The sequence below is a fragment of the Oncorhynchus tshawytscha genome, linkage group LG08 (genome assembly GCF_018296145.1).
Source record: "Oncorhynchus tshawytscha isolate Ot180627B linkage group LG08, Otsh_v2.0, whole genome shotgun sequence".
Classification (NCBI taxonomy): domain Eukaryota; kingdom Metazoa; phylum Chordata; class Actinopteri; order Salmoniformes; family Salmonidae; genus Oncorhynchus; species Oncorhynchus tshawytscha.
The window spans coordinates 138,144-192,042 of NC_056436.1; the positions used below are offsets into that span (position 1 = coordinate 138,144).

At 44.8% G+C, this 53,899-nt stretch overlaps 1 protein-coding gene across 1 annotated transcript; it reads right to left on the reverse strand.

Annotated features, from left to right (window-relative positions):
- Positions 1-836: 836 nt before the first annotated feature.
- LOC112224524 (histone-lysine N-methyltransferase NSD2-like) lies at positions 837-44,708 on the reverse strand. The gene is given in 21 exon segments (XM_042325039.1): positions 837-1,444; positions 4,296-4,497; positions 5,638-5,744; positions 6,022-6,163; positions 7,120-7,236; positions 9,089-9,358; positions 11,831-11,934; positions 13,488-13,690; positions 14,986-15,142; positions 15,257-15,436; positions 21,005-21,193; positions 21,499-21,625; positions 22,598-22,900; positions 23,000-23,433; positions 33,985-34,132; positions 34,289-34,669; positions 39,566-39,735; positions 39,830-40,046; positions 40,292-40,573; positions 40,575-40,953; positions 44,656-44,708. Coding segments are annotated over 20 exon segments (4,257 nt in total). The 5' UTR covers positions 40,935-40,953; positions 44,656-44,708; the 3' UTR covers positions 837-1,280.
- Positions 44,709-53,899: the final 9,191 nt, after the last annotated feature.

Consider the following 53,899-nt stretch of genomic DNA (forward strand, 5'->3'; position numbering starts at 1 on the left):
CTGTACTCTGCTGACTGTAGCTGGGACGTGTACTGTACTCTGCTGACTGTAGCTGGGACGTGTACTGTACTCTGCTGACTGTAGCTGGGACGTGTACTGTACTCTGCTGACTGTAGCTGGGACGTGTACTGTACTCTGCTGACTAACTGGGACGTGTACTGTACTCTGCTGACTAACTGGGACGTGTACTGTACTCTGCTGACTAACTGGGACGTGTACTGTACTCTGCTGACTAACTGGGACGTGTACTGTACTCTGCTGACTAACTGGGACGTGTACTGTACTCTGCTGACTGTAGCTGGGACGTGTACTGTACTCTGCTGACTGTAGCTGGGACGTGTACTGTACTCTGCTGACTGTAGCTGGGACGTGTACTGTACTCTGCTGACTGTAGCTGGGACGTGTACTGTACTCTGCTGACTGTAGCTGGGACGTGTACTGTACTCTGCTGACTGTAGCTGGGACGTGTACTGTAGTCTGCTGACTGTAGCTGGGACGTGTACTGTACTCTGCTGACTGTAGCTGGGACGTGTACTGTACTCTGCTGACTGTAGCTGGGACGTGTACTGTACTCTGCTGACTGTAGCTGGGACGTGTACTGTACTCTGCTGACTAACTGGGACGTGTACTGTACTCTGCTGACTGACTGGGACGTGTACTGTACTCTGCTGACTGACTGGGACGTGTACTGTACTCTGCTGACTAACTGGGACGTGTACTGTACTCTGCTGACTAACTGGGACGTGTACTGTACTCTGCTGACTAACTGGGACGTGTACTGTACTCTGCTGACTAACTGGGACGTGTACTGTACTCTGCTGACTAACTGGGACGTGTACTGTACTCTGCTGACTAACTGGGACGTGTACTGTACTCTGCTGACTAACTGGGACGTGTACTGTACTCTGCTGACTAACTGGGACGTGTACTGTACTCTGACTGTCTTGTGTGTTTAGTTCTCTCAGTGCAGATGAGTTACAGACAAACAACTAACAGGTGGAAGGACCTGATTAGCTGGCTATCTGAGTGTAAAAGGACCTGGTTGGTTCGAGTTGTAGATTAGTACAGCAGATCCCTGATGAGGAGAGAGACAACATACATTGATAAAGGGATTTCTGTCCGTCTGTCATCTTGAAGACATTATGGAGTTGGGCCCAGTTCTGCTGCAGGTCAGCGTCTCCCAGACTGTGGTCATGGCCTCTCCTGAAGACTTTAGGGGGTCCGAGGGGGTGTGTCGGGGTCCGGGTCAGCCTAGGCCTCAGTCCACTCTGGGTGTTGTGTTAGAGGTGGTCGTGCTCTTGGCAGCAGAGCTGTCCCTTGGGGGGCAAGAGCCGTAGTGCCCCCTCCTGGTGGTTCTTGCAGAATGAGTTGGGGCACAGCTGGCAGAAGGCCTCAGATGGCTTCCCACACACGTCACAGTGGTGCCACGGGCAGTCCCAGCGCCCTGAAACATAACATAGTTATATAATAGATATTATATTGGTTAACACATTATGTTATATACAGTGGGGCAAAAAAGTATTTAGTCAGCCACCAATTGTGCAAGTACTTCCACTTAAAAAGACGAGGCCTGTAATTGTCATCATAGGTACACTTCAACTATGACAGACAAAATGAAAATCACATTGTAGGATTTTTTATGAATTTATTTGCAAATTATGGTGGAAAATAAGTATTTGGTCACCTACAAACAAGCAAGATTTCTGGCTCTCATAGACCTGTAACTTCTTTAAGAGGCTCCTCTGTCCTCCACTCGTTACCTGTATTAATGGCACCTGTTTGAACTTGTTATCAGTATAAAAGACACCTGTCCACAACCTCAAACAGTCACACTCCAAACTCCACTATAGCCAAGACCAAAGAGCTGTCAAAGGACACCAGAAACAAAATTGTAGACCTGCACCAGGCTGGGAAGACTGAATCTGCAATAGGTAAACAGCTTGGTTTGAAGAAATCAACTGTGGGAGCAATTATTAGGAAATGGAAGACATACAAGACCACTGATAATCTCCCTCGATCTGGGGCTCCACGCAAGAACTCACCCCGGTGAGCAAAAATCCCAGAACCACACAGGGGGACCTAGTGAATGACCTGCAGAGAGCTGGGACCAAAGTAACAAAGCCTACCATCAGTAACACACTACGCCGCCAGGGACTCAAATCCTGCAGTGCCAGACGTGCCCCCCTGCTTAAGCCAGTACATGTCCAGGCCCATCTGAAGTTTGCTAGAGAGCATTTGGATGATCCAGAAGAAGATTGGGAGAATGGCATATGGTCAGATGAAACCAAAATATAACTTTTTGGTAAAAACTCAACTCATCATGTTTGGAGAACAAAGAATGCTGAGTTGCATCCAAAGAACACCATACCTACTGTGAAGCATGGGGGTGGAAACATCATGCTTTGGGGCGGTTTTTCTGCAAAGGGACCAGGACGACTGATCCGTGTAAAGGAAAGAATGAATGGAGCCATGTATCGTGAGATTTTGAGTGAAAACCTCCTTCCATCAGCAAGGGCATTGAAGATTAAACGTGGCTGGGTCTTTCAGCATGACAATGATACCAAAACACACCACCCGGGCAACGAAGGAGTGGCTTCGTAAGAAGCATTTCAAGGTCCTGGAGTGGCCTAGCCAGTCTCCAGATCTCAACCCCATAGAAAATCTTTGGAGGGAGTTGAAAGTCCGTGTTGCCCAGCAACAGCCCCAAAACAACACTGCTCTATAGGAGATCTGCATGGAGGAATGGGCCAAAATACCAGCAACAGTGTGTGAAAACCTTGTGAAGACTTACAGAAAACGTTTGACCTCTGTCATAGGCCAACAAAGGGTATATAACAAAGTATTGAGATAAACTTTTGTTATTGACCAAATACTTGTTTTCCACCATCATTTGCAAATAAATTCATTAAAAATCCTACAATGTTATTTCCTGGATTTTTTTCCTTCTCAATTTGTCTGTCGTAGTTGGAATGTACCTATGATTAAAATTACAGGCCTCTCTCATCTTTTTAAGTGGGAGAACTTGCACAATTGGTTGCTGGCTAAATACTTTTTTGCCCCACTGTATCTAATATCATCATGTCTTGAGGTCAGATATATAATATCATCATGTGTTGGGGTCAGATATGGAATATCATAATGTGTTGGGGTCAGATATATAATATATTTTTGAATATTTGTATTCGGTACAGGTTTCCATATTTTCACTGTCATTTAGGTTAGTATTATGGAGTAACTACAATGTTGTTGCTCCATCTTCAGTTGTCTCCTTTCATAGCCATTAAAACTCTGCTTTAAAGTCCCTATTGGCTCATGGTGAAATCCCTGTGCAGTTTCCCTCTCCGGAAACTGAGTTAGGAAGGATGCCTGTACCCGTGTAGTGACTGGGTGTATAGAGTACCACGGTATGAGTCATAATACCCATAAAACCTAGCAGTCAAACAGGGCAATAGTTCCAATTGTTTTTCAACCATTAACTGGTCCCATAGCCCTTATTTTAAGTGTTTCTAAAAATCCCCTTTGTTTCGTGTAGGCTTACCCTGGCGTGACGTTTTAATCTCTCTACGACAAGCGGACTTTATCGGTACATTCACCTTTATTCACCCCCCCAAAATGAAACACTAATTAGCTGCTAATGTGGCTATCATAAAGAACTACAAATGCCATGATGAGAGACTGACGAATCGAGGCAAAGAATCTCTGGATTAACGATCTAATGTTAGCTAAATGTAGCAATGAATAATTGGCTACATTTCTTTCAATGGACAATTCTGTGAACTGTGCAAGTTTTAAATAATACCTGTTAGCAAAGGTGTCAGAGATGACGTGCAGGTGCTAGCAGGGATTTATAGTCTTGCATGATGTCTACTTTCATTCTAATTAGCATTTTAGAATCTGAGAATAGAGCTGAATATATTGATAAAAGTCACCTTGCCCTAGAGAGATTTACATGGCTATCAAAACATGGCTATCAAAACTGTTTGAAATTCCCTGTTGGACTGAGGGACCTTACAGATAATTGTACGTGTGTGATACAGAGATGAGGTAGCCATTCAAAAATAATGTTAAACACTATTATTGCACACAGAGTGAGTCCATGCAACTTATTATGAGACTTGTTATGTACATTTTTACTCCTGAACTTATTTAGGCTCCATGCCATAAACAAAGGAGTTGAATATTATTGATGAGATATTTCAGCTTTTTATTCTTAATTAGGGTTAGGGTCTTACCGAAGGGTCTCTTGGTGTGGTCCAGGCAGTAGAGGTGGAAGGGTTAGGGGGTTAGGGTCTTACCGAAGGGTCTCTTGGTGCGGTCCAGGCAGGAGAGGTGGAAGGCCTTGGTGCAGCTCTTCCTGTCACACAGAACCAGCTGACCTCCGTCTCCACAGCGGAAACACTCGTCCTCAGACTCCTTCCCCTCGTTACGCGCCCGACGCTTCTTCACTTTCTTCTTGGCTTTCTTCCCCTTGGGCTCCGCGGCCTGGAAACCAGACGTCTGACAGGAAACAACAGTCAGATAGGAGCCTTGCCACCAGAGGTCTGACAGGAAACAGTCAACCCCATCATCCCAGAAACCCTAGACCAACTCCAATTTGCATAAGCCCAACAGATCCACAGATGACGCAATCTCAATCGTACTCCATACTTTCCCACCTGGACAAAAGGAACACTTATGTGAGAATGCTGTTCATTGACTACAGCACAGCGTTCAACACCATAGTTCCCTCAAAGATCATCACTAAGCTAAGGACCCTGGGACTGAACAGCTCTCTCTGCAACTGGATCCTGGACTTCCTGACAGGCCACCCCTAGGTGGTGAGGGTAGGCAACATTACCTCCACAACGCTGACCCTTAACACAGGGGCCCCACAGGGGTGTGTACTTAGACCCCTCCTTTACTCCCTGTTCACCCACGACTGCGTGGCCAAGCACGACTCCAACACCATCATTAAGTTTGCAGACGACACAACAGTGGTAGGCCTGATCACCGACAACGATGAGACAGCCTATTATGGAGGAGGTCAGATTCCTGGCTGTGTGGTGCCAGGATAACAACCTCTCCCTCAATGTGATCAAGACAAAGGAGCTGATCGTGAACTACTGGAAAAGGAGGGCCAAACAGTGGAGCGGGTCAAGAGTTTCAAGTTCCTTGGTGTCCACATCACCAACAAACCATCATGGTCCAAACACACCAAGACCGTCGTGAAGATATTTTCTTAACTCTATTTCTTGAACTGCACTGTTGTTAAGTACTTGTAAGTATGCATTTCAGTCTACACCTGTTGTATTTTCCAAATGTAACAAATAAAATTGGATTTGAGATAGGGACCTGGCCACCAGAGGTCTGACAGGAAACAGCACTAATGTAAGGGCCTGGCCACCAGTGGTCTGACAGGAAACAGTCAGATAGGGGCCTGGCCACCAGAGGTCTGACAGGAAACAGTCAGATAGGGGCCTGGCCACCAGAGGTCTGACAGGAAACAGCACTAATGTAGGGGCTTGGCCACCAGAGGTCTGGAACAGGAGACAATAGTCAGGTGGACCTCAAGACTGTCATGTGTTTGAGTTTTTTATAAAGTGTCCCCATTCTAAATCTTTCGATCATTTCTGATTGTTCCGAGAGGAGCAAACTCACCTTGGGCCGATCTCCAAGGAAACCGCTACAGTTGGAAGCTCCACAGCGACACGCCGTCTTTTCATTACCAAGGCAATCCAGGTTGTAGTTGAAGGTGAGCTCTGTCCCTGGAAACCACAAAACACCATGTTAATGTCATGGTTGGGATCTGAACCCATGTCTCCCACGGGAGAAACCAACGTCAGACCGAGAGGAAATTCCCTTTTGAGCCGAGGGTGACACTGATTTTGAAGTCGCAGGTAGGGCTACCTCCTCACGAGACCATGAGCCTGACTCATGTTTGGTACATTAACACACTGTCCCTTTATTAAACCACAAAACTCCAAATAACTAAGTCAAGACAACCATAAAACAAGAGAACAGTGGACATGTCTGGGTTCTCACCAGCAGGGATGTCACAGACAGCGAACAGCCCGACTCTCGTGTCTCCGTTCACCGTCCACTTCTGCGTGTCACAGTTGGGCTGGCAGCTGTGGTTCATGAAGCGGGAGTAGTTTCCTTTGGGGCCAGCGTCTATAATCCGGTCCTGGAAACCCAACAGGTCAGTGTCCAGGCCAGCAGTAACATTATAGCAGGTCAGTCCAGTGTCCAGGCCAGCAGTAACATTATAACAGGTCAGCGTCCAGGCCAGCAGTAACATTATAACAGGTCAGTCCAGTGTCCAGGCCAGCAGTAACATTATAACAGGTCAGTCCAGTGTCCAGGCCAGCAGTAACATTATAACAGGTCAGTGTCCAGGCCAGCAGTAACATTATAACAGTCCAGTCCAGTGTCCAGGCCAGCAGTAACATTATAACAGGTCAGTCCAGTGTCCAGGCCAGCAGTAACATTATAACAGGTCAGTCCAGTGTCCAGGCCAGCAGTAACATTATAACAGGTCAGTCCAGTGTCCAGGCCAGCAGTAACATTATAACAGGTCAGTCCAGTGTCCAGGCCAGCAGTAACATTATAGCAGGTCAGTCCAGTGTCCAGGCCAGCAGTAACATTTTAACAGGTCAGTGTCCAGGCCAGCAGTAACATTATAACAGGTCAGTGTCCAGGCCAGCAGTAACATTATAACAGGTCAGTGTCCAGGCCAGCAGTAACATTATAACAGGTCAGTGTCCAGGCCAGCAGTAACATTATAACAGGTCAGTCCAGTGTCCAGGCCAGCAGTAACATTATAACAGGTCAGTGTCCAGGCCAGCAGTAACATTATAACAGGTCAGTCCAGTGTCCAGGCCAGCAGTAACATTATAACAGGTCAGTCCAGTGTCCAGGCCAGCAGTAACATTATAACAGGTCAGTCCAGTGTCCAGGCCAGCAGTAACATTATAACAGGTCAGTCCAGTGTCCAGGCCAGCAGAAACATTTTAACAGGTCAGTGTCCAGGCCAGCAGTAACATTATAACAGGTCAGTGTCCAGAGCATGTAGAAGTGAGTGATGTCATAGTTTACTTCGTCGATGGCGAGCATGTAGAAGTGAGTGATGTCATAGTTTACCTTGTCGATGGTGAGCATGTAGAAGTGAGTGATGTCATTCTCCTGGTAGTACTTGATCCTGGAGCGACATTCCTCTTCATCGATCAGCTCTCCGATGTACTCATTCACAAACTCACCCTGCAGGAGAGGCAACCAATCAAATCAGGGATACAGCATCACCCAGTCAGACTACTGATAGACCCTCATCACATCACTGAAACACCATCAACCAATCAGATCACAGATAAAACATTTCCTTTTTCTTATGTGAAGGGTTCAAATCAGACAGACAATTCACCATCCTGACCCTCCAGGCACCCCCAAAAAAAACTCCCTAAACCACCCCTGGGTGGACCATTCTTGATACTCACAGGAAACTGTTGAGTGTGAAAAACCCAGCAAATTTGCAGTTCTTGACACAAACCGCTGCATCTGGCACTTACTACCGTACCCTGTTCAAAGGCACTTGAATCGTTCGTCTTGCCCATTAACCCTCTGAATGGCACAAATACACAATCCATGTCTCAATTTTCTCAATAATTAAAAATCAAGTTTTATACAATCAGTGTATTTATTGTTTATATGTGTTGGGCTTTAACTGAACTATGTCAAGTATGGGTATGAAATTAGTCAACCTTTTCGGAGCCCAGATTTCTAAATCCCATCATTGGATGGTTTGGTAGTTGGGTTTCCCAAGGGACTCCAGAGGACAGCATAGCTGACCTAAGTTGTAAATATAGAGAAAAGGAGTAGTCTGGTAATGTGTATCTTTCTAATCTCAAAACCATTACTGTCCATGATAAATCGGAAACGGTACAGATTCCACATTCAGATCATTGGGGGGGTGCAAAAGGCAAGTCATAATTGTCAAATATTGGAGTACGGTCAGGCCATTTCGATTGCCAGTACGGGCAGGCCATTTCGATTCCCAGTACGGGCAGGCCATTTCGATTCCCAGTTACATTGTTTAATGTTGAAAAGACATTAAAATGGGTGCTTCCTGATTCTTCCTATAGGAAGGGAGTAGTAAAATGGAGTCGTGTTCTGATTTGCCGAAGGTAGGGCGGGGGAGGGCCTTGTCGGCATTTCGAAAGGGGTAGTAGCAGTGGTCCAGTGTTTTACCCGAGCAGTCAGTGTTGATAGAACTTCGGTAGCGTTTTCCTCAAATTTGCTTTGTTAAAATCCCCAGCTACAATAAATGCGGCCTCAGTATGTGTGGTTTCCAGTTTGCATAAAGACACGAGATGTACAGTTGAAGTCGGAAGTTTACATACACTTAGGTTGGAGTCATTAAAACTAGTTTTTCAACCACTCCACAAATGTCTTGTTAACAAACTATAGTTTTGGCAAGTCGGTTAGGACATCTACTTTGTGCATGACACAAGTAATTTTTCCAACAATTGTTTACAGACATATTATTTCACTTATAATTCACTGTATCACAATTCCAGTGGGTCAGAAATTGACATACACTAAGTTGACTGTGCCTTTAAACAGCTTGGAAAATTCCAGAAAATGTCATGGACAACAAAGTCAAGGTATTGGAGTGGCCATCACAAAGCCCTGACCTCAAAATTTGTGGGCAGATCTGAAAAAGCTTGTGCGAGCAAGGAGGCCTACAAACCTGACTCAGTTACACCAGCTCTGTCAGGAGGAATGGGCCACAATTCACCCAACTTATTGTGGGAAGTTTGTGGAAGGATATCCGAAACATTTGACCCAAGTTAAACAATTTAAAGGCAATGCTACCAGATACTAAATGAGTGTATGTAAACTTCTGACCCACTGGGAATGTGATGAAAGAAATAAAAGCTGAAATAAATCACTCTCTCAACTATTATTCTGACATTTCACATTCTTAAAATAAAGTGGTGATCCTAATTGACCTAAGACAGGGAATTTTTACTAGGATTAGATGTCAGGAATTGTGAAAAACTGAGTTTAAATGTATTTGCTAAGGTGTATGTAAACTGTATATACACACACACACCTTCTTAATATCCCGTAGTGCCACCAGACCCCAGCCCTTGCCAGCAGTCTTGATGATCTTAGTCTCTGGGTAGTGTCTCTTGGTGAAGTCCTGGTTGCAGCATCGCTCTGCATTGGGACAGACCTGAGGGTGGCACTCGTACATCAACATCCTGTTCAGGCATTCTGACTCAAACCCACACGGCTTCTCATCCGTGGGCTTACAGTTACACTTGGGGATCTCTGATACGTCGGCTGTGTAGACTTGCACCCGGCCACAGGGCTTGTTGATCTGCCGAACATACAGGGGAGAACATACATTACAAATATCCAACTGGACAAAGGGCTGAGTTTGAAAGAATAAGTTGAAACGCATTTGAAGGACTACTCTCAGTTTGCTGCACGCACAAAACAAATATTAGACAGCACTTGATCCAGGGGATTCTCTGTTACGAAGTGCAGCTTGATTTGGAAGAAGCTACCCATTTAGCTACTAATTAGCAAACCAAATGCACAATTGCAGAGCATTTAGCACATTTTAGACAGTTGACTTAATAGTTATCAGATATCTAGCTGGCAAACATCTAGTTGTGAATTCCATAATGTAACTAGATCACCTGGCGTGTGCTGCACAACCCTGAGTGATTCACAAGTCTCCAGTGTCATCGTTGTGTGCTTGTAAACAAACACTTTGTGACTGAGTAATACAGGTAAGCTTCATAACAAACATTGTGACAGGTGAAATGAAGAACGCCATCTCCTAATAGGCTGACTAAGGTGGACCGCGTTTAATTAAAGGACTACGGTGGACCGAGTTTAAAGGACTACGGTGGACCGAGTTTTAAGGACTACGGTGGACCGAGTTTAAAGGACTAAGGTGGACCGAGTTTTAAGGACTAAGGTGGACCGAGTTTTAAGGACTAAGGTGGACCGCGTTTAAAGGACTAAGGTGGACCGAGTTTAAAAGGACTACGGTGGACCGAGTTTAAAGGACTACGGTGGACCGAGTTTAAAGGACTAAGGTGGACCGAGTTTAAAGGACTAAGGTGGACCGAGTTTAAAAGGACTAAGGTGGACCGCGTTTAAAGGACTACGGTGGACCGCGTTTAAAGGACTACGGTGGACCGCGTTTAAAGGACTACGGTGGACCGCGTTTAAAGGACTAAGGTGGACCGCGTTTAAAGGACTAAGGTGGACCGCGTTTAAAGGACTAAGGTGGACCGCGTTTAAAGGACTAAGGTGGACCGCGTTTAATTAAAGGACTACGGTGGACCGAGTTTAAAGGACTACGGTGGACCGAGTTTAAAGGACTACGGTGGACCGAGTTTAAAGGATTACGGTGGACCGAGTTTAAAGGACTAAGATCAAATGAAATCTAATTTTATTGGTCACATGGTTAGCAGATGTTAATGCGAGTGTACTGAAATGCTTGTGCTTCTAGTTCCGACCGTGCAGTAATATCTATCAAGTAATCTAACAATTCCTCAACAACTATCTTATACACACAAGTGTAAAGGAATGAATAAGAATATGTACATATAAATATATGAATGAGCGATGGCCGTGTGGCATAGGCAAGATGCAGATGGTATAGAGTACAGTGTATACATATGAGATGAGTAATGTACAGTATGTAAACATTATATAAAGTGGCATTGTTTAAAGTGACTAGTGATACATTTATTACATCCAATTATTACTTTATTAAAGTGGCTGGAGTTGAGTCAGTATGTTGGCAGCAGCCACTCACTGTTAGTGATGGCTGTTTAACAGTCTGATGGCCTTGAGATAGAGACTGAAAAACAGGTTCTCGGTTCCTTTGATGTACTGACCTCGCCTTCTGTATGGTAACGGTGTGAACAGGCAGTGGCTCAGGTGGTTGATGTCCTTGATGATCTTTATGACCTTCCTGTGACATCGGGTGCTGTAGGTGTCCTGGAGGGCAGGTAGTTTGCCCCTGGTGATGCGTTGCGCAGACCTCACTACCCTCTGGAGAGCCTTACGGTTGTGGGCAGAGCAGTTGCCGTACCAGGCAGTGATACAGCCCGACAGGATGCTCTCAATTTTGCATCTGTAGAAGGTTGTGAGTGCTTTTGGTGACAAGCCAAATTTCTTCAGCCTCCTGAGGTTGAAGAGGCGCTGATGCACCTTCTTCACGATGCTGTCTGTGTTGGTGGACCATTTCAGCTTGTCAGTGATGTGTATGCCGAGGAACTTAAAACATTCCACCTTCTCCACTACTGTCCTGTTTTTTTGTGGATGGGGGGGTGCTCCCTCTGCTGTTTCCTGAAGTCCACGATCATCTCCTTTGTTTTGTTGACGTTGAGTGTGAGGTTATTTTCCTGACACCACACTCCGAGGGCCCTCACCTCCTCCCTGTAGGCAATCTCGTCGTTGTTGGTAATCAAGCCTACCACTGTAGTGTCGTTTGCAAACTTGATGATTGAGTTGGAGGCGTGCGTGGCCACACAGTCATGGGTGAACAGGGAGTACAGGAGAGGGTGGAAAACACACCCTTATGGGGCCCCAGTGTTGAGGATCAGCGGGGTGGAGATGTTGTTTCCTACCCTCACCACCTGGGGGCGGCCCGTCAAAGTCCTGGACCGAGTTTGAAGGACTAAGATGGACCGAGTTTGAAGGACTAAGATGGACCGAGTTTGAAGGACTAAGATGGACCGAGTTTGAAGGACTAAGATGGACAGAGTTTGAAGGATAGAAGTAAGAGCACAGTTGTTACAAAGGGTTAGGTTTATAGAGTTCAGACCTTGATGTATTTGTACGGAGGTGGTTTCCTGTTGTTCTCCTGCGTCTCCTTGGCCTCCCGTTCCATCTTGATCTCCTTGAAGCGATTCTCTGCCTCCAAAAGCGCTGGAGAGACAGACTACTGTTATCTTCAGTTGTCTTAGTGATACTACAAACAGGCACAAAAGACAATGATCGGTAGTGCAGCGACGTGTCGTTTTAATGTAAGGAGGAGCATTATTTTACTGTCTAAAACACTGAACCGTTATGGACTACTGAGTTCCTTTTTCTCCAAGACAAAGGGTCATAAAAGTGTCCGTTCACACCTAGGGGCAAAAGGACTGCTGTCTCCCCCACACTATCTTAGCCTCTTATCCTGCTGGACCTCTCAACTCAACATAAGCACCTCCATCTCCAGCAACCCGTCTACAGGGCCTGGATCTTTGCCTTTAAATGTCCAGAAATGGTAATTTGATAAATTATGGAAAAAGTTCCTTTTAGGGAATAGTACCTGTAATCGAGTAGAGAAATTGGGACGGAAGTGCCCATGCACTAAACACAAAAACAAAATCTCAGAAACATAAGACCTTAAAAGAGCTAGTGTAACCTGAACGGTACACTACAGACCACCTTCTTCAAGGACAAAGAGCTAGTGTAACCTGAACGGTACACTACAGACCACCTTCTTCAAGGACAAAGAGCTAGTGTAACCTGAACGGTACACTACAGACCACCTTCTTCAAGGACAAAGAGCTAGTGTAACCTGAATGGTACACTACAGACCACCTTCTTCAAGGACAAAGAGCTAGTGTAACCTGAACGGTACACTACAGATCACCTTCTTCAAGGACAAAGAGCTAGTGTAACCTGAACGGTACACTACAGACCACCTTCTTCAAGGAGAAAGAGCTAGTGTAACCTGAACGGTACACTACAGACCACCTTCTTCAAGGACAAAGAGCTAGTGTAACCTGAACGGTACACTACAGACCACCTTCTTCAAGGACAAAGAGCTAGTGTAACCTGAATGGTACACTACAGACCACCTTCTTCAAGGACAAAGAGCTAGTGTAACCTGAACGGTACACTACAGACCACCTTCTTCAAGGACAAAGAGCTAGTGTAACCTGAACGGTACACTACAGATCACCTTCTTCAAGGACAAAGAGCTAGTGTAACCTGAACGGTACACTACAGATCACCTTCTTCAAGGACAAAGAGCTAGTGTAACCTGAACGGTACACTACAGATCACCTTCAAGGACAGAGAGCTAGTGTAACCTGAACGGTACACTAGACCACCTTCAAGGACAGAAGGAAAAAATTAGAGTTTAGCCTCAAACTCAAGAAAGGAGCTAACAGATAAGCGCAACAAGCATAAGGACACCAACTCAGGACAAGCTACAGACTTTGATCACAGACTGACTATTACATTTAATGTTCAGGATCTGCATGTCTTCACTTCTTATCTTATCTCATGATTATTCTCGTTATGTTTGATGAGTGTTATTAAATGTTGATCAATTGTGTTTGTCTTGTTATTCTTGGAAAGAACTCCAATTGATTATTATTATTCTAATTGTAGCCTTCGAGAGTTAGTATCAACAACTTAAGTTCTTAGAAAACTCTTTTGTCCAAAAAAGGACAGTGGGCTGCTTAATATTCCATAGGTGAGTTTACCGTTCTTGAAGACCTTCCCTATCCCAGTCTTCTGGACCCTGCTGCCCCTGTCTCCCTCCATGTAGGGGAAAACTCGACCCTGGTGCGTCCAGAAGTAGTCCTTAGAACCAAAGAAAAAGACTGGGAACTCTCCGATTTTGTGGCGAAGGTGCTGGATGTTGGTGGGGATGTTCCGGGGGTGCTGGATCTCTGCAGGCCACCACCTGGACATAACAAGGGAAATGAAACAGTGTTCTAACACACACACACACACAGGGTCGGGTGGTATCCAGATGTTCATATCGTCCTTCTCTCACTCCAGGATTTATGGTTAAAAAAAAGGCCATTGGCCAATCTATTACCAGTATGCTAACCAAATAAGCATAAATAATAGCACATTTCCATGGAGGCTTTTAGTTAAATATGCTAACAACCAGAAAATAAATATTTTTTTGTTGCAGGCACTCCAGCTTCAAGTTCTACATATAGTTGCAAGAAAAAGTATGAGAACCCTTTGGAATTACCTGGATTCCTACATAAATTGGTCAAAAAATGTGATCTGATCTTCCTCTAAGTCACAACAATAGTATTTTTCTGGCCTATATTGAATACTTATTTTAAACATTCACAGTGTAGTTTGGAAAAGGTTTGTGAACCCCTAGGCTAATTACTTTTTCAAAAGATAATTGGAGTCAGGACCCAGCTAGCCTGGAATCAATGAGACGAGATTGGAAATGTTAGAGCTGTCCTGCAATATAAAAAACTCACAAAATATGAGTTTGCTATTCACACGAAGCATTGCCTGATGTGAACCATGCCTCGAACAAAAGAGATATCAGAAGATTAAGAATTGCTGACTTGCATAAAGCTGGAAAGACTGACCCGTACTTGGCCATGGTCCCTGTACTGACCCGTACTTGGCCATGGTCCCTGTACTGACCCGTACTTGGCCATGGTCCCTGTACTGACCCGTACTTGGCCATGGTCCCTGTACTGACCCGTACTTGGCCATGGTCCCTGTACTGACCCGTACTTGGCCATGGTCCCTGTACTGACCCGTACTTGGCCATGGTCCCTGTACTGACCCGTGCTTGGCCATGGTCCCTGTACTGACCCGTACTTGGCCATGGTCCCTGTACTGACCCGTACTTGGCCATGGTCCCTGTACTGACCCGTACTTGGCCATGGTCCCTGTACTGACCCGTACTTGGCCATGGTCCCTGTACTGACCCGTACTTGGCCATGGTCCCTGTACTGACCCGTACTTGGCCATGGTCCCTGTACTGACCCGTACTTGGCCATGGTCCCTGTACTGACCCGTACTTGGCCATGGTCCCTGTACTGACCCGTACTTGGCCATGGTCCCTGTACTGACCCGTACTTGGCCATGGTCCCTGTACTGACCCGTACTTGGCCATGGTCCCTGTACTGACCCGTACTTGGCCATGGTCCCTGTACTGACCCGTACTTGGCCATGGTCCCTGTACTGACCCGTAGTTGGCCATGTCCCTGTACTGACCTGTAGTTGCCCAGTTTGACCCAGATGATGTCTCTATATTTGGGTTTCTTTCCGGCCCGGCAGTCGTTACAGAACCAGCTGCCATCCGGCATGGCGATGTTCAGACAGTCTGGATGGAACGCTGCTGGACACGACTCACAGCACAGGAGCTGGCCACCTACAGGATGACAGACAGTATCTGACTTAGTGCACAAGGCAACACGTTCTCCTGCTTGGACTCCAGCAGCAGTCTTCAATATTACTGTCGTTCTACAGAGGAGTAGATACTGACCTTTGGAGCAGACGAAGCACCAGCTGACGTTGACATGCGAGTGGTGGCTGTAGCCCTTCTTGGGTGAGAAATGGTTGGTGCAGATGATGGTGGTGGGGGTCAACATCTCACTGCCAGCCGCAACACACACCTCTCCTGTATGGTACGCCACCGGGCAGCGCAGGCAACGCATCAGCTTACCTACAATACACCACGATATTAACACATCTGTCCAACAATATACCACAATATTAACACACCTGACCTATAATACACCACGATATTAACCCACCTGTCCAACAATACACCACGATATTAAAACACCTGTCCTACAATACACAATTATATTAACACACCTGACCTATAATACACCACGATATTAACCCACCTGTCCAACAATACACCACGATATTAAAACACCTGTCCTACAATACACAATTATATTAACACACCTGACCTACAATACACCATTATAATAACACACCTGACCTACAATACAACATATTAACACACCTGACCTATAATACAACATTATATTAACACACCTGACCGATAATACACCATTATATTAAACACACCTGACCGATAATACACCATTATATTAACACACCTGACAGATATTACACCATTATATTAACACACCTGACCGATAATACACCATTATATTAACACACCTGACAGATATTACGCCATTATATTAACACACCTGACCGATAATACACCATTATATTAACACACCTGACAGATATTACGCCATTATATTAACACACCTGTCCGATAATACACCATTATATTAACACACCTGACCGATAATACACCATTATATTAACACACCTGACCTATAATACCACACCTGACCTACAATACAACATTATATTAACACACCTGACCGATAATACACCATTATAATACCACACCTGACCTACAACACACCTGACCAATAACACACCATTATATTAACACACCTGACCGATAATACACCATTATATTAACACACCTGACAGATATTACGCCATTATATTAACACACCATTATATTAACACACCTGACCGATAATACACCATTATATTAACACACCTGACCGATAGTACACCATTATATTAACACACCTGACCTATAATACCAAACCTGACCTACAATACAACATTATATTAACACACCTGACCAATAATACACCATTATATTTACACACCTGACTTACAATACAACATTATATTAACACACCTGACCTATAACACACCACTATATTAACACACTTGACCGATAATACACCATTATATTAACACACCTGTCCGATAATACACCATTATATTCACACCATTATATTAACACACCTGACCGATAATACACCATTATATTAACACACCTGACCAATAACACACCATTATATTAACACACCTGACCTACAATACACCATTATATTAACACACCTGACCGATAATACACCATTATATTAACACACCTGACCAATAACACACCATTATATTAACACACCTGACCTACAATACACCATTATATTAACACACCTGACCGATAATACACCATTATAATTACACACCTGACTTACAATACAACATTATATTAACACACCTGACCTATAACACACCACTATATTAACACACTTGACCGATAATACACCATTATATTCACACCATTATATTAACACACCTGACCAATAACACACCACTATATTAACACACTTGACCGATAATACACCATTATATTCACACCATTATATTAACACACCTGACCAATAACACACCATTATATTAACACACCTGACCTACAATACACCATTATATTAACACACCATTATATTAACACACCTGTCCGATAATACACCATTATATTCACACACCTGACCTATAATACCACACCTGACCTACAACACACCTGACCAATAACACACCATTATATTAACACACCTGACCGATAATACACCATTATATTAACACACCTGACAGATATTACGCCATTATATTAACACACCATTATATTAACACACCTGACCGATAATACACCATTATATTAACACACCTGACCGATAGTACACCATTATATTAACACACCTGACCTATAATACCAAACCTGACCTACAATACAACATTATATTAACACACCTGACCTATAACACACCACTATATTAACACACTTGACCGATAATACACCATTATATTAACACACCTGTCCGATAATACACCATTATATTCACACCATTATATTAACACACCTGACCGATAATACACCATTATATTAACACACCTGACCAATAACACACCATTATATTAACACACCTGACCTACAATACACCATTATATTAACACACCTGACCGATAATACACCATTATAATTACACACCTGACTTACAATACAACATTATATTAACACACCTGACCTATAACACACCACTATATTAACACACTTGACCGATAATACACCATTATATTCACACCATTATATTAACACACCTGACCAATAACACACCATTATATTAACACACCTGACCTACAATACACCATTATATTAACACACCTGCCAGATATTACGCCATTATATTAATACACCTGACCAATAACACACCATTATATTAACACACCTGACCTACAATACACCATTATATTAACACACCATTATATTAACACACCTGACCTAAAATACACCATTATATTAACACACCTGACTTATAACACACCATTAACACACTTGTCCGATAATACAACATTAACACACCTGAACTACAATACACTACAAATCAGAAACTTTCTGTCCAAAAATGATGCAGAAAAATTAATCCATGCTTTTGTCACTTCTAGGTTAGACTACTGCAATGCTCTACTTTCCGGCTACCCGGATAAAGCACTAAATAAACTTCAGTTGGTGCTAAATACGGCTGCTAGAATCCTGACTAGAACCAAAAAATTTGATCATATTACTCCAGTGCTAGCCTCTCTACACTGGCTTCCTGTCAAAGCAAGGGCTGATTTCAAGGTTTTACTGCTAACCTACAAAGCATTACATGGGCTTGCTCCTACCTATCTCTCTGATTTGGTCCTGCCGTACATACCTACACGTACGCTACGGTCACAAGACGCAGGCCTCCTAATTGTCCATAGAATTTCTAAGCAAACAGCTGGAGGCAGGGCTTTCTCCTATAGAGCTCCATTTTTATGGAACGGTCTGCCTACCCAGGTCAGAGACGCAAACTCGGTCTCAACCTTTAAGTCTTTACTGAAGACTCATCTCTTCAGTGGGTCATATGATTGAGTGTAGTCTGGCCCAGGAGTGGGAAGGTGAACGGAAAGGCTCTGGAGCAACGAACCGCCCTTGCTGTCTCTGCCTGGCCGGTTCCCCTCTTTCCACTGGGATTCTCTGCCTCTAACCCTATTACAGGGGCTGAGTCACTGGCTTACTGGGGCTCTCTCATGCCGTCCCTGGAAGGGGTGCGTCACCTGAGTGGGTTGATTCACTGATGTAGTCATCCTGTCTGGGTTGGCGCCCCCCCTTGGGTTGTGCCATGGCGGAGATCTTTGTGGGCTATACTCGGCCTTGTCTCAGGATGGTAAGTTGGTGGTTGAAGATATCCCTCTAGTGGTGTGGGGGCTGTGCTTTGGCAAAGTGGGTGGGGTTATATCCTTCCTGTTTGGCCCTGTCCGGGGGTGTCCTCGGATGGGTCCACAGTGTCTCCTGACCCCTCCTGTCTCAGCCTCCAGTATTTATGCTGCAGTAGTTTGTGTTGGGGGGCTAGGGTCAGTTTGTTATATCTGGAGTACTTCTCCTGTCCTATTCGGTGTCCTGTGTGAATCTAAGTGTGCGTACTATAATTCTCTCCTCCTCTCTCTCGGAGGACCTGAGCCCTAGGACCATGCCCCAGGATAACCTGACATGATGACTCCTTGCTGTCCCCAGTCCACCTGGCCGTGCTGCTCCTCCAGTTTCAACTGTTCTGTCTTCTTATTATTCGAACATGCTGATAATTTATGAACATTTGAACATCTTGGCCATGTTCTGTTATAATCTCCACCCGGCACAGCCAGAAGAGGACTGGCCACCCCACATAGCCTGGTTCCTCTCTAGGTTTCTTCCTAGGTTTTGGCCTTTCTAGGGAGTTTTTCCTAGCCACCGTGCTTCTACACCTGCATTGCTTGCTGTTTGGGGTTTTAGGCTGGGTTTCTGTACAGCACTTTGAGATATCAGCTGATGTACGAAGGGCTATATAAATAAATTTGATTTGATTACACCATTATATTAACACACCTGACCGATAATACACCATTATATTAACACACCTGACCAATAATACACCATTATATTAACACACCTGACAGATATTACACCATTATATTAACACACTTGTCCAATAATACACCATTATATTAACACACCTGACAGATATTACACCATTATATTAACACACCTGACCAATAATACGCCATTATATTAACACACCTGACAGATATTACACCATTATATTAACACACCTGACCTATAATACCACACCTGACCGACAATACACCATTATATTAACACACCTGACCGATAATACACCATTATATTAACACACTTGACCGATAATACACCATTATATTAACACACCTGACCTATAATACCACACCTGACTTACAATACAACATTATATTAACACACCTGACCTATAACACACCATTATATCAAATCAAATTTTATTTGTCACATACACATGGTTAGCAGATGTTAATGCGAGTGTAGCGAAATGCTTGTGCTTCTAGTTCCGACAATGCAGTAATAACCAACAAGTAATCTAACTAACAATTCCAAAACTACTGTCTTATACACAGTGTAAGGGGATAAAGAATATGTACATAAGGATATATGAATGAGTGATGGTACAGAGCAGCATAGGCAAGATACAGTAGATGATATCGAGTACAGTATATACATATGAGATGAGTATGTAAACAAAGTGGCATAGTTAAAGTGGCTAGTGATACATGTATTACATAAGGATGCAGTCGATGATATAGAGTACAGTATGTACGTATGCATATGAGATGAATAATGTAGGGTAAGTAACATTATATAAAGTAGCATTGTTTAAAGTGGCTAGTGATATATTTACATCATTTCATATTAACACACTTGACCGATAATACACCATTATATTAACACACCTGACTTACAATACAACATTATATTAACACACCTGACCTATAACACACCATTATATTAACACACCTGACCAATAACACACCATTATATTAACACACCTGACCGATAATACACCATTATATTAACATACCTGACCAATAACACACCATTATATTAACACACCTGACCGATAATACACCATTATATTAACATACCTGACCTATAATACCACACCTGACCTATAATACACCGGGAGACAAACCTCAGACAACTAGTCAAATGTTCATGTGGTATCTTTAAGCAACAAGGCCCGAGGGGGTGTTGTATATGGCTAAAATACCACGGCTAAGGGCTGTTCTTATGCACGACGTAATGCGGAGGTGCCTTATTGCTATTATTATTGCTATTATAAACTGGTAACCAACATTATTAGAGCAGTAAAAATAAATGTTTTGTCATACCCGTGGTATACGGTCTGATATACCATGGCTGTCAGCCAATCAGCATTCAGGGCTTGAACCACCCAGTTTCTACTTATAAATAAACTCAGGGGAAGGGTTAGCGTTTAGGGTCCCAGTCTGTCTCACCCTGGGTAGCCTTGGGTTTGGAGTTGGGGTTTAGGGGGCAAATATAGGGTACTCTTACCCTTGGTAGCCTTGGGTTTGGAGTGGCAGCTGATGCAGGTGTGAAGCGGGCAGTGGAAGCCCTTGTTGTCAAACACAGTGAGGGTATTGTTGCGGACGCAGGCGTCATGGTAGAACATCCCACAGTGCAGCACGTTACAGCGATGCACCTCCCCCTCCGACAGCTTACAGCTGAAACACTGGTGCACCCCTGGAGAGAGACGGAGTCAGGGTGAACACTGGAGAGAGACGGAGTCAGGGTGAACACTGGAGAGAGACGGAGAGATGAGGTTAACCAGTCATTACCTGAGCTGCTACAGACAGCATGACCCTGTTCTTACCTGAGGTGCTACAGACAGGATGACCCTGTTCTTACCTGAGGTGCTACAGACAGGATGACCCTGCTCTTACCTGAGGTGCTACAGACAGGATGACCCTGCTCTTACCTGAGGTGCTACAGACAGGATGACCCTGCTCTTACCTGAGGTGCTACAGACAGGATGACCCTGATCTTACCTGAGGTGCAGTCTGGACAGAGAAGCTTGTCCTGTGGTTTCAGGGTGGATCCTAGACAGGAGAGGTGAAAGGACCCACAGCACTGACCCTCACATGGCACCACGTCCTCTCCAGCCTGCTCACACACCTACAAACACACACCGTCAGCAACACATTGAAACCCCCCAGTCCCATTGAAACCCCCCAGTCCCATTGAAATTCCCCCCAACCCAGTCCCACTCAAACCCCCCAACCCAGCCCCATTGAAATTCCCCCAACCCAGTCCCACTCAAACTCCCCCCCAACCCAGCCCCATTGAAACCCCCCAACCCAGCCCCATTGAAACTCCCCCAACCCAGCCCCATTGAAACCCCCCAACCCAGCCCCATTGAAACCCCCCAACCCAGCCCCATTGAACCCCCCAACCCAGCCCCATTGAAACCCCCCAACCCAGCCCCATTGAAACCCCCCAACCCAGCCCCATTGAAACCCCCCAACCCAGCCCCATTGAAACCCCCCAACCCAGCCCCATTGAAACCCCCCAACCCAGCCCCATTGAAACCCCCCAACCCAGCCCCATTGAAACCCCCCAACCCAGCCCCATTGAACCCCCCCAACCCAGCCCCATTGAACCCCCCCAACCCAGCCCCATTGAAACTCCCCCAACCCAGCCCCATTGAAACTCCCCCTAACCCAGCCCCATTGAAACTCCACCCCCAAAACCCAGCCCCATTGAAACTCCACCCCCAAACCCAGCCCCATTGAAACTCCCCCAACCCAGCCCCATTGAAACTCCCCCAACCCAGCCCCATTGAAACCCCCCAACCCAGCCCCATTGAAACCCCCTCCAACCCAGCCCCATTGAAACTCCCCCAACCCAGCCCCATTGAAACTCCCCCAAACCCAGCCCCATTGAAACTCCCCCAAACCCAGCCCCATTGAAACTCCCCCAAACCCAGCCCCATTGAAACTCCCCCAAACCCAGCCCCATTGAAACCCCCCAACCCAGCCCCATTGAAACTCCCCCAACCCAGCCCCATTGAAACTCCCCCAACCCAGCCCCATTGAAACTCCCCCAACTCAGCCGCAGGAGATGAGTGGAGACATTCTAGAGTCTCACCTGACAGACAGATTCCTTCTTGGGGCCTCCTCCGTTTGCCTTCTTGGCCCCGCTGGCCTGGTCTATGCTGTCACTGGGGGACTCTGGACGCTCCTCACCGCCAGAGCCCTCTGGCTCAGGACTGGCTGCTGCTCGCTTCCTCTTCTTGGCCTGGGAAGCTGCTGATTGGATGGCCAAGTCCTGCCTCTTCCTGATTGGCTTAATCTTCTCTGGTGATTTAGACCTAGTGAATCCTTTAACGTGTGTCTCCGTTTTCTTTCTGTTTCTCTTCTTCGTGGGGGCGGAGGACTCTGCTGCCACAGCCTGGGGTTCGAGTTAGGAGAGGAAGATCAGACTCATCCTCACAGGGACATCTAAAGGCAACATACCAGGAATAAACAGTGCCACTATTTATTAACTCACCTTCTGTTTGTCACCTACTCTAGGTTTCTTTTTGGGTTGTTGGTCCTTCTCCTCGGTCTCCTTTAGAGCTCGTTTACCAGGCTGTTGGTCCTTCTCCTCAGTCTCCTTTAGAGCTCGTTTGCCGGGCTGTTGGTCCTTCTCCTCGGTCTCCTTTAGAGCTCGTTTGCCGGGCTGTTGGTCCTTCTCCTCGGTCTCCTTTAGAGCTCGTTTGCCGGGCTGTTGGTCCTTCTCCTCGGTCTCCTTTAGAGCTTGTTTGCCGGGCTGTTGGTCCTTCTCCTCGGTCTCCTTTAGAGCTTGTTTGCCGGGCTGTTGGTCCTTCTCCTCGGTCTCCTTTAGAGCTCGTTTGCCGGGCTGTTGGTCCTTCTCCTCGGTCTCCTTTAGAGCTCGTTTACCGGGCTGTTGACCAGGCTGCTGCTTCTGACGTTCCTTCCTACCTGCAAACAGAGACAGGAGATGATAGGGGTGTGCCAAGTAGTTGGACAAAATGAGTATCTACATCTACATTTTTTTGCAGCGAGAACGCACAGGGAGGTATTGTGCGAACATATACTTAAGCATATTAAAACACTTCTTTCCAATCACAAGTATCATCCGATTATCAACTGCCAATTTACAGATACGATTACGAGTATGGCCATGTCGGCACACCCCTAGGAGGAGGTTATAAAACCACAATTGATTTAGGGATAAATTCATCGTTAGCACTTTGGTAGGAGCATCGTTAAATCTCCCCGAGCGGGTTTCCCAAAACCCGCATTACTTAAGTTGCACTTCAAAAAGCTCATTTTTTATTAAAGCAAAGAAAACAGCAATGATGCTTTTTGACATTTATACACAGATCTCTGCTAAACATAGAATCAAGATGGTTAACGACCACCGACATCTTCAGAATGAAGTTGACTACAAATAATAATCATTTGATGGGTGCTTATATTTGTCTTATTTCACACGTGAATTAGAAAGACGTTTTTTTGCATATCCCAACTCCTGAAGAAATTTGCTATTGGCCCATAAGACCCATAAACTTCTACAGATAAAGCCCAACAGAATGCTCTCAATGGTGCATCGCTGCCTGGTACAGCAACCACATGGCTCTTCAGAGGGTGGTGCCCAACATAATGCTCTCAATGGTGCATCGCTGCCAGGTACAGCAACCACATGGCTCTTCAGAGGGTGGTGCCCAACGCATCAATGTGGGCATGCTAACTGCCCTCCAGGATATTTACAGCACTGCGTGTCGAAGAAAGACTAAGAAGATATTAAGGACCTGAGTCATAATCCATATTTCATCAACTTCAAAATCAAATGGTGTCACATGCTTCGAATACATCAGTAGTAGACCTTACCGTGACATGATTTTACTGACGAGCCGTGACATGGTTACTGACGAGCCCTTTTTCAACAAAGCAGAGTTGAAAAGTAAGAAAATGAGCTAAATAAAAAAAGGAAATAGTAACAATAAAATAGCAATAATGAGACTATATAGAAGGAGTACCGGTACAGAGTCAATAGTCAGGGTTACCAGGTAGCCGAGGTAATAAACTCAAAAAAATTTAAATTAAATAAAACGTCCCGTTTTCAGGACCCTGTCTTTCAAAGAAATTTGTAAAAATCCAAATAAAACTTCACAGATCTTCATTGTAAAGGGTTTACATGCTTTGCATGCTTGTTCAATGAACCATAAACAATTAATGAACATGCACATGTGGAACAATCGTTAAGACACTAACAGCTTAGGCAATTAAAGTCAGTTATGAAAACTTAGGACACTAAAGAGGCCTTTCTACTGACTCTGAAAAACACCAAAAGAAAGGTGCCCAGGGTCCCTGCTCATCTGCGTGGGCATGCTGCAAGGAGGCATGAGGACTGCAGATGTGACCTGGGCAATAAATTGCAATGTCCGTACTGTGAGACGCCTAAGACAGCGCTACAGGGAGACAAGATGGACAGCTGATCGTCCTAGCAGTGGCAGACCACGTATAACAAGACCTACCCCCGATCAGTACATCACATCTGCGGGACAGGAACAGGATGGCAACAACAACTGCCTGAGTTACACCAGGAACACAACCCCTCCATCAGTGCTCAGACTCTCAGCCTATTGCGGACAGAGGTCCTCACCAGACATCACCGGCAACAACATCGCCTATGGGCACAAACCCACCGTCGCTGGACCAGACAGGACTGGCAAAAAGTGCTCTTCACTGACGAGTTGTGGTTTTGTCTCACCAGGGGTGATGGTCGGATTCGTGTTTATCATCGAAAGGAATGAGCGTTATACTGAGGCCTGTACTCTGGAGCGGGATCGATTTGGAGGTGGAGAGTCCATCATGGTCTGGGGAGCTGTGTTACAGCATCATCGGACTGAGCTTGTTGTCATTGCAGGCAATCTCATCGCTATGCATTACAGGGAAGACATCCTCCTCCCTCATGTGGTATCCTTCCTGCAGGATCATCCTGACATGACCCTCCAGCATGACAATGCCACCAGCCATAATGCTCGTTCTGCGGGTGATTTCCTGCAAGACAGTAATATCAGTGTCCTGTCATGGCCAGCGAAGAACCCAGATCTCAATCCCATTGAGCACGTCTGGGACCTGTTGGATCAGAGGGTGAGGGCTAGGGCCATTCCCCCCAGAAATGTCCAGGAACCTTGGTGGAAGAGTGGGGTAACATCTCACAGCAAGAACTGGCAGATCTGGTGCAGTCCATAAGGTGGAGATGCACTGCAGTACTTAATGCAGCTGGTGGCCACACCAGATACTGACTGTTACTTTGATTTTGACCCCCCTTTGTTCAGGGACACATTATCCCATTTCTGTTAGTCACATGTCTATGGAACTTGTTCAGTTTATGTCTCAGTTCTTGAACCTTATGTTCATACAAATATTTACACATGTTAAGTTTGTTGAAAATAAACGCAGTTGACAGTGAGAGGACATTTATTTTTTTCTGAGTTTATGTACATGTAGGTACGGGTAAAAGTGACCAGGCAATCAGGATAGATAATATAACAAGTCACAGCAGCGTATGTCAAGAGTGTAAAAGTGTGTATGTCTGAGCGTGTGTGTGTGGCATCAATGTGTTTGTGTTTTGTTTTTGTGTGCATAGAGCCGGTGCCAAAGACCAGGATAGGGCCTTGGCGGCGTGTGCGGACCAGGATAGGGCCTTGGCGGCGTGTGCGGACCAGGATAGGGCCTTGGCGGCGTGTGCGGACCAGGATAGGGCCTTGGCGGCGTGTGCGGACCAGGATAGGGCCTTGGCGATGTATGCTTAACAAGCGACAAAAAAGTTGCATGGACTTACTCGGTGATTTCTTTTAAATGACTACCTCATCTCTGTACCCCACACATACAGATAATTGTAAGGTCCCTCAGTCGAGCTACACATTAAGCACAGATTCAACCACAAAGACCTGGGTGGTTTTCCAAAGGTTCGCAAAGAAGGGCACCTAAGCGGACATTGAATATCCCTTTGAGAATGGAAAAGTTCATTTCACTTTGGATGGTGTAACAACAAACCCAGTCAATACAAAGATACAGGCGTCCTTCCTAACTCCGTTGCCGGAGAGAAAGGAAAAGGATGAGGGATTTCAGAGTTACAGTTGAATGGATGTGATAGGGAGAAGGATGAGGATGGATCAACAACATTGAAGTTACGCCACAATACTAACAAGCCAATGGGGTCTGACAATCTGGATGGAAAAATCATGAGGATAATAGTGGACGATATTGCCACATCTTCAATTTAAGACTACTGGAACTTGTTAACTTGTTAAGCCCTCAGGCTTGGAGGGAAGAAAAAGTCCAGGTCATCTAAAAGTCTTTGCATCACTACTCTGGACGGTTCTGACTTAGAATATGTGGACAAATACCTAGGCGCCTGGTTAGACTCAACTCTCCTTCCAGACTCACATTAAGCATCTCCAAACCAAAATTAAATCTAGAATCGGCTTCCTATTTCGCAACAAAGCCTCCTTCACTCATGCTGCCAAACATACCCTCGTAAAACTGACTATCCTGTCGATCCTCGACTTCGTCATTTACAAAATAGTCTCCAACATTCTACTCAGCCAATTGGATGCAGTCTATCACAGTGCCATCAGTTTTGTCACCAAAGCCCCATACACTACCCACCACTGCGACCTGTATGCTCTCGTCGGCTGGCCCTCGCTAAATATTCGTCGCCAGACCCACTGGCTCCAGGTCATCTATAAGTCTTTGCTAGGTAAAGCTCCGCCTTATCTCAGCTCCTTGGTCACCATAACAACACCCACCCGTAGCACGCGCTCCAGCAGGTATATTTCACTGGTCATCCCCAAAGCCAACACCCACTTTGGCTGCCTTTCATTCCAGTTCTCTGCTGCCAATGACTGGAACGAATTTCAAAAATCACTGAAGTTGGAGACTTATATCTCCCTCACTAACTTCAATCATCAGACGTCAGAGCAGCTTACTGCAGCTGTACACAGCCCATCTGTAAATAGCCCATCCAACCAACTACCCACCTCATCCCTATATTTGTGTTTGATTTTTTTCTGCTCTTTTGCCCACCAGTATTTATTCTTGCACATCCTCATCTGCTCATCTATCACTCCAGTGTTCATTTCTGAAATGTAATTACTTCATCACTATGGCCTATTTATTGCCTTACCTCCTTACTCCATTTGCACACACTGTATACAGATCTTCTATTGTGTTATTGACTGTACGTTTGTTTATTCCATGTGTAACTCTTGTTTTTGTCGCACTGCTTTGCTTTATCTTGGCCAGGTCGCAGTTGTAAATGAGAACTTGTTCTCAACTGGCCTACCTGGTTAAATAAAATAAATAAAAATTCCACTACCTAATAGTAAAGCCCCCTTTACTGGCTCAAATAGCCAACCAATCAGCCTGTTAACAACCCTTAGTAAACTTCTGGAAAAAAATTGTTGTTTGACCAGATACAATGCTATTTTACAGTAAACAAATTGACAGAATGTCAGCACACGGGAAGGACATTCAACAAGCACAGCACTTACACAAATGACTGATGATTTCCACATCTAAAAGCATTGTATTTGGGACAAATCATTCACTAAACCCTAAACCTCAACTACATCCGGTAATGAATAATGTTGAAATTTAACAAGTTGTGGTAAATTAACTTCTTGAAGTAACCCTGGAATTTAAACGGTCATTGTCAAAACATATTGATACAACCGTAGCTAAGATGGGGAGAAGTCTGTCCATAATAAAGCGCTGCTCTGCCTTCTTAACAGCACTATCAACAAGGCAGGTACTAGGCCCTAGTTTCTACCTTCTTAACAGCATTTTTAACAAGGCAGGTACTAGGCCCTAGTTTCTACCGTCTTAATTAACAGCATTATTAACAAGGTAGGTACTAGGCCCTAGTTTCTACCTTCTTAACAGCATTATTAACAAGGCAGGTACTAGGCCCTAGTTTCTACCTTCTTAACAGCATTATTAACAAGGCAGGTACTAGGCCCTAGTTTCTACCTTCTTAACAGCATTATTAACAAGGCAGGTACTAGGCCCTAGTTTCTACCTTCTTAACAACACTATCAACAAGGTAGGTCCTACAGGCCCTGGTTTTGACGCACCTTGACTACTGTTCAGTCATGTGGTCAGGTGCCACAAAGAGGGACTTAGGAAAATTGCAGTTGGCTCAGAACAGGGCAGCACAGCTGACCCTTAAAAGTATACAGGGAGCTAGCATTAATGATGTGAATGTCAATCTCTCATGGCTCAAAGTGGAAGAGATATTGACATCATCACTACTTGTTTTTGTAAGAAGTGTTGACAAGCTGAATGTACCGATATGTCTGTTTAAATTACTAGCACACAGCTTGGACACCCATACATACCCCACAAGACATGCCACCAGAGTAGAGGTTGACTGATTAATCAGCATGGCCGATTAATTAGGGTAGATTTCAAGTTTTCATAACAATCAGTAATCTGCTTTTCTGGATGCCGATTACATTGCAATCCACGAGGAGACAGCGTGGCAGCCTAGCATTCTTCTTGCCAATGTCCAGTCTCTTGACAACAAGGTTGATGAAATCCGAGCAAGGGTAGCATTCCAGAGGGACATCAGAGACTGTAACGTTCTCTGCTTCACGGAAACATGACTAACTGGAGAGACGCAATCCGAAGCGGTGCAGCCAGCGGGTTTCTCCACGCATCGCGCCGACAGAAACAAACATCTTTCTGGTAAGAAGACGGGCGGGGGCGTATGCCTTATGGCCAACGTGACATGGTGTGATGAAAGAAACATACAGGAACTCAAATCCTTCTGTTCACCTGATTTAGAATTCCTCACAATCAAATGTAGACCGCATTATCTACCAAGAGAATTCTCTTCGATTATAATCACAGCCGTATATATCCCCCCCAAGCAGACACATCGATGGCTCTGAACGAACTTTATTTAACTCTCTGCAAACTGGAAACGATTTATCCGGAGGCTGCATTCATTGTAGCTGGGGATTTTAACAAGGCTAATCTGAAAACAAGACTCCCTAAATTTTATCAGCATATCGATTGCGCAACCAGGGGTGGAAAGGCCCTGGATCATTGTTACTCTAACTTCCGCGACGCATATAAGGCCCTGCCCCGCCCCCTTTCGGAAAAGCTGACCACGACTCCATTTTGTTGATCCCTGCCTACAGACAGAAACTAAAACAAGAAGCTCCCACGCTGAGGTCTGTCCAACGCTGGTCCGACCAAGCTGACTCCACACTCCAAGACTGCTTCCATCACGTGGACTGGGAGATGTTTCGTATTGCGTCAGACAACAACATTGACGAATACGCTGATACGGTGTGCGAGTTCATTAGAACGTGCGTTGAAGATGTCGTTCCCATAGCAACGATTAAAACATTCCCTAACCAGAAACCGTGGATTGATGGCAGCATTCGTGTGAAACTGAAGGCACGAACCACTGCTTTCAATCAGGGCAAGGTGTCTGGTAACATGACTGAATACAAACAGTGCAGCTATTCCCTCCGCAAGGCTATCAAACAAGCTAAGCGCCAGTACAGAGACAAAGTAGAATCTCAATTCAACGGCTCAGACACAAGAGGCATGTGGCAGGGTCTACAGTCAATCACGGACTACAGGAAGAAACCCAGCCCAGTCACGGACCAGGATGTCTTGCTCCCAGGCAGACTAAATAACTTTTTTGCCCGCTTTGAGGACAATACAGTGCCACTGACACAGCCTGCAACGGAAACATGCGGTCTCTCCTTCACTGCAGCCGAAGTGAGTAAGACATTTAAACGTGTTAACCCTCGCAAGGATGCAGGCCCAGACGGCATCCCCAGCCGCGCCCTCAGAGCATGCGCAGACCAGCTGGCCGGTGTGTTTACGGACATATTCAATCAATCCCTATACCAGTCTGCTGTTCCCACATGCTTCAAGAGGGCCACCATTGTTCCTGTTCCCAAGAAAGCTAAGGTAACTGAGCTAAACGACTACCGCCCCGTAGCACTCACATCCGTCATCATGAAGTGCTTTGAGAGACTAGTCAAGGACCACATCACCTCCACCCTACCTGACACCCTTGACCCACTCCAATTTGCTTACCGCCCAAATAGGTCCACAGACGATGCAATCTCAACCACACTGCACACTGCCCTAACCCATCTGGACAAGAGGAATACCTATGTGAGAATGCTGTTCATCAACTACAGCTCGGCATTCAACACCATAGTACCCTCCAAGCTCGTCATCAAGCTCGAGACCCTGGGTCTCGACCCCGCCCTGTGCAACTGGGTACTGGACTTCCTGACGGGCCGCCCTCAGGTGGTGAGGGTAGGCAACAACATCTCCTCCCCGCTGATCCTCAACACTGGGGCCCCACAAGGGTGCGTTCTGAGCCCTCTCCTGTACTCCCTGTTCACCCACGACTGCGTGGCCATGCACGCCTCCAACTCAATCATCAAGTTTGCGGACGACACAACAGTGGTAGGCTTGATTACCAACAACGACGAGACTGCCTACAGGGAGGAGGTGAGGGCCCTCGGAGTGTGGTGTCAGGAAAATAACCTCACACTCAACGTCAACAAAACTAAGGAGATGATTGTGGACTTCAGGAAACAGCAGAGGGAACACCCCCCCATCCACATCGATGGAACAGTAGTGGAGAGGGTAGCAAGTTTTAAGTTCCTCGGCATACACATCACAGACAAACTGAATTGGTCCACTCACACAGACAGCATCGTGAGGAAGGCGCAGCAGCGCCTCTTCAACCTCAGGAGTCTGAAGAAATTCGGCTTGTCACCAAAAGCACTCACAAACTTCTACAGATGCACAATCGAGAGCATCCTGGCGGGCTGTATCACCGCCTGGTATGGCAACTGCACCGCCCTCAACCGTAAGGCTCTCCAGAGGGTAGTGAGGTCTGCACAACGCATCACCGGGGGCAAACTACCTGCCCTCCAGGACACCTACACCACCCGATGCTACAGGAAGGCCATAAAGATCATCAAGGACATCAACCACCCGAGCCACTGCCTGTTCACCCCGCTGTCATCCAGAAGGCGAGGTCAGTACAGGTGCATCAAAGCTGGGACCGAGAGACTGAAAAACAGCTTCTATCTCAAGGCCATCAGACTGTTAAACAGCCACCACTAACATTGAGTGGCTACTGCCAACACACTGTCAATGACACTGACTCTACTCCAGCCACTTTAATCATGGGAATTGATGGGAAATGATGTAAATATATCACTAGCCACTTTAAACAATGCTACCTTATATAATGTTACTTACCCTACATTATTCATCTCATATGCATACGTTGATACTGTACTCTATATCATCGACTGCATCCTTATGTAATACATGTATCACTAGCCACTTTAACTATGCCACTTGGTTTACATACTTATCTCATATGTATATACTGTACTCGATATCATCTACTGTATCTTGCCTATGCTGCTCTGTACCATCACTCATTCATATATCCTTATGTACATATTCTTTATCCCCTTACACTGTGTATAAGACAGTAGTTTTTTTGGAATTGTTAGTTAGATTACTTGTTCGTTATTACTGCATTGTCGGAACTAGAAGCACAAGCATTTCGCTACACTCGCATTAACATCTGCTAACCATGTGTATGTGACAAATAAAATTTGATTTGATTTGATTTGGCAGGCTGACCACCTGTTACGCGAGTGCAGCATCAAACAGGCTGCAAGAAGCCAAGGTAAGTTGCTAGCTAGCATTAAACTTATCTTATAAAAAAACCATCAACCTTCACATATTCACGAGTTAACCTAGTAATTTCATCAACCATGTGTAGTTAACTAGCTTGTTCTGTTAGTTAACCTAACTAGCCTGTAGTCCTATAATAACTACAACCTAAAACTTCTTACCTGGGAATATTGAAGACTCATGTTAAAAGGAACCACCAGCTTTCATATGTTCTCATGTTCTGAGCAAGGAACTGAAACATTAGCTTTCTTACATGGCACATATTGCACTTTTAGTTTCTTCTCCAACACTTTGTTTTTTCATTATTTAAACCAAATTGAACATGTTTCATTTGAGATTAAATTGACTTTATGTATTATTTTAAGTTAAAATAAGTGTTCATTGTTCACTCAGTATTGTTGTAATTGTCATGTAATACATACATACATACAGTTGAAGTCGGAACTTTACATACACTTTAGCCAAATACATTTAAACTGGGTTTTTCACAATTACTGACATTTAATCTTGGTAAAAATTCCCTGTATTGGGTCAGTTAGGATCACCACTTTATTTTAAGAATGTGAAATGTCAGAATAATAGTTGAGAGAATGATTTATTTCAGCTTTCATTTCTTTCATCACATTCCCAGTGGGTCAGAGGTTTACATACACTCAATTAGTATTTGGTAGCATTAAAATAGTTTAACTTGGGTTAAACATTTTGGGTAGCATTCCACAAGCTTTCCACAATACGTTGGGTGAATTGTGGCCCATTCATCCTGACAGAGCTGGTGTAACTGAGTCAGGTTTGTAGGCCTCCTTGCTCGCAAACGCTTTTTCAGTTCTGCCCACACATTTTCTATAAGATTGAGATCAGGGCTTTGTGATGGCCACTCTAATACCTTGACTTTGTTGTCCTTAAGCCATTTTGCCACAACTTTGGAAGTATGCTTGGGGCCATTGTCCATTTGGAAGACCCATTTGCCAAAACATGTTATTGTTAAATCTCATAGCTCCTGAGAGAGGCAAAGTCAACAGTCTGGTTTCAGTCACTGATAAGGTAGGACAGCTGTGGATTAGGGAGGAGTGACGAATTCGTCCCGAGGTCAGGTGAGATGAAGTTTGAAGGAACAGTCCTATGACACACACATATACTTCCACGCACAAAGGTTCTAGCAGGAGGCGGGGCCATGACTACACCGGTGAGAGGAACCAATTAAGTTCCTGCCTAGCAGAGATGTATTGCCTGTCTTGATGTGCAGGGAGTTGACTCCTCCTAGTATGAGGGTATAAAGATATGTGCATGTGTAAACATGTCTTTAAAGCTGTTTGACCCAGTGGGTGAATCAACTTGGTTTGAGCTTTTCCTAGTCATCCATTTGAGTTTTTACTCTGTTTGTTGAGAACCCAACAAGAGGCCCTATGGAAATAATGGACCGAGTTGATATCAACAACAGCCCACCTTCCTTTAGCTGTTCTTTAACCAAATCAATTTTTATATAAACAGCACATTTCAGACATGGAATGCAACGCAATGTGCTTTACAGGAAAAAAATAAAAAATAAAATCTGAAATATTTATTACACACCAAACAGATGTAAACAAAAGAATGACAAACCCTGAACGACAAAAAATAGGAAGTGTTTTAGTATTGGAACCTTCTTAGCTAGAGGAAGAAAACACACATTTGCTGACAACTCTAGTTTCAATAAGCTAAATAATACCTATAAACTGACCACAGAGAAACAGAGTACATGTTGATATGACCCCAACTTACCTATCGCTGTGGGTGCAGGTGACGGGGTTTCTGGAATGTCTGTAGTCACAATAACCACTTTGGATCTCTTCCTCTCAGTTCTCAGTGTGGACCTCTTCTGGCTCTGAGATTCAAGTAGTTCAGTCTCTGAGGTGGTGGAGAGGCCATCCTACAAACACGTTACTTCAAAATTTAGGACAACAAAGATCAGCAGAAACACCAGAAAACACCATTTTATACCTGTCAATACATTGGTCTGTAAATAACATACTACATAGACCATAAACATTGAGGTAAGAAGCAGTATATGCTAGTTATTCCAGACCTGAAACAGCATCTGTGTTGGTCCTTTAGGGGAGACCACCATGTTAGCTTTCTTTTTCTGTGTAAAAGTAGTCTGCTTCTGTTTCCCATCTGTTTTTCTGGGGCCTCCTCTCTTCTTCCCCAGGGAAGTGCTGCTGTCTGCCTGGGGGCTGGCAGGGCTGGGGGGCATGGGGCTCCGCCTGGATGGTACAGGATATTGGCCAGGCTCAGCAGGGCAAAGCTTAGCCAGCATGTTGGGGTTGAGGTGTGGTCCGCCACTATCGTGGGTAAAGGTGTACTTGACCAGGCGTTCCTCCAGGGCCAGGCTGGCAGCCTCCTTGGCCTGAGTGATGCCCACCACCCACTGGGCATGGAGCTTACGAGGAACGGACGGAGTGGTACTCTGGGGATAGAGGACAGTAGAGCTCAGATTGACAGTAGAGCTCAGAATTACTAGTGGAAGATAGTTCATGTTAGGGCTGGACAAAATATCTAAATAATTTGAATTAATGTTTTAGCGCAATGTTCCAAACACCTGTATCATAAGAATCAAGTGTTCTACTTCGTTATCAAGCAAATGTATTACCATCAGAAAGAATTGACCCTTGAATTTTTCCACATCTAGTTACAGCCTTATACTAACATGGATTAAATACATGTTTTCCGGCAGAAATCTAGACACAATACCAAAAGATGACAATGCAAAAAGAGGTTTTTAGAAATGTTAGCGAATGTATTAAAAATAAAACAGAAATACCTTATTTACTTAAGTATTCCCTTTGCTATGCGACTCAATATTGAGCTCAGGTGCTTCCTGTTTCCATTGATCATCCTTGAGATGCTTTTGTTACTCTCATTGGAGTCCACCTGTGGTAAATTCAATGGATGGGACATTTAGAAAGCCACACACCTGTCTATATAAAGGTCCCACAGTTGACAGTGCATGTCAGAGCAAAATACAAGCCATGAGGTCGATGGAATTGTCCATAAGTCCGGGCTCTGGGTTAGGGGCTGGGCTGGGCCACTCAAGAACATTCAGAGACTTGTCCCAAAGCCAAGCCTGCATTGTCTTGGATTGTTAGGGTTGGATTGTTAGGGTTGTTGTCCTGTTGGAAGCTGAACCTGCGCCCCAGTCTGATAACCTGCTCAGGACTTCATAAAAGGATCTCTCTGTAATTTACTCTGTTCATCTTTCCCTCAATCCTGACTAGTCTCCCAGTCCCTGCCACTGAAAAACATCCCCACAGCATGATGCTGCCTGCACCATGCTTCGACCGTAAGGATGGTGCCAGGTTTCCTCCAGAAGTGCCGCTTGGCATTCAGGCCAAATAATTAAATCTTAGTTTCATCAAACTAGAGAATCTTGTTTCTCATGGTCTGAGTCCTTTAGGTGCCTTTTGGCAAACTCCAAGCAGGCTGTCATGTGCCTTTTACTGAGAAGAGACTTCTGTCTGGCCACTAACATAAAGGCCTGATTGGTCGAGGGCTGCAGAGATAGTTGTCCTTTTGAATGTTCTTCCATCTCCACAGAGGATCTAGATCTCTGTCAGATAGACCATCGGGTTGTTGGTCACCTCCCTGACCAAGGCCCTTCTCCCCCGATTGTTCAGTTTGGCCGGGCGGCCAGCTCCAGGAAGTCTTGGTGGTTCCAAACTTCTTCACTTTTCTCCCCAATTCCGTGGTATCCAATTGTTAGTTCCAGTCTTGTCTCATCGCTCCAATTCCCATACGAACGACTAGAGAGCGAGAAGTTTGAGAGCCGCACTGCTTCTTGACACAATGCCCACTTAACCCCGAAGCCAGCCGCACCAATGTGTGGGAGGAAACACCGTACACCTGGCGACCGTGTCAGCGTGCATTGCACCCGGCCCGCCACAGGAGTCGCTAGCGTGCGATGGGACAAGAACATCCCTGCCGGCCAAACCCTCCCCTAACCCGAACGACGACATTGGGCCAATTGTGCGCAGCACCATGGGTCTCCCGGTTGAGGCCAGCTGCGACAGAGCCTGGACCACTCAGGAGGCCTCAAGGCTTGGTTTTTGCTCGGACATGCACTGTCAACTGTGGAACTTTATATAGACAGGTGTGTGCCTTTCCAAATCATGTCCAATCAATTGAATTTACCACAGGTGGACTCCAAACAAGTTGTAGAAACATCTCAAGGATGACCAATGGAATCAGGATGCACGTGAGCTCAATTTCGAGTCTCATAGCAAACGGTCTGAATACTTACGCAGATAAGGGGAAAAAATATATATATATATATATATATATATTTGAATTTGGAAAACTTTGCACTCAGGCGTGGAGGGAAGCCAAAGTCATTCCGCTACCCATGCGTGGTAAAGCAGCCTTTACTGGTTCTAACAGCAGACCAATCAGCTTGCTGTCAACTCTTAGCTAACTGTTGGGAAAGAAAGTGTTTTATCAAATATAATGCTATTTCTCTGTAAACAAATTAGCAACAGACGTTCAGCATGCTTCTAGAGAAGGGCACTCAACATGTACTGCACTGACACAAATGACTGATTGGTTGGTTGAAATAAATTGATAAGAAGAAGATTGTGGGAGCTGTACTGTTAGATTTCAGTGCAGCCTTTGATATTATTGACCATAAACTGTTGTTGAAAAAACATGTGTTATGGCTTTTCAACCTCAGCTCTGAATCCACGATATGGCAATCTAATAGAAAGAGGGTTCTCTTTAATGGAAGCTTTTCTAATGTTAAACATGTAATGCGTGGTGCACCGCAGGGCAGCGCTCTAGGCCCTCTACTCTTTTCTATTGTTACCAATGACCTGCCACTGGCATTAAACAAAGCATGTGTGTCCATGTATGCTGATGATTCAACCATATACACATCAGCAACCACAGCCAATGAAGTCACTGAAACCCTTAACAAAGAGTTGCAGTCTGTTTTGGAATGGGTGGCCAGTAATAAACTGGTCCTGAACATCTAAAACTAACAGCAATATATTTGGTAGAAATCATTCCCTAAGTTCTAGACCTCAGCTGAATCTGGTCATGAATTCTGTGGCTGTTGAACAAGTTGAGGAGACTAAATTACTTGGTGTTGCCTTAGATAGTAAACTGTCATGGTCAAAACATATAGATTCAATGGTTGTAAATATGGGAAGTGGTCTGGCCGTAATAAAGAGATGCTCTGCTTTTTTTGACACCACACTCCAAAGTCCTGCAGTCTCTAGTTTTATCTCATCTTGATTATTGTCCAGTCGTGTGGTCCAGTTCTGAAGGAAAGACCTTGTTAAGCTGCAGCTGGCCCAGAACAGAGAGGCACGTCTCGCTCTTCATTGTAATCAGAGGGATGATATTAATACTATGCATGTCAGTCTGTCTTGGCTAAGAGTTGAAGAAATACTGACCACGTCACATCTTGTTTTTATAAGAAACATTATGTTGGAAATACCAAATTGTTTGCATAGTCAACTTACACACAGCACTGACCCCACCAGACATGCCACCAGGGGCCTTTTCAGACCCCGGGTCCAGAACAAATTCAAGGAAACGTACAGTACTATACAGAGACATGAGTGCATGGAACTCCCATCTTATATGGTGCAGATGAACAGCAAACCTGGTTTCAAAAGACAAACACCTCAAGGCACAACACCTCTCCCCCATGTGACCTACTTGTGTGTGTATGAACTGACATGTATGTGGAACTGATAGATGCACACGCACACTACATGGTCCTGTTTTTAAATGGAAATGGTCAAGTCTTTTGTCTGTAATGTATGTTTCGTTATGTGTCAGACCCCAGTGAGTCTAGCTGTCCCCATTGGTGTGGACTAATGGAGACCCCAGTGAGTCTAGCTGTCCCCATTGGTGTGGACTAATGGAGATCCCAGTGAGACTAGCTGTCCCTATTGGTGTGGACTAATGGAGACCCCAGTGAGACTAGCTGTCCCCATTGGTGTGGACTAATGGAGACCCCAGTGAGACTAGCTGTCCCCATTGGTGTGGACTAATGGAGACCCCAGTGAGACTAGCTGTCCCCATTGGTGTGGACTAATGGAGACCCCAGTGAGTCTAGTTGTCCCCATTGGTGTGGACTAATGGAGACCCCAGTGAGACTAGCTGTCCCCATTGGTGTGGACTAATGGAGACCCCAGTGAGTCTAGCTGTCCCCATTGGTGTTAACTAATGGAGACCCCAGTGAGACTAGCTGTCCCCATTGGTGTTAACTAATGGAGACCCCAGTGAGTCTAGCTGTCCCCATTGGTGTTAACTAATGGAGATCCCAGTGAGACTAGCTGTCCCCATTGGTGTGGACTAATGGAGACCCCCAGTGAGACTAGCTGTCCCCATTGGTGTGGACTAATGGAGACCCCCAGTGAGACAGGCTGTCCCCATTGGTGTGGACTAATGGAGATCCCAGTGAGACTAGCTGCCCCCATTGGTGTGGACTAATGGAGACCCCCAGTGAGACTAGCTGTCCCCATTGGTGTGGACTAATGGAGACCCCAGTGAGTCTAGCTGTCCCCATTGGTGTGGACTAATGGAGACCCCAGTGAGTCTAGCTGTCCCCATTGGTGTGGACTAATGGAGACCCCAGTGAGTCTAGCTGTCCCCATTGGTGTGGACTAATGGAGACCCCAGTGAGTCTAGCTGTCCCCATTGGTGTGGACTAATGGAGACCCCCAGTGAGTCTAGCTGTCCCCATTGGTGTGGACTAATGGAGACCCCAGTGAGACTAGCTGTCCCCATTGGTGTGGACTAATGGAGACCCCAGTGAGACTAGCTGTCCCCATTGGTGTGGACTAATGGAGACCCCAGTGAGTCTAGCTGTCCCCATTGGTGTGGACTAATGGAGATCCCAGTGAGACTAGCTGTCCCCATTGGTGTGGACTAATGGAGACCCCAGTGAGTCTAGCTGTCCCCATTGGTGTTAACTAATGGAGATCCCAGTGAGACTAGCTGTCCCCATTGGTGTGGACTAATGGAGACCCCAGTGAGTCTAGCTGTCCCCATTGGTGTTAACTAATGGAGATCCCAGTGAGACTAGCTGTCCCCATTGGTGTGGACTAATGGAGACCCCCAGTGAGACTAGCTGTCCCCATTGGTGTGGACTAATGGAGACCCCCAGTGAGACAGGCTGTCCCCATTGGTGTGGACTAATGGAGATCCCAGTGAGACTAGCTGCCCCCATTGGTGTGGACTAATGGAGACCCCCAGTGAGACTAGCTGTCCCCATTGGTGTGGACTAATGGAGACCCCAGTGAGACAGGCTGTCCCCATTGGTGTTGACTAATGGGGATCCAAATAAATCACATCTGACCTTCCTGTGGACGACCCGGGAGGCAGGTTGTTTGTCGCCATGGCAGAGCTCGACATATTGCTCCTCCCCCCTGAATGACACCATGTTCTTCTCAAAGATGTAGCCTCTCTCCAGGGTGTCTCCAAAATACTGGACGTGGTACATGACTCCAGCTGTCCGGCTGTTAATTGCTGAGGAAATAAAAGGAGCAAAACCATATCAGAACCTGGAAGATCAGTGTGTGTTTGTAGTACAACACTGCATTGTGTTTGAGGTGTGTAGTACCTTTGTGTTTGAGGTGTGTGTTGAGTTCTGGATCAGTGGACACCATGCAGGGCCACCAGGGATAACCTGGCACCTTGGTCCACACCACATCACCCACGGAGAACCCTGCATGGACAGGGGTAGACTGCTCCTCCAGGCTCTCCTCCTCCTCCTCCAGGCTCTCCTCATCCTCCTCCAGGCTCTCCTCATCCTCCACCAGAGTACTGGCCTGCTGGATCTGAGAGAAACCACAACACGCGGTCAGAACCAAAACAACGCTGGAAATCAGGAGGACTCTCAGAAACAAGGACTCACAAGGAGTGTAAGATGAAGTTGATCTACTGTTTATCTTGATAGAGCTACAAGAAGACTTTCTATAATCCAAAGTGTTTGTTAAGGCAGATAAAGATACAGTTCATGTTCTCTTTTATGGTCTACTACAGAATAACATTGTATTGAACTAGAGAACTGGAGCTCCCCCACCTGTTGTGGGGCAGCAGTGCCCTCCTCTGGCTGACTGGCAGCAGACACCTCCACAGGAACAGGGTTAGAGGCAGAGCTGTGTTTGAGTTTAATGGGTCTTCTCTTTCTCCTCCCCTCCTTGCTGGCAAGAGCCACGAGGCCCTCAGTATCCGCAGGCAGGTTGGGCCCCTCTCCACAGCACGGCTCGAAGTGTGGCGGTTTCCCCTTGGACACCATCTTGGTGATCTTCAGTTTAATCTCGGGGGAGGTGGCCTTCCTCTGGGGGCTGGGGTGGGAGGGGGGCCTCAGCACCCTTCAGGGTGGGGGGCTCAGGGTGGCACAGCTTGGGCAGCTTGTCTTGGTCGCCGTTCAGCATGAGGGACGTCAGGTCCTTCAGCCTCTCATGCCTGTGGTTGTTATGGTTATGACCATGGGCAGCCATGTTGTTTAGAACACTGTCCTGGAGTGTCACGGCCAACTGGGCAGCTGCCTTGTCCATCAGCAGGGCCGGGTCCGCCCCCAGATCACCCCCACCCCGACCCATCCTCCCCCCCAGGGGTTCAGACAGCTGATTCATGCTGACTGGGTTGAGGGCCTCTGGCATCGAGGGCAGAGACCGCCCCTTACTGGTACTGTCCATCCCAGACCGTCCCTTACTGTCCATCCCATCCAACCTCACTCAGCTACAGCACAGAGGGGGAAGGAGAGAAATAATGAATTACTCCTTATGGTCCAAAGCACAAGGACCTTAAATAAAAACTTCCACTTTAAAAGTCAGTTTCGATCTGTCTAATTATTAAATTAAACTTAAAGTTGTCGTTCTATTAACTAGACTAGCAAAATAATATTTACATCTACTCTGCAAAATGGAAATACACAGGTGTGTGCCTGAATTTATACCAATGGTTCCAACCGGTGTGCTGCTTGAGGAACTCTCAGGTGTGCTGCAAAACTTTTCCTAATCTTGACAAATTTTTTGAACCCTCACTTATAAACATGTAAAGTTGACTTGGGAGCACTAGAGTTGGTCAGATAACACATTCAATGGTTACACATGGTTCCATCTGTATAGTTGGTTCCAGTCCAGTGTGCTCAGGCTGTTGTTACATGTATCACCTGAGGGGTGCGCATCACCAGCAAAGTCATTTGTCTTTTGTCTATAAAAACAGTTAGCACAACTAAGTCTGATAGGGTTTAGTCATTTATTTCTTAATATATGGCTCTGGAGGTCATTATCAACAAATACATGAAGAGAGATGGAGGTCATTATCAATAAATACACGGAGAAATTGTAGGTGTGCCGCAGAATTGTAAATCACATCAAGGTGTTCCACGGTTCAGAAAAAGTTGGGAACCACTGGTCTAGAAGATTTCACATTCTCGACATTAAAATGTTGATGAACCTGTTTTATTTGGTTCATACACTGTGTAGTAGCACAATATTTTGAGAAGCCAGGGGGCATTGTTAATCGACTCAAAATAGGAATTTTCAAACAAAGACTCCAGAATGACAATACCGAGAAAGTCAAAACAATTGGCAACAAGCTTGATCAACAGGTGAAAACATCCACAACTACAGCTGTTCTAGATTACCCTTCTTCCTGCAGCACAATAGGATTTACATTTTAGAGCACTCCTGAAAAGGCATTCAACTTTGTAAATACAGATCATTTTTTTGAACTCTAGTGCAGTACAAGTGTTTGGAAATATGAATGGATAATTTGACATACAATATTACATATAAGTATTATTTATACCAGTTAGGGATATTGGAATCGGCCGATATTAGCTAAAAATGCCGACATCGACCCGATGTCTAGTTTAACGCCGATGTGCAACACAGATGTCAAAGCTGATACCTATATAACACAGCTTTCCTAACATAGCCCAATGTCTGCTGCGTGGATCGAGCAGTCAACTAGTCCAGCAGTCATTTGAAAGAGTAAGAACATTTCAGCGCGACAACTCAAAGGCGAAATCCATTAACGACAAAATAATGGAATTCATTGCCCTTGACAATAAACCGTTCTGTCGTGGGTGATGTTGGCTTTCGCTGACTGGCCGAGCACTGGTACACACTACGAAGTGTGTGTACCAGATGTTGCCCTACCGGAGTTAAACAGTAATAGCATCACTGCTATTAGCTTCAAGACAGACATTTGGACCAGGGATAACAGCCCCATGAGCATGCAGAGTCTGACAGCACAGTGGGTGGTCGAGGAAGTCGTACTGAGGAAAGTAGTATTGCATGCTCATGAATGTGCTGGTCATACCGCTGATGCCATTTCAATGGCACATGAACACACTAGCTAACTCCATTCGAACATTCATCAACTGTGTCTGCAGCAGACGTGATACCCTCTGTCATGGCATTGAAACACCTGCTCAACAAAACTGCCAACAGGCTGTGAACAAGCGATTCGGTGGCATTCTCTCTTTACCGTGTCGCCACCATGCTCGATGCTAGGTACAAGGACTGCTACTTCGATGCAGACAAGAAACAGGTTTTACGTGAAATGTTACACACACAGCTGGACAAGATGGAAACGAACACAGTGACAGTGTGTACCGAGGAAGAGGACACGGACAGACATGGCTGGACAAGATGGAAACGGACACAGTGACAGTGAAGCACCGAGGAAGAGAGGCCACGGACAGAGAGCTGAAACTTCACTGCTTGACATGTATGATGAAATCCTGGTTGAGAATGAAAGACTAAACAACCAAACACCACAGCAAGTGAAATAAATAGGTTTTGATTATGTTTTACTGGTAATGGGGACATGTGTAAATGCCAACAAAATAACTTTTTGGTCAGTGTGTGTGTAACCTTTATTGAACTAGGCAAGTCAGTTAAGAACAAAATCTTATTTACAATAACGCCCTACCCCGGTGTAACAGTATAGCTTCCGTCCCTCTGGGCTCAAATCGGGGACCCACTGCACAGACAACAGTCACCCTTAGCCACAGCAGCCCAAAGGTGATGTCACAGATTGAAACGCTATTAGCGTGCACCCTGCTGACTAGCCATTTCACACTGGTTACACTGGCCAATGCTGGACCAATTGCGCGCCGCCCTATGTTACAATGTAATGAAACGTCCCAATCACGGCCGAAAGTGTTATTTTTAAAACCATATATTTTTTGTTTGTTTTCACAAATGACTTACTGCATTTTCTTTTTGGCACAATAAAAGTGCCCATTGATTAAAATTCAATATGATTTCAACGAGTTATCCATATTACAATGTCATGAAACGTGGCCTTTTATTTTGAAGGTTTCAGCATTACCATACGAAAGGTGACGTCATCGTGTGAGCTGCTGGCAGAATTCTAGTCTGCTGTCGACGTCAGCGCCGCAGCAAACTACTAACTAGACGATACATCAGTCTGATAAAATATGAGCTAAACCACATCGTTAACTCACTAAAATGGCTCCACATTCAAATCAGAACAGTTTAAATGAGTAGCTTAACTCGATAACTTGCTGACTAGCTACCAAACTTATCAACCAACGCAAACTGATCTGATAAGCGCCTTAGTGGGCGCCCGCACATGATTGAAAATGTAGCAGCTAACGTTAACTAGCAACGAGAAAACGTGTTAAGTTCTCACTAAGCCACAGAACAATGAGGGTTAGTTATAAACACATTTGTCCAAGCACTCTGGTTGGCTCGCTTGCTACTGCCATGTCCCAATAATTAATGATCAGTAGAGGCAAGGTCCAGATGGTTATAACTCACTGATTAGCCACCGCTAACTGCCAGCATCATCCACCGAGAAAAGCCGCGGAAACTTGAGAAAGCCTAGCTAGTTAACAGACTTCAACAGCAGTAGTAGTAGGCATTACCAAGCACATCAGACGCCACATTCTCACTCTGGTAAAATATTACAAAATGTTGAGATAGTGACGCGACAACTAAAAACTGGCGTGAGTTACAGCTAGCTAACGTAGCTAACTATGTAGTTAGGGTCCCTGGCTATTGGCTAAATCAACTAAACCATGACAGATATAGAATGACAATGTTCTGTTACTTCACATAGCTAGTGAAACGAATCAGAAAACGATCGGAATTAACAGGCGCTCAGTGACACTAGCTAGTTTCTGAGTTCAAATTAGCGAGATTAGTGATTGACATTCAGCTACAGTTAGCTAGCTACGTGCCTATGACATGCTAAATTACAGACACGTTTATTGAAAGATGATCACAGTTGCGTTCTCCTCTCATACGCATAGTAATTGGTTAAATTACCTGCTGAATTTCTCGAATAGTTATCAAATTGGAAAATAGTCAGTTTGAATCATCTTGAAAACGCCGACTCCGTTCAATTTAAAGCTTTGCGGGGAAACTCAGTTCGAGTCCCAATCAGCGCGAAAATACTCACTTCCGATTGGTTGAGAGCAACTGTAACGCTTCTTCTTCTGCTGCTGCTGCTGCTGCTTCTTCTTCTACAATATCATGGCGGTCAGCAAAACAATCGTTTATGTTCATGCCGCATCCTACTGTGTTGGGATGTACGATCAATCATGATCTGCCATGAAAATAAAATTCAAAACCAAATAAATCCCTATCTTAAACCACAACCTCCCACCAAAACCCCTCCCCAACCCCATTAAACTTTATCTATATCATGCGGGAACACTCCAGCCTTAGGATTGTTCAGCATGTCAACAACCATTTCGACCGTAACATCTACTACCCTCAATATCTCTTTTGCCGTCTCCACAATGCCCTTCTATCCTGGCATTTCTGCTTTCCACAACCTGAGTCGTATTGATAACCTTACCAATAAAAGCTATGAAGTCAACTTTATTCATTATCAAAGTGTCTTTTGACGTCGCACATTCATGAACAGGCCTCCAAACCATTCCAAGACCATCAGAAGCACCTGCCCGACAGTAGGTCCACTTACTACGGGTACATCCATGTGAGCTCCATCATTCCACACTGTAGTTCCACAAATCTGTCTTACAGCCTCTGCAGTCTGCATACAATACATCATGACTAATTCTATATCTCTGAGCCTCTCTAGCCTCTCTCTTCACCTGACATCCACCAAATTCTGCACTATGTTCCCTCCCACAATTACAACACTTAACCTTCACATTGCTCCTACATTCACCATCATCTTTTCATTCCTTTACACTGAGCAGCTACATGTCCCATTATTTGGCAATGAAAACACTGCAGTGCATATGGGACACATACTCTAACATTGAAACTACCTGTACTTTCCCAGGCATAAGCTTCTCTAACTTCAGCAGCACTGATAGGCTTTCATACTGATCAACCTTTAGGCCTTTTCCTCCCTTCACATGTTCTTTAATATCATCGGTAGACATAGGTTTTGGGATACCAGTGATTTTTATTTTATTTTAATTTCACCTTTATTTAACCAGGTAGGCTAGTTGAGAACAAGTTCTCATTTGCAACTGTGAGCTGGCCAAGATAAAGCAAAGCAATTTGACACATACAACAACACAGAGTTACACATGGAATAAACAAAACATAGTCAATAATACAGTAGAACAAAAGAAAACAAAAAGTCTATATACAGTGAGTGCAAATGAGGTAAGATAAGGGATAAGGGAGGTAAGGCAATAAATAGGCCATGGTGGCAAAGTAATTACAATATAGTAATTAAACACTGGAATCGTAGATGTGCAAGGAGGTGGGACAGCATGGTTGGTTAGGGCATATTGAGTAGGGCTAGAGGCTCTACAGTGAAATAAGACAGTAATCACTAACCAGGACAGTAATGGATGAGGCATATTGATATTAGAAAGAGGCATGCGAAGCCGGGTGAACATATGGGTCCAGTGAGTGGTTGGGCTGGCTGGGAACACGGCGACTCAGACAGTTAGTAGGCCGGGGCTGGCAAGCTAGCAGTTAGCAGCCCGGGGCTGGCAAGCTAGCAGTTAGCAGACCGGGGCTGGCAAGCTAGCAGTTAGAAGACCGGGTTAGCAAGCAAGCAGTTAGCAGGAGCTAGCAATTAGCAGACCTGGGCAGGCAAGCTAATAGTTAGCAGACTGGGGTAGGCAAGCTAGCAGTTAGCAGACCGGGGCTAGCAAGTTAGCCTTTGGGGGACGTCGCGATGGGGGAAAGTCTGTTTTTGCCTCTTCGTGCGGTGATGTCGATAGACCAGTCGTGGAATTAGTAGGGTTCCAAGTAGCTCTAGGTAGCTAGTAGGCCTAGCAGGTTAGCAGAATGGGCCTTCAGCGGACGTCGCGCCTGAGGGGCCTGTTGGAGTCCTCGGGCAGATTATGTCGGTATTCCAGGCGTAGAGGATTGGCAGGGTTCCGTACCCCGTACCGGCAGTAGAAGGGGTCCAGATATTGTAGCCCAGGAGTGGGCTTCGGTGGTAGCATAGAAGCCCTGGCCGGGCTAGCTTCAGGCTAATTGATGCTTGCTCCGGGATGGAAACGCTAGCCAGGAGTGGTCACCCGGGATTGTGGTTAGCTAGTTGCGAAGATCCAGATGAAAATGTTCAGAGTTTGCAGTAGGAATCTGGGGATATGGAGAGAAATAGGTCCGTGATGACTCCCCTTGATCTAGCATAAGCACCAGGGATATGGTTTTTAATCTTCTTCCCATTTTCCATTTTCAGAATTTCCAAGTAACCAAGCTAATTTGACTTCACCTAGCTCTTTCTCTACGGCATTCGTTCATCTGATAGTGTCTAAATGAGGTCCTGTGGTCTCATCAAACACCATCACCACTTTCCACTCCAACACATCACTACTCTTGCTTCCTACCTTGACCCTCTTTATGCTTTCTTTACTAGACGCTCCACTGCTTTCAGTATCATGATCTCTCTTCTTCCTATGTCTTTCATCTACAGACCATTCCGGTCCTTGACCCTCATCCTCCCGCTCCATACCATCAGAACTGACACCCATATTGTTCGCATTCCAGCCCAGCTGTTGCTTCACCAACATTTTCTCAATTTCCTCCATTTTGTCCTCACTACTCACCACCATTTCCAACTCACTCCTACCGCCTCTGTTCATCTCTCCCGCCGATCCTAACATCAGCTTTTACAATGGTGGTAATGACCAGTTGTAAATACTAGGGGTGTGGCGACTTGGCCATACTCGTATTCGTAATCATATCGGTAAATTGACAGTTGATAGTCTGATCGGATGATACTTGTGATCGGGAAAAATATCTTTCTCCCTGCACCTTGGTAGAGAAAACAGGTTGAAGATAAGGAGCAACAAGGGTGTGTGTTTCTGTGTCCTCAAATTGCAAGGGGCAGACAAGCTGGCTGTCACTCAGTCAGAATGCGCATTGGTGCATGTATTTTCACTACCCTCGCCCCGCTTGTTAGAGATTATGCACATTGATAACTTGCGATACTAGCAAACGTCCTCGCCATTTGATTTATCATAGTAGCAGCTAACAGGAAGCAGAAGCAATCTAAATGAACAGACCGAAACATGCGAGAAGTGATCAAGTGAAATTATGAATTGAAGCGTGTGGATGGAGAAAAACAGCTTTGCTCTATCCAATCAGAGCAGCAGGATCAACATCCAGCCCACCCTTCTCTCTTTCAGCTGTTAACTGAAGAGGTTCATCAGGCAATTTTTGCGGGGCTACTATACCTATTTTGCCAATTGGCCTGGACCCTTTTACTACATGGAGCCCTGCTTATCCATTACGACTGGTCTGCCAACGTAACCGCACGAAGGGGCTACAACTGACTTCTTCCGTCGCAACGTACCTCTAAGGCCCTTCTGCTAGCCTGCTAGCCCCGCCCCGCTAGCTGTCTGAATTGCCGTGTCTCCAGCTCGCCCAGCTACTCACTGGACCCAATAATCACTCGGCTACGCATGGCTCTCCCTAATGTCAATATCAAATCAAATCAAATGTATTTCTTTAGCCCTTCTTACATCAGCTGATATCTCAAAGTGCTGTACAGAAACCCAGCCTAAAACCCCAAACAGCAAGCAATGCAGGTGTAGAAGCATGGTGGCTAGGAAAAACTCCCTAGAAAGGCCAAAACATAGGAAGAAACCTAGAGAGGAACCAGGCTATGAGGGGTGGCCAGTCCTCTTCTGGCTGTGCCGGGTGGAGATTATAACAGAACATGGCCAAGATGTTCAAATGTTCATAAATGACAAGCATGGTCAATAATAATAATCACAGTGGTTGTCGAGGGTGCAGCAAGTCAGTACATCAGGAGTAAATGTCAGTTGGCTTTTCATAGCCGATCATTGAGAGTATCTCTGACTCTCCTGCTGTCTCTAGAGAGTTGAAAACAGCAGGTCTGGGACAGGTAGCACGTCTGGTGAACAGGTCAGGGTTCCATAGCCGCAGGCAGAACAGTTGTAACTGGAGCATCAGCACGGCCAGGTGGACTGGGGACAGCAAAGAGTCATCATGCCAGATAGTCCTGAGGGATGGTCCTAGGGTTCAGGTCCTCCGAGAGAGAAAGAAAGAAAGAAAGAGAGAAAGAGAGAATTAGCGAGAGCATGCTTAAATTTAGACAGGACACCAGATAAGACAGGAGAAATACTACAGATATAACAGACTGACCCTAGCCCCCCGACACATAAACTACTGCAGCATAAATACTGAAGGCTGAGACAGGAGGGGTCAGGAGACACTGTGGCCCCATCCGATGATCCCCCGGACAGGGCCAAACAGGCAGGATATAACCCCACCCACTTTGCCGAAGCACAGCCCCACACCACTAGAGGGATATCTCCAACCACCAACTTACCATCCTGAGACAAGGCCGAGTATAGCCCACAAAGATCTCCGCCACATGGGTAGGCAGACCATTCCATAAAAATGGAGCTCTATCGGAGAAAGCCCTGCCTCCAGCTTTTTGCTTAGAAATTCTAGGGACAATTAGGAGGCCTGCCTCTTGTGACCGTAGTGTACGTGTAGGTATGTATGGTAGGACCAAATCGGAAAGATAGGCAGTAGCAAGCCCATGTAATGCTTTGTAGGTTAGCAGTAAAACCTTGAATTCAGCCCTTGCCTTAACAGGAAGCCAGTGTAGGGATGCTAGCCCTGGAGTAATATGATACATTTTTTTGGTTCTAGTCAGGATTCTTGCAGCCGTATTTAGCACTAACTGAAGTTTATTTAGTGCTTTATATATATTTATGTTTCAATCAAATGTACAGCTGTGTGTCATCCGCATAGCAGTGAAAGTTAACATTATGTTTTCGAATGACATCCCCAAAAGGTAAAATATATAGTGAAAACAATAGGGGTTCTAAAACCGAACCTTGAGGAACACCAACATTTACAGTTGATTTGTCAGAGGACAAACCATTCACAGAGACAAATTGATATCTTTCCAACAAATAAGATCTAAACCAGGCCAGAACTTGTCCATGTAGACCAATTTGTGTTTCCAAACTCTCCAAAAGAATGTGGTGATTGATGGTATCAAAAGCAGCACTAAGGTCTACGAGCACGAGGACAGATGCAGAGCCTCGGTCTGACACCATTAAAAGGTCATTTACTGCCTTCACAAGTGCAGTCTCAGTGCTATGATGGGGTCTAAAATCAGACTGAAGCATTTCGTATACCTTGTTTGTCTTCAGGAAGGCAGTGAGTTGCCGCGCAACAGCTTTTTCTAACATTTTTGAAAGGAATGGGAGATTCGATATAGGCCGATAGTTTTTAAAATAGTTTGGCATTTTCAAGAGAGGCTTTATTACTGCCACTTTTAGTGAGTTTGGTACACATCCGGTGGATAGAGAGCCGTTTATTATGTTCAACATAGGAGGGCCAAGCACAGGAAGCAGCTCTTTCAGTAGTTTAGTTGGAATAGGGTCCAGTATGCAGCTTGAAGGTTTAAAGGCCATGATTATTTTCATCATTGTGTCAAGAGATATAGTACTAAAACACTTGAGTGTCTCCCTTGATCCTAGGTCCTGGCAGAGTTGTGCAGACTCAGGACAACTGAGCTTTGGAGGAATACGCAGATTTAAAGGGGAGTCCATAATTTGCTTTCTAATGATCATGATCTTTCCCTCAAAGAAGTTCATTAATTTGTTACTGCTGAAGTGAAAGCCATCCTCTCTTGGGGAATGCTGCTTTTTAGTTAGCTTTGTGACAGTATCAAAAATACATTTCGGATTGTTATTTTTTACTCAATTAAGTTGGAAAAATAGGATGATGGAGCAGCAGTGAGGGCTCTTCGATACGGTTCTGTCTTTCCAAGCTAGTCGGAAGACTTCCAGTTTGGTGGAGCAGCAGTGAGGGCTCTTCGATACGGCACGGTACTGTCTTTCCAAGCTAGTCGGAAGACTTCCAGTTTGGTGTGGCGCCATTTCTGTTCCCATTCTCTGGAAGCTTCAGAGCTCGGGTATTTTCTGTATACCAGGAGCTAGTTTCTTATGAGAAATGTTTTTAGTTTTTAGGGTTGCGACTGCATCTAGGGTATTGCACAAGGTTAAATTGAGTTCCTCAGTTAGGTGGTTAACTGATTTTTGTTCTCTGACGTTCTTGGGTAGGCAGAGGTAGTCTCAAATCAAATCACATTTTATTTGTCACATACACATGGTTAGCAGATGTTAATGCGAGTGTAGCGAAATGCTTGAATGTCTGGAAGGGCATCAAGGAATCTTTGGGTTGTCTGAAAATGTATAGCATGACTTTTGATGCTCCTTGGTTGGGGTCTGAGCAGATTATTTGTTGCGATTGCAAACGTAATAAAATGGTGGTCCGATAGTCCAGGGTTATGAGGAAAAACATTAAGATCCACAACATTTATTCCATGGGACAAAACTAGGTCCAGAGTGTGACTGTGGGTAGGTCCAGAGACATGTTGGACAAAACCCACTGAGTCGATGATGGCTCCGAAAGCCTTTTGGAGTGGGTCTGTGGACTTTTCCATGTGAATATTAAAGTCACCAAAAATGAGAATATTATCTGCTATGACTACAAGGTCCAATAGGAATTCAGGGAACTCAGTGAGGAACGCTGTATATGGCCCAGGAGGCCTGTAAACAGTAGCTATAAAAAGTGATTGGGTAGGCTGCATAGATTTCATGACTAGAAGCTCAAATGACGAAAATGTGGTTTAATTGTTTTGGTAAATTTAAATTTGTTCTCGTAAATGTTAGCAACGCCTCCGCCCCTGAACAGGCAATTAACCCACTGTTCCTAGGCCGTCATTGAAAATAAGAATTTGTTGTTAACTGACTTGCCTAGTTAAATTAAAATACTGTACAGCCTGTACATTAACTGTATCTTTATTTAACTAGGCAAGTCAGTTAATGTCAGCCTAGGAACAGTGGGTTGACTGCCTTGTTCAGGGGCAGAACAACAGATTTTTACCTTGTCGGCTCAGGGATTTGATCTTGCAACCTTTCGGTTACTAGTCCAACGCTCTAACCACGGGCTACCCGCTGCCCCAGCAACCTGCGTTCTGTCTGTACTGGGTCTGAAGTTCAGATGTGTGCAGGTGATTCAGTGATAATTGTGTATGCAAAGAGCAAACAACAAGTTGCACAAGAACTCACTACTGTAATGGTCCAGGTTACAAAGTGGCTCAGTGACTCATGTTTGCATCTCAATATGAAAAAAACTGTCTGCGTGTTCTTCACAAAGAGGACAACTGATGCCACTGAGCCAGATGTTTATGTGTCAGGGGAGAAGCTCCAGGTGGTATCTGATGCCACTGAGCCAGATGTCTATGTGTCAGGGGAGAAGCTCCAGCTGGTATCTGATGCTACTGAGCCAGATGTCTATGTGTCAGGGGAGAAGCTCCAGGTGGTATCTGATTTTAAGTACCTTGGCATCATACTTGATTCCAACTTCTCTTTTAAAAAGCAGGTGAAAAAGGTAACTCAAATAACCAAATTAAACCTAGCTAATTTCTGACTTATACGCAATTATTTGACTAGCAAAACTTTTTTCTCCCCCACTTAACATACTGCTTGACTAGTTGGGCCCAAGCTTGCTGTTAAAACCCATTCATTCTGTCTACAAACAGGCTCTCAAAGTGCTTGATTCGAAGCCCATTAGCCATCATCACTGTTACATCCTCAGAAAGCATGAGCTCCTGAGTTGGAAAAATCTTGTGCAATACACCGACGCATGTCTTGTATTCAAGATCCTAAATGGCTTGGCTCCCCCTCCACTCAGTATTTTTGTTAAACCAAAAACCCAACCATATGGCAGCAGATCCACAAGGTCTGCCATGAGAGGATCCACCCCATTTTTAAAATGTTCTCCTAAAATGACATACCCAAATCTAACTGCCTGTTGCTCAGGACCTGAAGCAAGGATATGCATATTCTTGGTACCATTTGAAAGGAAACACTTTGTAGTTTGTGGAAATGTGAATGGAATGTTGGAGAATATAACACAATAGATATAGTAAAAGACAATATAAATAAAAAACCAACTGTTCTTTTGTAAAAACAATTGTACCATCTTCTTTGAAATGCAAGAGAAAGGCCATAATGTATTATTCCAGCCCAGGTGTAATTTAGATTTTGGCATCTAGATGGCAGCAGTGTATTTGCAAAGTTTTAGACTGATCCAATGAACCATTGCATTTCTGTTCGCAATTTTGTATCAAGACTGCCCAAATGTGACTAATTTGTTTATTAACAACTTTTCATGTTCAAAATTGTGCACTCTCCTCAAGCAATAGCATTCTATTCTTTCACTGTAATAGCTACTGTAAATGTGTCAGTGTAGTTAGTTTAACAATCATTTAAGCTTTCTGCCAATATCAGATATGTCTATGTCCTGGGAAATGTTCTTGTTACTTATAACCTTATGCTAATCGCATTAGCCTACGTTAGCTCAACCGTCCCATGGAAGGGACACCGATCCCAATAAGGAAAAGCACCTTTAGTCAATCTGCTTTCTCTGTGAGAGCTTTACACTGCCATCAGACACACACAACTGTCACACTTTCACAAAAAACATGAAGACATGGCTAAAGGTCAATCAGATTTGTGAACATAATCTCTAGTTGTGTATTGCCGCTTTCCATGTTGTCTGTTGTCTGTAGCTTGTGAGGTGTGGAAACACTTTGTTGATTTTATGGATTTTGTCCTGTTGCTTTTTGTGCTATGTTTTTCTGTCTGCATTCTACAACTTGCTTGTCCTATGTTGCTCTGCATGTGCTCACTGATTGTCTGTATTGTTATTGTAATTGTCTTAATAACCTGCCCAGGGACTGCGGTTGAAAATTAGCTGGCTGGCTAAAACCGGCACTTTTTACTGAAATGTTGATTCATGTGCACTATCCCTGTAAAAATAAAAATGAACTCAAACTCAAACTCACAATTATTCTACACTGTAGAAAATTGTTAAAATAAAGAAAAACCCTTGAATGAGTAGGTGGTCTAAAACTTCTGACCGACACTGTATATTCTCATTATTGTTGTTTTATTGTATTACTATTTCCTCTTTTGCAAATGTTTCTTACTTTTTGACTCAGAATTGTTGGGAAAGAGTTGGAAGGTAAACGTTTCACGGTAAAGTCTACACCTGCTGTATTCGGCGTATGTGACAATAACGTTTGATTGATTTTACTCTTATTTTGAAAAAAACAAACAAATCTGCATTCATGTTGCTGCCATTATATCCTGCTGCCAGGAGAACGGTAATCTACTCAAATCGGTCTCCAGGAAGACATAAAT